The 53,896-nt window shown below is 53.5% G+C and overlaps 4 protein-coding genes across 5 annotated transcripts; 2 read left to right on the plus strand and 2 right to left on the minus strand.

Annotated features, from left to right (window-relative positions):
* Positions 1-2,329: 2,329 nt before the first annotated feature.
* PRPF19 (pre-mRNA processing factor 19) lies at positions 2,330-12,806 on the minus strand. Of its 2 annotated transcripts, XM_081152917.1 has the most exons (16): positions 12,563-12,806; positions 10,509-10,658; positions 10,272-10,348; positions 9,393-9,534; positions 9,236-9,309; positions 9,046-9,108; positions 8,167-8,208; positions 7,968-8,042; positions 7,579-7,654; positions 7,319-7,428; positions 5,736-5,891; positions 5,459-5,528; positions 5,162-5,247; positions 4,711-4,881; positions 4,458-4,563; positions 2,330-2,843 (listed from the first exon to the last, which is right to left on the minus strand). In XM_081152917.1, exons 1-16 carry the CDS (start codon positions 12,579-12,581, stop codon positions 2,746-2,748), a joined length of 1,515 nt encoding a protein of 504 aa, XP_081009043.1. In that variant the 5' UTR covers positions 12,582-12,806; the 3' UTR covers positions 2,330-2,745. The 2 variants fall into 2 exon arrangements, with proteins under 2 accessions (XP_081009043.1, XP_081009044.1); XM_081152918.1 differs by lacking the exons at positions 10,272-10,348; positions 10,509-10,658; positions 12,563-12,806 and adding an exon at positions 10,079-10,169.
* A 2,524-nt stretch (positions 12,807-15,330) lies between these two features.
* TMEM109 (transmembrane protein 109) lies at positions 15,331-23,613 on the plus strand. The gene is made up of 4 exons (XM_081153062.1): positions 15,331-15,533; positions 20,083-20,324; positions 21,445-21,547; positions 22,060-23,613. Exons 1-4 carry the CDS (start codon positions 15,365-15,367, stop codon positions 22,449-22,451), a joined length of 906 nt encoding a protein of 301 aa, XP_081009188.1. The 5' UTR covers positions 15,331-15,364; the 3' UTR covers positions 22,452-23,613.
* A 1,318-nt stretch (positions 23,614-24,931) lies between these two features.
* TMEM132A (transmembrane protein 132A) lies at positions 24,932-36,543 on the plus strand. The gene is made up of 11 exons (XM_081155592.1): positions 24,932-25,172; positions 27,462-27,676; positions 27,911-28,129; positions 28,785-29,116; positions 30,418-30,567; positions 31,606-31,804; positions 31,888-32,031; positions 33,063-33,265; positions 33,971-34,256; positions 34,656-34,847; positions 35,262-36,543. The coding sequence occupies exons 1-11, from the start codon at positions 25,073-25,075 to the stop codon at positions 36,309-36,311; spliced, it is 3,090 nt and encodes a 1,029-aa protein (XP_081011718.1). The 5' UTR covers positions 24,932-25,072; the 3' UTR covers positions 36,312-36,543.
* Positions 36,544-36,545: 2 nt separating this feature from the next.
* SLC15A3 (solute carrier family 15 member 3) lies at positions 36,546-48,476 on the minus strand (the record flags this gene model as incomplete). Its single annotated transcript, XM_081155593.1, has 8 exons — positions 36,546-36,749; positions 37,201-37,356; positions 38,666-38,824; positions 40,187-40,355; positions 41,020-41,130; positions 42,764-42,911; positions 44,674-44,963; positions 47,937-48,476. The coding sequence occupies 8 exons, from the start codon at positions 48,474-48,476 to the stop codon at positions 36,595-36,597; spliced, it is 1,728 nt and encodes a 575-aa protein (XP_081011719.1). The 3' UTR covers positions 36,546-36,594.
* Between the last annotated feature and the right edge of the window lie 5,420 nt (positions 48,477-53,896).

Consider the following 53,896-nt stretch of genomic DNA (forward strand, 5'->3'; position numbering starts at 1 on the left):
ATAGTAGTAGACATAGTAGCAGCAATTAAAATATATGTAGCATTCATTACCTGCAGTCACCCTTGTAAGCACTTCTCATAAACTCACTCAGTCCTGACACTATCCCTACTAAGTACAATATCCCCATCTTATGAAGAAACTGGAACAGAGAGACGTTAAATAGTCTGCCCAAGGTCCCACACTCAGTGCCACAACCGGATTCCAAGCCAGAGTCTGGGTCCGGAGTCCATGCTCCTACCCACTACCCTGGACTGCAAAGGAAGGGGCATGAGGCCCCACGGGAGTGCAGAGAAACTGCTCAGAGCTGCTGGACAGCTAAAAGCAAGGTTGTTTCAAGAATAAAGTGAGAAAATGTGTCTGTCTAGCACACAGCGCTGCAGTTGATATGAGGGTGGACCGATGGCGGGACAGAGACGAAAGCATCTCAGAACCTTATGACCCAAACATTGGGCTCCCAGAGGCCAGGACAGCCGGGCCACACCCACTCTTCTAGGGCTGTGGCTTGGAACTGACTGGGGGTGGGGCTACAGTCCCTTTGGGATGTATTCCATGCCCCTCCCATCCCCCCCAAATGCACATATGCATGGAAAACCCACATGCCCACACTGTTTGAGGGTGGCCACGGTGCCCCTACCAACCCACGGATCCCTCCAGAACCTGTTCTCATCTCCTTAACTAGTTTCTGGAAAGGAAGTCACACCTCATGAATGCATATTCAAATCTAGCTAGAAACCATTAGATTGGGGAGTGCTATGCTGGCCGTGGGGGTCCATCAGCACCAGGAGTCACTCCCCCCGCCTGACTGACGCTGCTCTACGCCTGCAACCACAGCTCTCAGTCCACCAGTCCACCCTCCGCTCAGCCGACGCCTTCCTCCTCCTTAAGTTTGTCCCAACTCAGAACTGCATGAGGGCACTTCCCCTTAAAAAGGATAATCATACTTTTCAAATCCAAGAAATAAATACCCCAAACTGGCTGAGGCTATATGGCTGATAGTCATACAGTGAGCCACTGGAAATGGACAGATGTTGGGGAACCTCTACGTGCTCCAAACACTGTCTCGTCACCACCTCTTGCAAAGTTACCCCTAAGAACCTAAACTAACATGTTCACCACAGTGCTATTTACAAACGGATAAAACTTCGGCATGTTTCCCAAAAGGAAAGTTCAATGGACAATTAATTGGGGTTACATTACAAATAAAGGCTTTCCAGGTCAAATATTTGAAGAAATTGGCTTTAAAAGTTAGGTGGTTTCTTTCCTGTAGGAGTTTTTAAAGGTTTTACTAGCTACTAAGCATGCTGGCCCTGCAAGGGAGATACGGCATGCCCCGACTTCCTTGACCAGGACACTGACCCGGCAACACACAAGGCCTTCTGTTGCAGCGACATGAACTCTGCTTTGACCACAGCCCCCTCCAGGTAGCACCCTGTGTCTTAGCTCCCCTTCCCTGTGCAACTCCTTATCTATGGCCACAAACTCCCACTCTCAGCTCACGTGCTCTTAACCCATCCCCATCAGGCTTCCCTGTCAAGGGTACTAATGACCTCCCTGGCCAGACCCAGTGGTCACACTGGCCTCCTTCCTATCCCTCCACACACCTTGACTACTCCAGGCTTTGAATGTCCCTTCTGCCTTATCATTCAGGCTTCAGTGTGACCAGCAGAACCCCAGCAAGGCCTCTCCTGACCACCTCTTTTAAAGCAGCCACACACCCTATATGAACTCCCTACATGGTGCACTTGTTTTCTGGTCTTTATTTACTATTTACTGGCTGTCTTCCCTGGAACAGGCTCTACTTCGGATTTTCAACTGCCAGTTATAATAATCTTTCTGATGAAAGCCAGTTGGGGACAGGTTTCCTATCACAAAGGAAGGATCCTTGCTCATTACTCAGTTCCTCACCAGCAAGGAAAGGCCATCTTGCTTGTATTTCTCCCTCCCTGCCACGGTGGTGGCAAGTAGGAGACAAGTGACATGAGACCCTATTAACATTGTATGCGGGAAACGTATTTATACGTTTTACGTTGACTGGTAGTAGAGCGCGCGATAAAAACTACCTGCAAACAATGTGTTAAACACAAGGTCAAGGTCTGCAGGGACATTAAAGATACATTCTGGCAAATGGCTGTAGATTTGTTTTTGTTTTCTTTGATTTCTGTTGTGCAATTTTAAAAAGGGGAGGGGGATAACAGTGATGAAAGAAAAGGACTGGCTCCTGTCCCTCCCACTGACCGCCCAGCTCTGGAGTTCCAGCTACGCGAACGCGCGCGCGCACGCGCACACACACACACACACACACACACACACACAAACACAAACACATGGCTCGGTTTATTGTTTCCTTTTTTTAATGAAACTAGATCACTGCTTACAAAATCGTCAGCCCTTGTGCCCATCCCTTCACAGTTCCCTTGGCTCAGCCTGTCCCCTCCCAGGAACTGAAACCAGGTGGGTGTGGAATGGCCACCACCGACTCAGTGACCCATAGGAGAGAGGCCTGGGCTCCGACCCCGAGCCTTCAGAGGGCGACAATGCTACCTCCCACATCTGTTCCCGGCGGGCCTGGAGGCTGCATGGATGAGGGTGGTCCAGGCTGCCACCCAGACCAGAGTGAAATGATGTGAATGTCCCACCCCATGGACCCCCCTCCCCCCAGTAGTCTCTCCCTTTCCTCCCCCCACCCCAATCCTAACTCTACCCCACCACTGAGATGAGGCCCAGCTCCTGTCAGAAGGACGGGGCCTACAGGCTGTAGAACTTGAGACTCCTGTCCATGCCCGTGGAAGCGATGAACTTGGCGTGGTGACCGAAGGCCACTCCTGTGGTCAGGCCGCTATGCTCTGAGGAGAGATAAGAGGCATCGGTGAGAGGCTTTTCCCCCTTCGGGTCTGAGCACTGACTCTCACGATGTATGTCCAATCTGACCAGTCCCGCCCCTCAGTTACCACACTGCATGCGGCTGCCTGTTTTCCCCTTGACTTTAAACTGCAAGGGTAGGGCTGTGGGCTGTAGCCAGACCTGCGCATTTCCCCGCAGGGCCTCACGTGGCGCCTGGCACGTGGCAGGCACTCCAGTCTTTGCTGGTGGGCTGAGCAAACCGAGGACTGTCAGTCCCCTCGCCTAAGCTACCAAGGCAGCTGCAATTCTGCTCAAGTACTGGAGCTGACCGTGAGCTGGGAAGAGAGCACTGAGCCACAAAGCTCGCGGTCTCCCTTGCCACATCTCATAACTTGCTGTTTTTAAAACTTAGCTGAGTCTAGTTTGGTTTAAACTTCAGTAATCAGCTTGTTGGGATCTATCTAGTTTTGACTCTGTGCTTGTAACTGGAACAGCCCCTCAGCTTGTTCTAGCTCACAGGGTTCCGACTCTAGGGTACCTGGGCCCCTAACGCAGGGCAGGGCAGGGCTGAGGAAGGGGCAGAAGAGGCTGGGCATCACTCCCCATGGGACTCGGAGCTCATGAACATCAGTGCAATTCCTTCAGGTTAAGTTCAGGATCACACCTGCAGCCAACCAACTCTCCACTACAGTCCCCTGGCCTTCCAGCCTGCCACTACTCATCAAACCGGGGTCCGGGGAAGGGCTGAAACCCACAGCCACACAGTGAGGCCTGGGCACCTCCAAAACATGGCACTATGAGCAGGCTCAGGAGAGTAGGCGGGTGGGAGAAGTTCTGTGTCCTGCCCACAGCCTGCTACTCGGGACAAGAACTGTATCAACAAAGACAGCAGCAGCTGCCATTCATTCAGCTCCCAAGTGTGCAACAGGCACCCTGTCACCAGGCATGCCACCTTGTCACTAGCTGGCACCATCTGCAAAGCAGTGCCTACCTGCCCCTTTAAAGGTGGGGAAGCTACAACACTAAAGGGAAAATCACACACCTAGGGCCACACAGCTACTGGGGTTATTCACTGTCTCAGCCCCTGTTATCCACTGTCTCAGCATCTCAGCATTTTGTATCTTTCTTCTCTAGCACTGAAGTGCAATTAAGTATTTATTTGCGAAGTCATTTACATCTGCCTTCCTTACCTCACTAGAAAGTCCATTAGTGTAAAGACCTGGCCTCTCTCATTCATTGCTCTAATCGCACAGAGGGCCAGGACACAACACTAAATAATAACGGCAAATCTTTATGCACCTGACCCTGTTCTAATACATTCACTCACACTCATGGAGACCTCACATCAACCCCACTGCAGATGTACTATCATCATACCCCAGAGAGGTTAAGCAACTTGCCCTATGTCACACAGCTACAAGTGGTTGAGCCAGCATTTTAAGCCAAGGACTCTGACTCTTGAGTTCAGTTTCTTAGTCACTAAGCTCTATTGCCTGAGGTTGTGATTCAAAGCTATTGAGGCTTATTGATGCCTAGAAATCCTAACCCAGTGAGACTTCCCCACTTCCCTCTGGGCTAGGACACCGAGACCTCAGGATCCCAGGGGCAGCCTCTACCTGTGAAGTGAAGAATCTCTGTCCACTGTTTGCAGATGTAGATCTGGACATCTGTGCCCCCAAGGGCCAGGTATGTGCCGCTTTGGTCAAAGATCAGTGACTTCACCTGCCAGAGCCAGAAAAAAGGTCACAGGAGGGGAAGGGAAACTAGGGAGCACCGGGGAACAAAGAGAAGCTGTTTAGACTAACTCAGGGAATAATCGACAAATGAAGAGGCGGGAGAGCTGGGGATGGGTGGTGAGGGGAGAAGCACCTCAAAGTTGTTATCCAGCTGCAGTGTCTTAAAGTTCTTCAGCTTGCGCAGGTCCCAGAGCTTCACAGAGGAGTCATCAGCTGCAGTAGCCAGGTAGTAACCATTCTCAGAGAAGGCGATGCTGGTGATGGGGCCCGAGTGGCCAGGGAAGTTGGCCACGTTGGTACGCTCCTACAGTTGCGGGGGTGGGTAGTAAAATGTCACCCACCGGTTACAAGAGGAAGAAAATGGAGCTCACCAAACCCCACCCCTGAGATGTCCTCCTTGGTCTTTCAGGAAAGGGCAGCTAACAGGAATAGCAGGGCTGGGCGGCCAGCCCAGGGCCCCCAGACTACTCTGGTCACGTCACACACACAGAGTCACTGACTCTTCACCCTCGGGACAAGTCATCACACTAAGTGGTCACAAGAGCTCTGATCCTGGGGCTCAGATGGAGGCTACCATGTCCTACCTTCAAGTCCCAGATCTTGATCTGAGAATCCATGGTTCCCGTCCCAAAAATGAGTCCATCAGGATGGAACTGCGCACAGGTGAGAGCTGTGGGAAGGGAGAGGGATCGTGGTCAGAGCCCCCCTGGGGGAAACTAAATATGGCAGAAGGTCGCTTCCTTCTCTTCACGTGCCCCATTGTGCCTGGCACAATGTCTGGTACTCAGCAGGTATTGGTGGTAAGTTCATTTTTACAAGAACAAGTAGCAAATAAAACATAAAAATAAATAATAGCAAATGAAGAGAAAGAGACTACTTACCGCAACCGGAGGTCTCATCCGTCACCTTGGTGAGCACGCGCCCTGTCTGGATGTCAGAGAAGGCCCAGTACTGAAAACAGAGACAATGAAGCCAGTGAGAAAGTGGGTGCCCTTCAGGAAGCAGAGACCCTAGCTTGGCAAAGCCCGGTAAAGCCAGCTCCTCTCAGCAGAGAGGAAATGCTCTCCTTGGGGTGCTGCGGAGATGGCTGGGGTTGGTAAGCTGTTCCCTCCTCCCACGATGTTCAAGGCCTCTTCAGGGCCCTGGTTGGGACCACACCTGGTCATCAGAGGAGCTCAGGAGATAGTCACCAGTGGCGTGGAGGCTGAGGCCTGTCACAGAGCTCTCATGGGCCCGAACAACCTGTACACAAGAGGTGTTCGGGACCGACCAAATCCTAATAGTGGCATCTGGGGATGCAGAAAACACCAGCTCCTAAGAGGAAAGTAGAGGCAGACTGTCAGAGAGGAGAGGTGGACTGTAAGAATCTCACAAAAGGCCTGGGGATGCTTACAACCCCACCACAGCTTCTCCTTTCAGCCCTGCCCTGGCTGGAAACATCCACCCACCCAACCATGCCTAAGAGGGCCACCAGTAAATATTAAAATGATAAATCAAACAGCATTTGGTCTTGGGAGAGGCCTCACCACCTAGTGGTAAAAAGGATAACTGCACCAGAGTGCAATATCCCACACCCCAATTCCAGGACCAGAGAGGAATGTGGCTAGTGCAACTGGGGAACTGAATTGCTTAGTTTATTTAAATAACCACATGGAGCTAATGCCTACTGTCTGGGATGGTGCAGGTCTGAACAGTACTGGGTCTGGAAAGGGCTGCAAAGGTATGTTCAGTGTATCCCACACTTAAGGATTCTTAGAAAAATTTGAGACAGGGAGAGAACTTACCTAGTGTCACCAACCAATTATTTTGGTTAGGACATAAAAACTAAGGTAAAACCAACCACCATGTTTTGTCAACGTGATTTCATAAGAGAAACATTAACATTAAGCAAGAAAAGAGTGGTTTCATTTGAATAAATTTACTTATATGAAAAATCCACCATATTTTTCTGTTTCTACTTTCCTTAAGGGACAGGGCAAAGGCTAATGAGAAGCAGTGACCCAGCCACTGTCTCACAGACCCAGATCCAAATTGTCCTAGATCTAAACAGGCAAATGCCACAATGTCATTACTCTGGTCTCATGAGCTGCCTCTACCCCAGGAGTGGGGAACGTCCAGCCTGAGAAATCATTTGGTCTGGCCCTGCCAAGGCAACCGCAGGCAGGACTCGAAATTCAACAAATCTAGGAACTTTTTTCATAGCAAGAATGATTTTATATGGCCTTCGAATGATGTTATAAATATCCAAATGGCCACTGGCAGAAAAAAGGTTCCCCAGCCCTGCTCTATCCCCTAAACCAGCAGTCCCCATCTATTTTAACCCACCCTGCTTTCCACAATCAACAAGTGTTTACCGCCCACCGTGGGGGACCATGGGAATACTTCCTCAGGCGTGAGTCACAATTTGTTGAGCTTTATTTTCTGCAGTTTGTATTATAAACACAGTAGAGCTTTGTCCTTTCCCTAACAAATTACTTCTATGAAGATGCCTTTGTAAGCCACACATTTCCTCTCTCAGCCTGGTTTGAAGACCCATTATAGTGGATCCCACAAAGTAAAAGGGAACCCCATGACTCCAAAAAGAGGCCACTAAATGTCTATTCTGGAGCATCAGAGCTCTTTCTCGAGCCTACTTCAGTTTACCAAGGAGACAGCAGGGGGTGGGTATTGGTTCTGGAACCCTCCACCACTGAAACAGGGCTCAGGAATGAGGAACAAGGGTGGTGAGGAGAACCCCTTACCTGGGAAGGGTGAAACACCACACTGGTGACTTTCTTGGTATGGCCTTTGAGGGTGGCCAAGATTTGCTCAGAACTCTTGTCAAAGACGACAACATTTTTATCCGCCCCACCTGGAAAGGACCCACATGAGATTCAAAAACCAGTCAAGCCCTTCCAGGTCCCTTTGCTGAAGAAGGTACTTTTGTCCCCAGGCCCATGCACAGGACAGGAGCCTGTTCGTTCCCTGCCACCCTCCCCGCCTTGGCGACACCAGCTCTCACCAGTGAGGATCTTGTTGGTATCGGAAGGGCAGAGGTCCAGGGCGAGGATCCCAGGAATGCTGGCACTGTGCAACCCCTGTGCACACCAAACCCAGTGTCACGGCCGAATCAAGGCAGGCCACAGAGCCATACAGCTCCCCCAGTGCCACCCCAAGCCCAGGGAACAAGAGTGGCTTGTGTTCCTTATCCGCTGCACTTGGCCCTCTGCCTGGACGCAGTACCTCCCTCACCGCATTACTGGGAAAGCAGAGCTGGGCAGGAAGACAAGGCTGGAAAAGGGGCCAGAGCACTGCACAGCACTCTGCTCACTGTGCTCCAGGCTGGCCGGCCCCACCCTAGGAGCAGCACGGAGGGCCCTATCTCCGAGGTCCAGGGACCTGGTCACTCACCACATGGGATGCCACCTGCCGGTATTTGCTGAGCTCTTCTGGCTTCACCAGTTCCTCAGGCACAGTCTTCCCTCTCTGAGAAAATTAAAAAGCCCCCCCAAGAAAAATGGCAATGAGTGCAGGACTCAGTCAGCCCCCTTTCCTAAGGGGCCAACTGCCTCCACCTGGCTGACTCTCTTGGCCCTGGGAGAAGACTTACCTTCTTACGCTCCGTGGTTAGCACAGTGGCCTTGTCTTGAAGCTGGGGAAGAGAGAAGGGGACAGATTCAATGTGAGACAATTTATTTTGCCAAGACAACGGTCTGCTGGATTCTGGTAATACCCTTATTTTCACGTGTCAGCAGAAACTCGTTATCCACCAACGTCTGTGCTCAAGGCAGACAAGCATGATCTCTTACTGTCACTCCACGCTTGTGAGGAGGTGCTGAGAACCTTGTTTCGGAGGAGGAAACTGAGCCTCAGAAACGTGAAGTCACTTGCCCAAGACCACAAAGATGACAAATGGCAGGTCTGCAGAGCTCCCAGACTAGGTCCTAGGCCACTAGGATGAGAGCTGAATGCAAGCTGACAATCTGAACTGTTTGGTAAGACAATCGATCAAGTCTGGCACAGGAAGATCCTGTGAGTCTAACAGAGCACTGGGCCTAAAATCGGCCCAGCTCTGCGTCTTCTATAAAATAAAAAGGCTAATTCCTGTCCTGTCTCCCTCAGAGAACAAAACAAGAAAACATGTAACGAAGTGTTTTAATATCTGCAAAGAACCCCAATAACAAGAGCTACAAGATGCACTTAGCAGTAATAATTAGTCTGTTAAATTCCCACAAGTCTATGGAGTAGGTACTATTATTCTCACTTCAGAAGCAAGGGAAATGGACACAGAAGGGTTGGTTAAGTCAGCCTAAGGTATTAAAGCTTATAAATGGTGACATTAAAATACAAACCTGGGCAGTCTGGTCTGAGTCTGTGCTCTGCAGGATTCTACTTTATCCCAAAATGGATGAGATTTTTATTCATATGGGACTCAGGGGTGAAAAGTGAGGGCCCATCTGCATTCCCACCAAGGGAGAGCACAACATACCTTCTGGATAATCTCAGGGGTCATTCCCACCAGCTCGCCCAAATCCATTGGCTCGCCTGCACCCTAAAGAGAAGGAAGGCGAAGGTAAGGGAGGCATAGAATGCCAAAGACACTTGCAGGAGAGCCACGCCACCCACCACACACAAAAGGGCAGCTGGCAAAGGGGGGGACAGGGGACGACGACACTCACCACAACACTTGGCTGTGAGCTTGGCACAGCCTGGGGCACGATGAGACCAGCCTGCGGTTTCAGGGTAGCCAGAGCTGAGAGAGAGAAGACAACATTAGAAATGGGATATGGTGAAGCAGGACCAGCCTGGAGTGGAGGATGGGGGGAGAGGCTGCACCTTCTCGGGCAGCGGTGACTTCCTTGGTGAGACGGGCAATGACACGGCAGGCGGCATCGTGCTGGTACAGTGCGTGGGACAGCTCTTGGCGGGTTGTCTGCAGCTGCTGGCGCAGAGTGAAGCTGTGCAGCATGACCGCGTCCTGAGAGGGGGAAACACCACCGTGAGGGGAGGGGAGGAGCCGGAGCGCCCGGCAGAAGGGCCAGCCCTTGATAAGAGGACACTGCCTCCATCCCCTGGCCTAGACCAGTATCAGTGACTGAAGCAGTATCTGAGTGGCCCTGAATGTGCTGGCAGCTACTCTCGAGCTCCTAGACCCTGCCTAACACTGGGCACACAGAAGTGGGAGCCAGCTCTTTCCCACCCCATCTTCACTAATTTACTGGCAAACCTCGGATGTCATGCCATCACCTCACCAAGACCAAGAGGGAATAATAACGCTATTTACTGACTGCCCCCATTGTGTCAAGCATTGTGCCAGGCAGTCCCTCAGGATATATTCACTCATTCATATTTTAGAGCACCTACTACATGCCAGGGTCTGCTCTCAGTGCTGAGGATATACTGATAAATGAAACAAGCCCCTGACATCATGAAATTTATACTTTAATTCTCCCAAAACCCTGAAAGGCACTAATCTATGTTGTACAGTCAGGAAAACTAGAACTTGAATACAAGCAACTTGCCTAAGGTCACATGGCATGTGAGCAGTGGAGCTAAGCATGGAACCCAGATCTGTGAGACTTCAACAACCAGGCTCCTCCTCCACGATCATCCTGCCCCTCAAAAGAGAAAATATTGCTCCATCCTTCCCACCCCCAAGTCCTAGTCCAGTGATGTCTTCAGGTGAGGAAAACGGATTCTCTTCCAGGGACTCACCCACTCATCCTGTAAGGCTTTCAGAATAGCTGGGATGCTGGTGGCTGAGGGAGGCTTGGGCCGGATTGGGTGAGCAACTGCCAAGAGAGGGAAAGTAGGCATCAGAACCATAACCCAGGGGACTCTTCCTTTCCCCCACGCTTCTCCCTTTAGCCTGCACTAACAGGCCACCATCTCTTCCTCCCATGCGCTGGCACCACCTCCCACCCTCTCAGGCTCAGGCCAGCCTCTAGGCACCTTTGATGTCGATGAGCTGCTCCTCAGACAGAGGCTGGTTGTTGACAGGGTCTGTGCCATTCTCTGCAATATACTTCTCAATGAGCCGCCGCTCGTAGACGTGATTTGAGACAGGGGACACACACGGGTGCTCTGGCACTTCATTGGAAACTGCGGAGAAGAGGCAGGTGGTGAACCTGGGGCAGGGAAAGGGACCTTGGGCCAAGGGGCTGCCTCATCTGCTGCTGGCCCCAACAAGACCATGCGTCCCCACACTCAACTAACAAGACATGACACCAAGCCAGTTTGGTACTGAATGCTTCCCAGCTACCTAACTATCTTCTCCATTAGTCTCCTGACAGTCAGAGAGCCAACAAATAATACTGCACAACTACTATGTGCCAGGCACCTAGAAAGCAGTCAATCATCCCTGCCCACCTCATTTTGAACAAAGATGCTTAGGCTCCATTATACTCTGGGACATGGAGGGACACACAAAGCCACTCAAATCTCAGTCTAGGACAGTGATTTGCAACCATTTCACCTCATGGCACACATAAACTAATTACTAAAATTCTGCGGCACACCAAAAAAATATACTATATTTTTTTTGCGGATCTGACAAGAAAAAAGAAGGTATAATTTTGATTCATTCACAGAGGCTTTTTGACAATCTAAGGGAAAAGAAGTCAGAGCCCAGTGCCCCTTACTAAATAGTCAGGTATTGCATGTTTTTAAAATTCTTGCTGCACAACAGTTGAAAGTCGCTGGCCTATAGCCTAGATGGAGTATCAGACAAAGAAATTACAAAACAATGTGACAGGTGCTATAATAACAAAACATTTACATGTTGTTTACTAGATGCCAAGTATGACTGCAAACACTTTCCAGAGGTTAGTTCATCCTCACAATCACCCCCAACAGAGGTATCATTTACACATCTGCCTGGGTAGTCTGCACCTCTTGAGGTCTCTGACAGCACAGATGCCCAGCAGGTACTTGATAAACATCTACCAGATGAGTAAATGAGAGGAAGGATGGTGCTGGGGATATGGAAAAGCGCTTCCCCAAGACTGAAACAATAAATGTGAAAATACTCTGCAAACTGTGACTTCTTCAATGCGAAGGCCTTCCTTTTCCTAGTCATCTTGCTCTTCCTTCCTCTCCCCCCCCCTTTCCCCTCCCCCTCCCCACTTTTCCCGATTTATGGAGAGATTCTAAGAGTAAGGGCTTTAGAGTTAGGAAGCAAATAGAGAAGAGAGACTAGTAATCTGATGAAACAATGAGAATGGAAAACATCTTCAGGTCATGATAAAATACCAATATAAGACGGTACATGCATGAAAAAAGTGTGGAGTCGCGATCAGAGAACCTAGCTCCATCACCCAGCTCTGCCACTCACTAACTGCAGCATTAGACAAGCCCTACTCTCCTTGAAGCTTACACCCTCATCCGAAAAAACAGACCTTTGTTTCCGCTTTGGAGAATCCTTGAGAGGACAAAAGCAGATCACTGACTTGGAAGCGCGCAGTAAACCAATAAAAGCTTTACAAACACGCCATTTTTATCAGCCGTACAGGATGAGGCAGGGAACTAGAGGCCTGGATTCCAGCCCTGTCACTGCCTCTAACTCACTGTGTGGCCTTCGAAAATTTCAGAAGCTCTGCCTACCCGAGCGAGATCTCAAACCACCACCCAGTGCAATGCTCATTCTGCAGGGGAAACTGAGGCCCACAGCCTCGCACCAGAACACAAAGCCTGGCGGAGCCGGATCTGCACAACCCCTAGGGTATCCTGATTCCTACACCGGGGCCGGTTCCTCTGCATCAGCTCCCTCTGTTCGGGCCTCAGTGATGCCTCTGACAATAAACTTGCGGCGTTACGTAAACTGTGAAGCGCTGCGCAAATGCACTACACGCAGAGGAGGAGGACCCCCGAGTTGACAGGCCGCAGCCCTGCCTCCCGGGAGCCCCGTTTTCACCTCCGCTCCTGCCCGGGAGCCGCAGCGGCCCGCAGATCCTCCCGCTCGGCTCTCCCGCCTCCTGCGACCGCGATCGGCCGCAGCCGATACTCACTAGAACAGATCAGGGACATGGCGCCGTCGCTGTGCTCCGAGGCGCCACACACCCGGCTCCGGGATCAGCTTCGGAGCTGCCGCGGGCCAGGTCCTATTCCCCGCTGCTTCCGGGACGCTCCGCGGCGAGCGGGGAGCGGGGAGCTGTCCCCCCGAGCGACGATCGCGCAGCCCTTCACGTGGGACTGCGGCGGGCCGCGCGCCTCAGCCTCCTGCAGCTAACGGAAACTGCCCTTTCCCAGAATGCAACCCGGCAGGAAAGGGCCCGCCAGACACTCGGCTATTTCCGAATCAACTCGGCTCCTTCCGTAATGCAACCCCCCTCCCCCCCAGTGCGGGATAAGAGATCTAGAACTACATTTCCCATGATGCAGTGGGAATTTTAAAACCAATGCAATTTAGCAACATTTTTGAGACCCTTGAGCGCTGAGCCATGGGATCACAATCTTGTAAACTGTAATGTACTCGGGAATTTCCTAGCGAACTTGGTAAAATGGGCATATTCCTGAGGTCTGCCTTAGAGAGTCTGCATTTTCAGTGTGTGCCCCAGGTGATCCTGAGGTGTTTCTCCTACTTCCCTTTGATAGACGCTGAGAGGTGACCAGGTGAAGAAAGCAGAAGCAGATGGATGGAGAAATTAACACTGGCCAAGAAACTGTTCTGGTCCTGCCTCCACTACCAATTTGCTCTGCACCCTGGGGGGAGTCATCAGCTTCTCTGCCCCTTTCCTACATGATTTCTGCTTCCCTTCCAATGCAAATCGTGTAGGATTCTTTGTGGATATCTATAAAATAAGATTCTTCCAGAAATCGTGTATACAACATGTGGTGCAGGCTGTGAGGGATCCAGACCAAGCAGCAGGACAGACAGATATGGTCAATGAAGTTTTCTTCGCTGAAGAGGTGTGAATGATCCTGACTTTGACAGGTGGGCAAAAGTCAGATAGAAGAGGAGAACAGAGGGAGTCCCAAGGGGAGGAACAGCACAAGCAGAGGCTTGGAGAGAAGTACAAAAGTTTTAGGAATGAAGGGTAATACAGCACAGTGGCCAAGCACATGAACTCTGAAGTCATATTTTGTGTTCCATTAAGCTAGTAAACTGTGTGAACTCTGCCTTCATTTCCTCATCTGTAAAACAAAGCAGTGCTAGCAAGGGTTGAACTAACTCATAGGGTTGTTGTGAGGACTTAATATTTTCAAAGTGCCTTACTAAACTTGATGCAACTGTTAGAAAAGCTGGAAGAGGAGGCCCAGGATACTACTGTTAAAGCATAGTAAGAAGCTAGGAAAATTCCAGGACAAGCAGAATAGGGAAACTCAGATAGTTTAACGGCAGTTTGCAGCCGCGTAGTAAATCATATCTTCCCTAAACCAAGGACACTTGAGAGTAAATGGTTTGCATCTCTTCCCAGCCAGAGGGTAGATAGCTTAAATCACCCTATTCAGGGAGACAGATAACAGAAATCCAGTTAGTGTCATTTGCCAACCACACCCAAGGACAGACAAATTAAGAATAAACCTCATTTTGGTATGTTAGCATAAAGCTGATGAATATTCTATTAAAATCTTCCCCTAATACCTCTCCTAAACACCCAGCCTTTAAAACTCTAAAAATAAACATCCCAATGCTCGCTCTCCTGGGTCCAAGGTCCCTGAGCTTGTCCCCTTCTCTCTCTCTGACTTCTCAGTGCGCCAAAGCACCCCAGCCTAGGGTCTCCTGTTACTTCTATGCACCTTCCTTGTTTCATGTCCTAAGTATATTTTTGCTGCAGCCAATAAATTCTCGCTTGCTTTTCTACACTTTGTCTCTTGATTGAAATCTTTCCCGCAAGAAAACAACCAAGGTCTCCCTGTCTCTGAGTAACACTGCCAGAGCCTGTTGGGGAAGAAAGAGACCCTTAGCTGAGGCCAGAAGTGATGAGGGTCCAGAGCAAGATAGATGGGCTGACAAGCATCTGAAGGAAAGAATCACCTGGAAGAGGTGACAGGCTGGTTGTTACTCTGTGGGTAGTCTTGGAAGAACATAGAAGGCTGACTCAGGTAGGGTGGGAAAGGGTTCCCTTTTAGAGTACAGACCCAGGAGCTGCTTTAATATCAAAGGGGAGCTTTCCCAGGGCAATCAATGTGATCTAAACATTAGGAGAGCAACTGGGATGTTTTTTAAATGTACACTTTGAATTCCCACACCTACTATGAAGTATTTTTATAGTAAAGTGGAACCAACTGAGACTCAGAGAGAGGAAGCGACATGCCTAGAACTACAAAGCAGGCAAAGGATCGCCTCCTTCCAAATCCCTGCTCCCCACCCCCTCCACCCCACCCTCCGCTTCACCCCCTGAATGCTTCTAGTTTTTTGCAGAGACCGGAGTATGGGTTGGTTCATTTCCTTCTCTACAATTGAACGTTTGAGACCCCCCAGCAGAGTTCGGGTGTGGACTTGCTCCGGGAGGGAGCGGATGCATCTCCCCAGCGTTGTGTGGCGGGAACACAGCACCTCTTCCCTTTGTGCCTTTTAGCGAAAAAAGTTTCTGGAAAGACCAAGGGCTCTTAGCGTCCCTCCGTTAGAGCACCGCCCGGGAGGCGCTCCGGAGCTCAAGGACTACACTGCCCGGAACGCCGAGGAGCTGGAGGGGGGCCAGGCTTCGACCGCGAACCCAAAGATCCAGTTTCCACACTCTCCAGGCCAGATATGGTCACGCCTTTCCCCACGCCCGCCGGAGACTTCCGCTCCCGGCTAGAGCTTCCGACCCGCCGACTCCCGGGTGGGAAAGCTCGGGAAAAACAAAATCGGGAGCGCAGAGCGCATGCGCAGAGCACACCGCGCTCGGCGCGGGCGGGAGCGGCGGGCGCCGGGGCGCAGTCCGCCTTGCGCGTGCGCAGACGATAAACCAACGCCCGGGGATTGGGGCGCGGGTTTTGCGGCGCGTTTTCGCGAAGGCGCACGTGTAGGGCAGCAGCGGCGGCCGGAGGCGGGTGAGTGCGAGCCGAAGCCTGGGCTCGGGGTCGGCGGGGCGGGGGAGGCGGCGGCCGCGGCGGGCGGGGCCAGGGCGGAGCCCCGAGGCCGGCGAGCGGGACTGGGGAGGGGTCCGGAGTCGCGCGGCGGGAAAACGGCCGAAGGACCTGGGTCCTTGTTGCTATGCAACAGGGGGCGTCGTTACTAGGTAACAGGAGGCACGCGTTTCCCAGGAGCACGGGGTTCCCAGCGCTGCTGGGGAATCCCGCCGAAGCGCGGCTGCGGTCAGGCTCTGGGACGAGGCCAGCGCTGAGCACCTCGCCCCGGCCCCCGGCCCCCGCCCCCGGCCCCCGGCCCCCGGCGCAGCCTCCTGCGGCCTCTCTCCGAGTCCCCGCTCCGGTACCCGAACCCATGGGCCGCGCCAGGTCCCTTGCCAGAGACGCCACCCAGCAAGGGCTTGGCAGGGAACACACGGTTCGAAATAGCGCATGCCACTGACACCCTGTCTCGGGTAGGCTGGGCCCTGGGGAGGGCTCAGTGCGGCTGGGAAGCTGCCCCTTTGCCTGTCACCCTGCCCCCAAACAGTTGCTGGGAAGCAGCTGTGAGAGGGTTAGCGGGGGCTGCCCCCATCTGCCAGGGCACTGACTTTATTCCCCTCAGTGGCAGCTTCGCCCCGTGTAGGAGGTTCCTTTCAACACAGCTGTCCTTGGGTGGCCGCTGCATATTTGGATCAACTTTAAAATAAACCCCTCTTCCCACCTCTCCATGGCTCTCCATTGCTACCCTCACGGCTTCCTCACAGGCTTCTAATAGTCATTTAACAAGCACGTATTAGTCATTGTATGCTAGCCTCTAGGGGTTCCAAGAAAAGTTAGTTGTCAAGTCTGACCCCAAAGTGCTCAAAGTCTAAAGGGGGAGGCAGGCATATAAACTGCTAAATTCTGCTACAATGTAATGAGTGGTATATTGGCAATTTGTGTACTGAACATTTCTTTGTGTGTTTTTTCTATTTTTTTATTATTATTTTTTGTTTTTGTGTTGTACTGCAACATCTCAATAGATGTGTACAGTGTACAGAGTTCTTGCAAAAACATGTTAACTCATTGCAATAACTCTTAACCCCGCTTAACCCCATTGTACATTTGAGGAGACTGAAACTCAGATAAACTAATATGCACAAGGTAGTGGCTTCTAGTTTGTGGCAGAACTGAGCCTGGCGCCAAAATTAAGGGTCCTTTGTACACTGGTACACTTTTAGGGCTTTGTACTGCTGATTATGCATCAGAAATCCCTGGGAGCTCTGAAAACAAGAGTTTGAGCCCTCTCTGAGAGAGTCTGAGATAGTTGGCTCGGGTGGGGCAGACATCCTTGCTTCGACAGGCTCCACAGACTATTCTGATGGGCAACCCAAGTTGAGAACCACTGCTCTCCACAGGGGCAGCCGTGAGCAACAATGAGAAAATCAGGGCCAGAAGAGGGCACTAAGTCAGCTGCCCTTCCTGCCATGTAGTGATTCATAGTGTGAGAGGAAACTAAACAGGGGAAGGAGCCCTGGCGAGGGGGGTATGTGGACCGCCCCACCCTGCCCTCTTAGCAAACCACACCTACATATAGTGCCTTCTCACTACCACAGTTAAAGGAAGCAGTTTTCCCCGCTCAGCCGGGTTTTCCTGGCCCTGCCTGAGCCATATTGCAGCTTCCTGAACAGCAGTGGCTGGCCTAGTCCCAATTTTTTGCTGTTCTCATACCTCTTGCTTGGTACAAAACCGTGACCTGTAAGCCCAGCAGGTGGTGCATCTCCTGGTGTGGAGCCTCGTCCTGGGAGTCTGGATGTCCTCTCACTTTGAGCTTGTTGATACTGGGGAGAATTTTAGGTGCCTTGAGGGCAGGGACCATGTCTTACAGAGGCAGCATAGGGGTGTGGAATGAGCAAAAGGGCAAGATTTAGATTTTGGGTTCTGGAGTCAAGTCCCTGTTCTGCAATGTAAACTTGAACAAGTCACTTGACCTCTCTAAGCCGTAGTTTTCTGAATAAAATGTGGAGAGTAGCAATACCTTATAAGATTGTTTTAAGAGTTAAATGAAGTGGTGAAATAACAAGCACTTTGTAAATTATAAAGCAACACACACAATTTGTTATCTTTGAGTGCCTACTACTTGAGGCTAGCCATTGCAGGAGGTGAAGATGCTTAAGACATACTTTCAGAGCCCGAGACTGCTTCTGCTTTTGACCATGGCTTGCTTTAATAAAAGTGTTTGATTGGGCTGAAGTGAGGAGTCCTAATGGTGATGGGTCAGATTTTCAGTGCCTGGGATTAACCCGGGAGAAAAGAGAAAGACTCCTGTTAAAGAAAACAATTCAAAGAAATGGACCAGCCAGTAATCTGCACTCTTATCTGCAAAGGGCACACACTCCAAAATCCTGTTAGATTAGGTTTCTAATGCACTTCAGAAGGTCAGCTGGCAGAGCAATGCCTGCCTCATGTGGAGGGTTTATTTCAAGGTCCCCCAGCTCTCCTCAACTGGGGCAGGTGGCCGCTTGAAAGTGGAGGCTGGCGCAGAACTCAGCAGGCTGCCGTGGGGGAAGCAGCTCATGTCACCCTGACCTTCTAGAATGGAGGAGGTGACATCTGATTCCTGCTGGTGGAGGTCCTTGGATATAGAATCCAACCCAAGATAGCAACACTGCTCTTTAAGTCCCTGGTGCGGTTATGACCCAGATAGCTCAGGAACTGGCTGGTGCTTTCCTCATCTCCGACCACTGGCAGGCAGGAACCATCTGGTTCTTGATTTGGGCCAAAAAGAGTAGAAGGCTTCCCAGCCTGGGGTCCTTCCACATGAACTGCATATTTTGCAGCCCTGTTTGATTTTACAGGTCTCAAGAGAGACTTAGAGCAGCTGTTTCAGGACCAGAAAGTGCCCGAATGCGATATTTTTATAAATAACTCTTTCTTGAACTCCCCCTCCCCTCCTTCTCACTAAGCAAGAAAGGGAGCATCCTCTCTTTCCTCTTCTCCATCCTGATGGCTCTGATTTCTGGCCAACTCTCTGGGTGCCCTGGTAACTGCAGAAACTTCAAGCACCTGGCTGCTCCTACCTCAGGGGCATGGCTTAGCCTCTGATCTTCAGGTCTGAATCATGGAAACTCCCTGGAGCAACAGGCTCATTTCTGAGCCTCGAAGCTGAGGCTCTCTGACATTTCTCAAGCATAGCGGCAAAGAGAAGTTGGTATTGGAACACGTCTTGGCTGATTCTCACCTGCTTCAATGAGTCAGTACTTGTTGTGTCTTAACTTGCATATAGCATCACATAACACAATATCGGAGCACAGAACCCAAAGTGGTTAAGTAAATTGTCACCAGTGGTCCATGGAGATGATTGGTAGATGCCAAAGTTCTTTTAGCTCATGAATAAGCTACTGTGTGACTTTTGAATCACCTCTGAGAGTTACATTGGAGACCATATGCCAGGGTGGTGTGTGCAAGGGGTCTGATGTCAGCTGCACCTGCATTCACATCCTGATTTTGCCACATATTTCTTATCCTACCTCGGTTTCTTCATCAGTCAAATGAGGGATAATAACAATACCTCCGTAATGGGTTGTTATGAGGATTAAATGAGATAGGTGGTGCATAGTTAGCTTTTTATTAATAATAATACCTTTCCCTAAAGATTGTGCTTTAACCTTTTGCCTACATTGCGGGCTGGGGAGTTGAGGTCCTTCTGAGTCTGTGGGTCTCAATTTCACACTCCATTCTGTGCTCCACAGAGTGGGAGCTCTTTCAGATCTAAGCCTAGGGACATCCAGACAGTGACATCAGAGCCTCAGTGTGGGACAGCAGCATCAGTCCTTTGTGAAGCTCCCACGTGATTCCAGTGAGCAGCCACAGTTGAGATCCGCTGTATTACCTGCACTCCAGCAGAGTGTGTGATTTGAGAGCAGAGGCTTGGATTCAACTCCTGGCCTTTCTACTTAGTCCAGTGACCTTGGGCAAATACTTAACTCCTGTCTCAGTTTCTTTCATCTGCACCAATAAGGGTGAGGAGGATAATACCCACCTCACATGATGGTCCTGCAGAGCAGATGGCATATATGCACTTAAATTCTTGTTTGAGGATGTAACTGGGCACTTTTCCTTATATTGTTATATGGTGGTAATCCTGTTTGTGTGCTATTTTTTAAGTTGTTTTTATATTAGCTTTATCTTAAGTAGATTATAAACTCCTTGGGGACAAAGCCTTATAGTCTTAGAATTATTTTTTTATGCCCAAAGCACCTAAGACACAGAGACAGGCCTTCAGATTTCTAGAACTGGAGTAAGCATTAGAGAGATCTTCTCATCCACCCTAAGACATTGGGGAATACTCACTGGTTAATCAATATGCAATGGGAAAGGATGGGAAAGAGGAATCCGTGAATCAGACGGTTGTGCCCAGCTTAAGTTGGAAGTCCCAGTTCTGCTTTTCTCAACTAACAGGGTGGGGTGGAGGAGGGTGCTGGGGCAGGTCGTAGCTGAGACAGTGGGTTTCTGTGTCAGTCTGGTTCACCCTGTGCTTCTCTCCCTACAGACTCAGTCATGGCAGGTTCAGGCAGCACTTGGCCATCAGGCAAGCCTCTGTTCAAAGTGGTCCTGATGGTCCTAGTGGCACTCATCCTCCACTCAGCATCGTCCGAGCATCCTCGAGACTTTGTGCCACCACACCAGCAGAAGAGGGAGGTCCCAGTTGATCTCTTGACCCAGATAGGTCGGTCTGTGCGGGGAACACTGGATGCCTGGATTGGACCAGAGACCGTACACCTGGTTTCAGAGGTAAGGAAGGTGGTCCCTGCCGTGACTACACACATTGAGAAAGATAAACGAGGAGATGTTGTTTGTGGCCACTGTTCTTGGCTTTACATCCTCTGTTTGTCATAATCACTGGTGCAGAGAGCCACAAATTCCACAAAATTAAACAGACTGTACCTGCCTCTTGCATTCCCATTGTTTGAGTTCTGCCCTAAGGCCCTTAACTCCACCCCCCGCCTTTCCCTTGTTCTTGCCCCCTTCCTTCTTGCCAGAAAGGCTGGGAAATGAGCTATCTTTACAAACCCATGTCACTGGGTGACTATAGAGTCTGACTTTGATCTGCATTTGACCAAAAGTTGTAAGTTGGCAAAATATCAAGACCTGAATGATTTCTTCATCTGTAGGGGTGGGGGTGGGGGTGGGGGGGCTGCCTCAGGGGTTTAAGGCAGGGCTCTCTCTTCTACCTAATGGCATCCCAAAAAAGGTGCCGCTTTTTTTTTTTTTTTTTTTTGAGAGAGAGAAACATCAGTTTGTAGTTCCACTTACTTATGTATTCATTGGCTGATTCTTGTATGTGCCCTGACTGGGGATTGAACCCGAAACCTTGGCATATGGGTACAACGCTCTGACCTACTGAGCTACCTGGCCATGGAGGTGCCGCATACTTTTGATAGGTAGAACTAAATGGCTGAGACGATCTTTTATAAAATCTATAACATAGTAGAGCTGATTGACTACTTTTTCACTGAAGCATCCTAGCCCTTCACAGCCATTACTTCACACACCTTCATGATTCCCTGGGAGGTTAGGAGCACCCCAATTTTACAGGGTGACAACAACAGGGATTTGATGATTCCCCATCCATATACACCTACTACCACCAGCAAAGTGTTCAGCAAATCAGTTGAATTAGGACCCAAATGTCCTGGGTTCTAGTTCAGGGAGAAATGGCCTACTGTCCATCCCTGTGCACTGGAAGGTGGCTGTGGAAGGGACCCCTCCGCGAGGCCCTGGCGGGCAAACCTCTGGCTGAGAAGCAGGTGGGAGATGTTCCTGCCAGGCCTTGCCTGTGTGGTGGTGGTGAGGCTTGGAGGAGAAGAGCCTCATTAATTCTGGATTCATCTCAGCACTGCTCTTTCCACAGACCATGTCTCACTTGATGTGGGGCATCTCCTCATGGATCTCTGTGGCCTTCTTTGCTCTGTCTGGGATCACCGCACAGCTGCTGAATGCCTTGGGGCTAGATGGTAAGTGGCAGAGAACTGGTGAGGTCAGCTGGAGCGTAGCCTATCACTTCCTGTTTGTGGGAGTTTATTCAGGGTCTAAACTTTCCCCAGCCTCTTGACACCTCCCAGGTTTCCCCAGAGGCCAACATAAGAGTAGGCCAATAACTACTACCACCTACCAGGTGTTAGCTTCATGTCAGGAGAAGCATCATGCTGAGCCATAGTATCTCATTTAACTTACCCACAGCCCAGAGAATTACTCCTATTTTGTAGATGAGACTGGCTCAACCAAGGGAAATAATCTACCCACAGCGGCAGGAACCAGAGCTAAGATTCAGGCTCACATCTCTACATCTCTGTGGCCCTGTGGGAAAGGATTTTTTTTTTCCTTTGCAGGGCTGTTTAAGCCCTTCCCCTATCTGAGTTCTAACCCCACCCCTCCATCCCCCCACCCTCCACCGCCCAACCCCCCACTCCCTGCTGGCCCTTCAACACTCTAGGTTGGCTGATTCTGTGACTCTTCCCTCTTTCAGGAGATCACCTCACCCAGGTCCTGCAGCTCAGCCCCAGCCAGGTCCAGACCTTCCTGCTGTGGGGAGCAGGGGCCCTGGTAATCTACTGGCTTCTGTCCCTGGTCCTTGGCTTGGTCTTGGCCTTGCTGGGGCGGATCCTGTGGGGCCTGAAGTTTGTCATCTTCTTGGTTGGCTTTGTGGCCCTGGTGAGGTCGGTGCCCGACCCTTCCACCCGGGCCTTGTTCCTCCTGGTCTTGCTGACCGTCTATGCTTTGGTGAGCCGGATCACTGGCAGCCGGGCCTCAGGGGCACAACTGGAGGCCAAGGTTCGGTCTCTGGAACGCCAGGTAGAGGAGATGCGCTGGCGGCAGAGGCGAGTGGCCAAGGGAACCCGGGGCATGGAGGAGGAGTGAGAAGGATACCTGACAACGCCACCGCCACCTTTGTCATACCAAAGAGCTGAGCTGCTCCTGGGTCACTGGCCCTCCTTCCAGCCCCCACCTGTGTCTCGCCCTGTCTCTGAACCCTCAGAACTTTTATCTCTGTATCCCCCAGCTGAGAGGGAGGAAGACCATTCCCCCTGCTGGGCCTCTGTCTGAGATTGGTTCTCTTGCCCCTTTCTCTGCTCCCAGCCTGTGTCAGCTAGGGCAGCTTGGAAGGCACCCCTATCCCCCCAGCTCATGCATCGGTTCTCAGTGAACATCACTGCCACTGGCCTCCTGTGACTCTGCCACCACCTTGCCTCCCTGCTGATGCTCTTGCTCTCTTGTCCTTTTGCTTCTCCTTTGCCAAGTTCCAGCTCTCTCCCCGTTTGTCTCCTTCCAGCCCTCTGCTCCTACCAAACCACTGTCCCTCAAGGCCTGCTCCTGTCCCCTTCATTGCCCAGGGGGGAAAGAGGCAGGCCATATGGGACCTGTGGGGAAGGGAAGTGGGGACATTCCCCCACGGGGCTGGGGGCAAGATGTACATTGAGTCTGTAACAAGTGCCTTAAAATCCGAGCCAGCAGGCCCTGTGCTTGCCTGCTGCTGTACTGTGTGAAGGAAGGCATGCTGTGGCTGCTTTGTGTCAAGGAGTGGTTCCTCTCAGGATCTTGATTTCCCTTCAGCCAAAGCAAGAGACAGCTGCTTCGTAGGCTGTGCCTGCAAGTAGGACCATGCAGTGGCCATCAGTTCCCCTGTGGGGACTTCAGGGACCTGAGGAAGAAGGAGCTCCTTGTCAGCAGAGCTCCAGGCGGGTCTCCATCTCTCCCTCCACTCACTGCCACCAAGGAGCTGCTGATCAAAGCCCAATCCAGTGGCCTGGGAGGATCATGGAGCAGACACACCAGAGATGGCACCACAGCCCCTTCCCTTCACATGCTCTGCGGGAGCAGGGACCAGGGCTCCCATTCTTCCTTTGAGGCTCTGGTGGAGGTGGACATCCTCCTCTGCCAGGCTGGGCACATGACGCACATGACATGAAGAATGAATAAATGCCCAGTTCTTACTGTTACGGTTTGATGTGGAATCACAGCTGCAGTGATATATATTTTTATCAGCGCTTGGTTGGTTTTAAATAAAGTGCACGCTATTTTATTATCTTGTTCCGTTTAAAATGTATTACTTAAAGTTTGGATTGCTTTGATTTCACCTTCAACAGCTAAACCGGTTTTGTAGAGTCCCACAACTTTCTTGACTTCTCCCAGCAGGGGCAGTGTGAAGCTGGTTGGAAGGGAAGGAGGGGAGGGAACCGGAAGGAAGACTGGTACCAGGTACCCTTATCTCCAGGAGCCTGAGGAACAAGGGAGGTCTGCCCCCATTTTATTTATTTTTATTTTTTAAATATACCTTTATTGATTTTAGGGAGAGGGAGAGAGATAGAAACATCAATGATGAGAGCATCGTCATTGATCTGCTGCCTCCTGCACGCCCCCGACTGGGGATGGAGCCCACAACCTGGGCATGTGCCTTGACCGGGAATCGAACAGGGATCTCCTGGATCATAGGTCGATGCTCAACCGCTGGGCCTGGCCTGGCCGGGCGCCTTTCCCCATTTTAAAACTTCCAGGAACTGAGGGGCACCTGCACCCCCTTCCCGCCCTTTGTGCAGGAGTGTCAAAGACTGGCCTAAATCCAGGAGACTTGCCTGCCCTCCCTTCTTCCCCCAACAGACCCGCGTTTCCTGCATTGTGGTTCTTAACCCAGCCCATAGATTGGATCAATTGTTTTGTGGAGGGGCCTGGGCGTGGTTTTTTCTTTTTTAAGCTTCCCTGGAGATGCTAATGTTCAGCCAGGTGCCCTGCTCTGGAACCTCTCCCAGCACTGCCTAGCAGGCAAGCCTCGCCCAGGAGGCCAGGATCCGAGAGGCAGGCCGTCGGTGGGGAGCAGAGGCCAGCCCTCACACTTCCCACGCCCACAGGCCTCTCTCTGGGATGGGGCTGGGCGAGAAACTCCAGCTGCCTGCACCTGGGGCCCCTCCTTCCCGGGAGCGGCCCAGGCGCCTGTCAGGGCAGGCCCAGGTGGTTGTCACCCGGCCCTATCAATCCCCTTTCACCCTTTTCCACCCCGAGCAGCACGGTCCCGCGGTCCTTGAATTCGGGTTTTGATTCAGGTGTCAGATGCCTTTACAGGTGAGCTGCGGGGGGGGCGGGGGGTGGAGGCAGAGGAAGTGGCTTTTTCCTCCTTAGTCGGGAGCTTCAGAGAGGGAGCGAACGGAACGCGCCCCGTCCCTCTGGGCAGAGGCGGGTCAGTCCCCCGCTGTTCAGTGTCCGGGGAAGTGGCCGCCTTCCCGACTCGGGAGATTGGGGGCGCGCGGGTGCAGCGGCTCCGGCGGGCACTAGGACCCGGCGGGGCGGAGGGACAGCCCCGCGCTGCGTGCGCTGCCTCCCGCCGCCAGCCCGGCTCGCGCTCCATTGTCTGGCAGCTGCAGCCGCGGGCGGGCGGCGGGCGGGCGGCGGGCGGGCGGCGGCCGGGACTCCGCCGGCCGGGCGCGGGAGATGCCGGGCGGCCCGCGGCCACCCGAACCACCCGCCTAGTGGCCGCCTTCCGCGGGAGGATGTGCACCCGGATGGGGGGGCGCGCGGCAGCGGCTCCCCGGGGGCCCTGCGGCCCCTGGCTCTGCCTCCTGGTGGCCCTCGCCCTGGACGTCGTGAGAGGTCAGCGGCCGCGGGGGGGGGGGGGGGGGCGGGGACGAGGGGCGGCTGGGCCCCGGCCCAGGCGGGGCGCACGCAATGTCCGAGAGCCGGGAAGCTGCGGCTGCTCGGACTAAACCCCCCGCGCTCGCCCGCAGCGTGCCCGGAGGGCTGCGGAGACCTTACCCCGGGATCCTGCCGTTGCTTCCTTCGCCTTGCACTGCCCGGCAACTCCTTCCTGACCCAGGGCCAGCCGGGTCCCGGGACTCTCTCCGACATCCCCGCGTCGCTGCGCGGTCGCACGCCTTCCCCGAGCCTCCCCTCCGGCCAGGGCTTCTCACCCGGCCGCCCCCGACCCGGGCGCACCGGCTCCCGCGCCCTGCCCTGCGCAGAGCTGCACCCTGGTGGCTCCCAGCCTCCTCCCCCGGGCGTGGGAAGCAGACCCTTTGCTGGGACCTTCCAGATACACAGCAGCTCTCCCCCTGCCCCAGGGGTTCTTTGACCTTGGAGTCTCAAGAGATTGACCCATCCGTGCCTTCCTGAGCCCTATGGAAACCCCCATCACTGGAGAAGGGGCAGCGACCCCCTGTGGGACTGCCCTTGGAATGGGCCTTGGCAGAGTAGGAGATAGTGAGGCATTCTCTACCCCACTCACCCCACCAGAGCTGAGCCCTGGATGCGGGAAGTCCGTGGGAGTCAGGCTCCCAGCATCTTGTAATTATCCAGGCAATGGAGTAGGAGGAAGGCAGGCCAGTGGCTGCCCCCTGGGAGCCATAGTCACTCACCTGTTACACTTGGGGGCAAGGGGTGAGTGACTCAGACACATGCTCATTGATGGGGGAGGGTCTTGAAGGAGGCTGAAACCATCAAGTTCCCCAGCCCAGCAGGGGGGCTGAGAGGGAGCTGGCTCTGGGGCTGCTTTCAGCCACCTGCTCCCCTCCCCAGGGGACCCTGCAGGAGTCCCAGTAACCCCTTACACAGAGAGATGAGGAAAGCCTTGTCACATCCATTATGCAGCAGCAATGACACCCCCTCTCCGTTCTACCCTCTCCCGTCTACAGTGTCACTAAATGCCAGTTCTACAGGTGAGGAAAGGGAGGCTCCGGGACGTTCAATGACTGACCCAACCTTGATTGAGGCAGAATTAGGATGTAAATGCAGGTCTCCAGGCTCCTCGGACATTCTCTCCAGGAAGAGCTGCCCAGTTTGTGATCCAGGATAAGTAAGACGTAAGACAAGGCCCAGGCTGATAAACAGGAAGATAACAAATTCAGAGAAGGCAGTGAGGGGTGCAGGTAACAGAGGGGACAGGTGAGAGGCCAAGCAATCAAGGAGGGCTTTCTTAAGGAGGTAATGTTCACTTTTGGACCTCAAGGAGGAGGGAGAGACCTACAGTCTAGGGAGTGAACACTGTTGTAAGCATGGTCCAGGGGTTGATGCCTGGACTCTGACTTCCAGCCCCACCATGCACCAGCTGTGGGACCCCAGGCAAGTACCTTAACCTCTCAGCTTCATTTTCTGCATCCATAAAATGGGATTCATAGTCATAGAACCTAGTTCTCAGAGTTATTACAAAAACTGAAAGAGTTAATACATGTATGTAAAGTGTTTTAAATGGTAGCCTGCGTATAGTTAGTGTTCTAAAAATGTGAATTATTATTATTAGGGCGAACTAATAGTCAGGTGGGCACAAACCAAGTGTGGTCTTAGTGGTCCTTTGTCCTGGTTATAGAATACCAGACTCTTCCAGGCTCATGGTTCCCACTCGCCACGCCTTCCCACTCATGCGGTCCAGTACCCAGTTGGGACAGGAGTAGAAGGGAACAAGTTTGGGAAACTGGTGCATGGTGATGATGGAGGAGGCAGGGTGGATGCCCAACCAAGTCTGGCCAAGGGCCTAGGGGCAGAGAAAGGATCTCTACTTCTACAAAGCTCACCTGGTCACCATCTTTTACCTCCTAGGCCCTGTCTGGAGAGAGCTGCACCCCACAAATGCCTTGGCATCAGAGGCAATTACAGAGGGGGTAGGAATAGGGGAGGAGGAGGAGGCATGGAGGGAGGAAGGCAGAAGAAGGAATGGCTCGGGATTGGCATCCAGTCCTGGACTCTGATTTAAATCCTGGCCCTGTCACATGCTACCCGTGTGATCCTCTTTGGGTCTCAGTTTCCTTATCTGTGTGGTGGGGAGATTCCCTCTGCGTCCCAGGGGTGGGACGTTTAGAACCCTCTTTCTTCCTCCATTGCCCATCGTCGCTGTGCCCCTGCCTGCTCTGGAGCTCTCACCATCTCTCTCTACCCCTTCTCCCTCTCCAGTGGACTGTGACCAGGAACCCCTGGACCCCGTGTACCTGCCGGCAGCCCTGGAGCTCCTGGATGCCCCTGAGCACTTCCGTGTGCAGCAGATGGGCCGATACCCACCTGCCAACTCCTCTCTGGGCTCCAGGTCTGAGACCTTCCTGCTCCTGCAGCCCTGGCCCAGGGCTCAGCCACTTCTTCGGGCCTCCTACCCACCCTTTGCCACTCAGCAGGTAAGGAGGGGGCACCAGGGACTCCCAGGCTAATAGGACTCAGAGCCAGGGTCTGCCGTGTGTGGCTCAGTGGCCCGCCCCAGCTCCAGCTATGCTCACCATTTTCCAGAGGGGAAACTGAGGCCCATAAAGGCTTCCTCCTGCCAGGCTGGAATTGGAAGGCTGGCATTCCATCTTCCCACATCTTACTTCCCCCCACCCCCTACCTGTTAAGCATCCCCATTCTCTCTGCAGGTTGTCCCTCCTCGGGTCACTGAGCCCCACCGAAGGCCGGTCCCATGGGACGTGCGGGCTGTGTCAGTGGAAGTGGCGGTGACTCCAGCAGAGCCCCACGCCCGAGTTCTCTTCCACCTCAAAGGGCAGGACTGGCCTCCGGGCCCCGGCAGCCTGCCTTGTGCCCGGCTCCATGCCACACACCCCGCAGGCACAGCTCACCGAGCATGCCGCTTCCAGGTGAGTGTACAGGCCCCACCCACGCTGGCCCTGGAGTAGGAAAGAGGGCTCACCACTCCTGGGAAGTTTGGGGGTCACCTACCACCTGACTCCAGTCTTCTCTGTTGTTTAGGGCCCCTTATGGAGTTTAGTCCATTGTGTATGATTTTGGGCAAGTAACTTAATCTCTCTGAGACTTAGTTTCCTCATTTTTAAAATGGGGCAATAACAATTCTCACCTCATACGGAGTTGGACTGAAGAACAAATGAGATGAATGCAGTGCCTGGCACAGAGCAACCTTTCAGCAAAGGTTTGCATTATTGCCAGTATTACTTTTATAATTGCAATTTCCACTGTTTTGGGGGCTAGCACAGGAATCCACTAGAGAGAGGTATTTTGTGGACTTTGGGAATCTGAGAAACCTGAGCTGTAGTCAGGGTGGTTGTGGGGCATTGGTTAGGGGGAGGCCTTGGGGGCCAGCTCCCTTTGGAATGAGACCGTTCCCAAAGGTAGAAAAGTGGCCCATAGACGCATTCTGAGACCTAGCCCCAGCCCTGTCCCCAGTTGGCTGTGTCATCTGGGATTTGTCGCTGGCCCATGCTGGTCCTGCCTGTCAGAGTCCCTTCCAGCTCTGGGTTTCCTGACATAGCAACCGTGGCCATTGTGTATCTGCAGCCATCCCTGGGCGCCTGCGTGGTCGAACTGGAGTTTCCCTCCCACTGGTTCTCCCCGGGCTCCACCACGCGGGCTGAGCTCGCCTACACGCTGGAGCCCACCGCCGAGGGCCCTGGGGGCTGTGGCCCTGGTGGGGACGAGGACCCTGGAGAACAGGCCCTGCCAGTGGGCAGTGTGGAGCTGCGCCCGGCAGACCCCCCACAATACCAGGAGGTGCCATTGGATGAGGTAGTGACTCTGCGGGTGCCTGATGTGCCTGTGCGGCCTGGCCAGCTCTTCAGTGCCACCCTCCTGCTTCGCCACAACTTCACAGCCAGTGTCCTGACCCTGCGGTGAGCACCAGGCCCCTAGGGGTGGGTTGGAGGCAGGAACCTTTGCAGGAAGACTGGGCAGGAGCCTACTCCTCCTGTGGTTCTTATTAGAATCCTTGACCTCTGTAAAACGTGGGTCCATCTAACCTCCTCCAGGCCAAGCACTGCGATTGCCCTGTCAGCAGGCAAGACCAGCAGTGGACACAGTCCTGAACTTGAAGTCAGAAGTAGGAAGCTCCCCTCTCCTGGCCCCTCCCCAAGACTCCTTTGTCTCGTGGGGCTAACTTACCTGCTTCACAGGGCAGCTGAGAGGCTCAAGGAGGGAAAACAGGAAAGGGCTTGGAACCTGGCAAGTGCAGTGCCTAGGGGTAGTTAATGCTCTAATGCCTCAGGAGGGGTATTTGCCCCTGTCTCATTCACTTGCCTGTTCTCCCACTTGCCTCCCTCACCATGGGTCCCTCACCTTTGGACAGAGTCAGCGCCTCTCCACAGAAAGGACCTCCTCTTTGTATCCCTTTCTGCAGGAAGTTCCCCCAAAGCAGCCCCAACCCAATCCCAGTGACAAGGACTTGCAGAGTGTGACTTGCCTCTTCCATATTTGCGTTTGTGTGTGTCCCTTCCCTCTGTGTCTCTCAGGTGCCTGTCCCGTCTCTCTGTCTCTCATGTCTTGTGCTCGCTCATAGACTCATTAGATCTTTCCTGGAGAGAGGAGCAAGGCCCAGTCCCCTCCTGGCACTAAGGGCCCCCAGGGGTAGGGAAGGGAGCTGGACGGGCATGAACTGGAGTATATGAGCCGATGAAGGTACAAAGTGCTGCAGGGGCTCGGGTTAGGTAGTGCAGGAAGCAGAAATTCATCCTGCCCTGGGAACAGCTTTCTAAAGGACATGGTATTTGGAGGCTTGAAGAAAAAGCAGATGAAGGAGGGAAGGGCAGGCGGGGCAGAAGGCACAGCCTGAGCAAAGGCTTAGAGGCACGAATGGAGTTGTGTGTTGGGGGAAGAACTTTTGGTGCAGCTAAAACAAAGAGTGATGGAGAGATGTCACAGCTGAAGATAAAACTGGACCAGACCCTGGAAGGCCTTGAATGCCAGGCTTAGACTTGACCCTGTGTCCAGTGGGGAGTCATGAGTGGCCTTTGAGAGGAGGAGAGCCATATGGCAGGACCTGCACTGAGACAGGGTCCTCCTGGGTCTGAGGATGCAGAGGAGGATATTGAGCCCTGAACCGGGGAGAGCCAGGCAGGAGCTGGCATCTTTAGCCCCTTGTCTTCCTCCTCGAGTCATATTCACAGTTTAGACAAACTCGACCTGTGTCCTTCCCCAGGATCAAGGTGAAGAAGGGGCTGCATGTGACTGCTGCCCGCCCAGCCCAGCCCACCCTCTGGACTTCCAAGCTTGACCGCTTCAAGGGCTCCAAGCACCACACCACCCTCATCACTTGCCACCGAGCGGGGCCCACAGGGCCAGACTCCAGGTGAGTAGTTCCCTCCCCTGGGGGTGGGGGCAGAGGAGGGAGGGCTGGTGGGCTGATTTATGGGGCTCCAGGGAAGAGGCTGCCACACTGCATCCATATTCCTGTGTGAGCAGGCACGAGAACAGACTCCTAGGAAGCGGTATAAAGCAGTGTAGCGTTCATTCATTCATTCAGCTACTATTTATCCCTCCCCAGTCATGTGCCAGGTACAGTGAGTGTTAGAATTATTCCAGGTGATGCCAACCTATCCTGGCCACCCAGTTACAGCTCTCACAGCCACTACCTCACCTCCCACCATCACCAGATGGGTCCCTTTGTGGGGGCTGTTAATATTTCCAAAAGCCCAGCTGCAGTTCTTAACATGTACAAACTCTTCTTCTTCGTGCCCTGGGTCAAGGCCATGGGCTTTGAAGCTGCTGTTCAAATCCTGGTTTTGACACTTTTTGGATGAATAACTTTGGGCAAACCAGTCCTCTCCCTGTCCCTCCCCCCAGCCTCAGTTTCCTCACCTGTAAAATGGAGATAATAATGCATCCCTTAGGGTTTGTGAAAATGAAATAGGGTATTGTGTAGCCAATATCCAGGCCAGTTCCTGGCACGTCGCAGGTGCTTGGTCAAAGGAAGCCGTGAGGGTTATTATCCAGGGGGTCGCTTGCCAGTCCTGGTGTTTGGAAGTGAATCTTCCTTCCTGACAGAAATTGAATCAGATGTTTATGCCACCCTGATGGCTGTAAGGCAGAGGTTAGAGTGGAGGAAGCCCAGGAAGGCAGGAGAGCCAGCAAGCAAGGGGGGGCGGGGTTAAGTAGCTACATGAATCCTTTAGGTGCCAAGAGTGGATAAGAGCTTGGGCTCTGGAGCCACGAAGCTTAGGTTTAATCCCAGCCCTGCCACTTTTCATTGTGTGACCTTGAGCAAGTTATATAACCACTGAACCTCAGTTTCCTCATCTATAAAATGGAGATAATTGTAGAACTACCTCATGAATACAGGAGTGCCTGGCTACTAGCAAACACTCAGTTTCCCTTATTTTCTGGCCAGCAACCTCCTCGAACTGTCCGAGTTCCTATGGGTGGACTTTTTGGTGGACAATGGCACTAGTGGAGGTGTGGCAGTCACTCGCCCTGTCACATGGCAGCTGGAGTATCCAGGCCAGGCCCCCGAAGCAGAGAAAGACAAAGTGGTGTGGGAGATCCTGGTATCAGAGCGGGACATAAGAGCCCTTGTCCCACTGGCCAAGGTAAGGGGTGCCCTTTCTGCCCAGCCAGGCAGGGGGCCGAGTGAGGTGAAGAGCCTGGGGCTGAGTTCCTTCCTCACCCTCAGGCCGAGGAGGTGGTGAACACAGCACCACTGACTGGAGTGCCGCGACGTGTCCCTGTGCGCCTTGTCACCGTGGACAGTGGGGGGGCTCTGGTGGAGGTGACAGAACACATTGGCTGTGAGTCTGCCAATGCCCAGGTCCTGCAGGTGAGTGGCACACGCCAATCCCATGTGAGTATGCATTTGTGCACATAGTGATGCACACACAGCTTTCCTCCTTCCCCACTCAGAGGACAGATTCTTTTTGTCACCAGAAACCTCTTGGGGGGGGACACAGCTTCACCTTCCTTTGTTCCCGTCACCTCTCTTCAGAGTCAAGTGGGAGCTATGTAACCTCAGCTGCCCCCAGCTTAGGCATTTCATGTTTATTATGGCATTGGCAAGGGAACTGCCGTGGGAGAGTTAGGAGCATGTACTTTGGGATCGGAAAGTTTCTGTTTGAAACCCTTTGTTATCAACTAGCAGTGTGATTGTGGATAAGTCTCTTAACCCCTCTGAGCCTCAGTTTCCAAAGCTTTAAAATGGGAATGTACTTTAGGGATGTTGCAAGAATTCAAAATACCCTAAGACAGTATCCAGCAGAGAGCAGGAGCTGAAACAATGGCAGCTACTGTTGCTATAATAAATATATAATGATAAAAATAATGATTATTATGATTGTTAGAGCCTCATCATGACCTGTGAGGTAAAAAAAGGGCTGGGCAACTTTATCCATTTTGAAGTCCTAAGAGGGGAAGTTCGGAGCCTGCATTTCCTAAATCCTGACCGCCTGAATGAAGAAAAGTGTCTTTGGCCACTTTTGGTGGCACTTTGCCCCTGTGTATGTGGTTCCTACCTACCTGTAGCTAGCTCCTTGCCAGGTGGCTCCAGCACCAAAGTCAGATGCCAGCACTAAGGAGGCAAATTTGGGGGTTCAAACCCTCCTCTGTCAGAAGGAAGTTTCTGTTTTATGCAAATAGCCAGTTTCCTCAACAGCCCCATGTGAACTTGGAATGGCTGGTTCCTCCAGGGAGAATGGATCTTGGATGCATGGTGAAATCTTGATCTAAGGACATGTATTACAGTAAAATGCAGAACCGAATTTCAGCTGTATCCCTTTTTATGGCACGGGGTCAGCTCTGCTCTCTCTGATTCATACCTGTATTCCTTGGCTTAGCCCACCTCCTGCCCTCCCACAGGTGTCGGAGGCCTGTGACGCTGTGTTTGTGGCCGGCAAGGAGAGCCGGGGTGCTCTAGGCGTGCGGGTGGACTTCTGGTGGCGCCGGCTGCGGGCCTCACTGCGGCTGACTGTGTGGGCCCCATTGCTGCCCCTGCGCATTGAGCTGACTGACACCACCCTGGAACAGGTCCGAGGCTGGAGGGTACCTGGCCCAGCTGAAGGGTGAGTGGAGGCCTGGAGAAGCTGGCTTACCTTGGCGAAGTTGCTCTGAGACTGAGAGAGAGCCTGGGGGACACAGCCATGGGCTCCAGCGGGGATCTGAAAAAATGCCCAGTTGCTTGTGGTTCCCCCCACCCATCCCAGCCCCTCTGACCATGTCGTTGCCGACCTCCGCACTCTCCCTCCTCCTTCCCCACCGCCCTTTTCTGATACATCATGATTCATCTTGTTTGTGCACTGTCTGCCCCCTCTGTAGAATGTAAACCCTTGAAGACAGGGGTTTTGTCTATTCTGCTCACTGCTAAATCCCCGAAGCCTAAGATGGCACCTAGCTCAGTAAATACTGAGGGGGTCCCACCAGAGCCCAAGGGTGCAGTGGCCTCAGGCACCTAAGCTCCCAGGCTCTCTAGAGAGTAACTGTCTCCCTGCTGAGGGAGCTTTCTTGCCACCAAGTTCCAATTAGGAGCAGGAGGAGGGGGGAGCGGCTTGATGGGTAGGCAGGGGCACCAATCTGGAATGGGGCCGGGATGCAGCGCCTGCAGGTGCAGGGACCTGCCCCGGCAGGTGTGACTGTGGGCGGAGTTTGAAGTGTGGCCCCCCTTGCGGGCGGTGAGGCCTCCGGGGGCGGAGCCTGGCGCCTGTGGGCGGGGCCTGGCGCCTGTGGGCGGGGCCTGCGCTGACGCCGCCCCGGCCGCCCCTTCCCGGCAGGGCGCAGGAGCCCGAGGCGGCGGGGGCCGCGGCGGGGGAGGAGGCGGAGCGGCGCGCCCGGGGCTGCCGCCTGCAGTACCAGCGAGCCGGGGTGCGCTTCCTGGTCCCCTTTGCGGCCCACCCGCTGGACGGCGGCCGCCGCCTCACCCACCTGCTAGGCCCCGACTGGCTGCTGGACGTGTCCCACCTGGTGGCGCCCCACGCGCGCGTGCAGGACCCCCGCGTAGCGTCGCTGGAGGGAGGCCGAGTCCTGGTGGGCCGGGAGCCCGGTGTCACCTCTATCGAGGTGAGCAGCCCCTCTGGAAGGGTGTAGGTGGTCCCCAGAGTGTTCACGGGCAGGTGTGAAGGGTGTCGGAGGGGGCTCAGGGAGTATGTATCTGGGGAGGTATGAGCCCAGTGGGATTGGGTGAGAATGGGTGGCCCATGGAATGTGGGAAAGCCCTCTAGAGAAGGGCTGGGGTTGGGTATGTGGGGGCCAGATGAGAGGAGGGAACTGTCCCCCACATGTAGGATTGGGGTCCAGGTATGTATAGGGTGTAGTGTTAGAGTTCAAAGGGTTGGGGAGGGCAGCCTGTGCAGATGCTGAGAGCAGAAACCCGATCCCTTTGTGGGGCTACTGGGGTCTCAGAGGGGAAAGGCTATCTGTGTGTGAGGACCCCCACCTCCAGCTCCTTCTCACCCTCAGGTGCGGTCCCCATTGTCTGACTCCATCCTGGGGGAGCAGGCGCTGGCTGTGACGGATGACAAGGTCTCCGTCCTGGAGCTTCGGGTGCAGCCAGTGATGGGCATATCACTGGCCCTGAGCCGGGGCACTGCCCACCCTGGGGAGGTCACAGCCACATGCTGGGCACAATCAGCCCTTCCCGCCCCAAAGCAGGTGACAGCTGGGGATCAGGGGGATAAGGTCAACATCTCCAGATGGGGGTTGATGACAGGGGGGTGGGAGGTACTTCGACCCCTCATCTTAGGATTTTCAGAATAAGGACTGACTGTCCTGGAAAGTAGTGAGCTCTCTGCAGCTAGAGGTGATCAAGCAGTGGCTGGAGTGTGTTAGTGGGAGGTTGATTAGATGGCTCTAACTGAGGACCCTCCTGATGACTCAGACCTTGGGGCTGAGTGGCCAACAGGTGATTGACACACGTCCCCTCTCTCCCTGTGTTTTGTCTATCTGCCTGTGTCTGTTTTCTCTCTGGTCTCTCCCCCTCCATGTGGCCTGTCTCTGTGGGAGTGGTGTCTCTGTGCATGCGTGCGTGCCCTCGCGTGTCTCTGCCTGTGTCCGTGTGCCCCACAGGAGGTGGCCCTCTCCCTATGGCTGTCCTTCTCTGACCACACCCTGGCCCCCACCGAGCTCTACAACCGCCATGACCTGGGACTCTCCGTCTCTGCCGAGGAGCCTAGTGCTGTCCTGCCATCGGAGGAGCGGGGTGCCCAGCTTGGGGTGGTGGTGAGTGGGGTGGGCACCGAGGGGCTGCCTCTGCACGTGTCTCTGCACCCGCCTGAGCCCTGCCGCCGGGGCCGCCACCGTGTGCCCCTGGCCTCTGGCACCACCTGGCTCGGGCCGCCTCCTGCTCCCACTCCAGCCCCTGCCCTCCCATCTAGCCCTGCCTGGGGCTCACCAGCCACAGAGGCCAGTATGGGTGGCGAAGGGCAGGCAGCAGGCAGTGTCGGGAGCAGTGGGGACGTGAGGGGCAAGTTTGAGCGGGCAGGAGAGGAACCTGGGAAGCAGGAGGCAGAGGCTGGGGAGGAGGAGGGGGAGGAGGAGGAGGAGATGGTTCCCGCGCCTCAGCGGGTCACCGACCTGGAGCTAGGCATGTACGCCCTGCTGGGCATCTTCTGTCTCGCCATCCTCATCTTCCTGGTCAATGGCGTGGTCTTCGTGCTGCGCTACCAGCGCAAGGAGCCTCCCGACAGCGCCACTGACCCTGCCTCCCCCCAGCCCCACAACTGGGTCTGGCTGGGCACTGACCAGGAGGAACTGAGCCGCCAGCTAGACCGCCAGTCCCCTGGCCCACCCAAGGGGGAGAGGGGCTGCCCCTGTGAGAGTGGGGGAGGGGAGCCCCTAACCCTGGCCCCGGCTCCTACTGGGGGCACCACCAGCTCCTCCAGCACCCTGGCCAGGAAAGAAGCTGGGGGGCGGCGGAAGCGTGTAGAGTTTGTGACGTTTGCGCCAGCCCCCCCAGTCCCCCCAGCCCAGCTGCCAGAGGAGCTCGCGGGGGCCCCTGCCGTGCAGTCCATCCTGGTGGCTGGTGAGGAGGACATCCGCTGGGTGTGTGAGGACATGGGGCTGAAGGACCCTGAGGAGCTTCGCAGCTACATGGAAAGGATCCGGGGCAGCTCCTGACCCCTCCCCAGCCTGCCTGGCCCAGGCTTGCCAGCCGGGCAGCCTCCTACTTATCCTCTGGTGCTTACTGATCCATGTCCCCGGCCTGGTCCCTCAAATGGACTCCCACCCAGGCCCCTCTGCTCTGCTCCTTGTCATGGACCATGGTCATGAGGAAAGGCTCATGCCTCTTATTTATGGGAATCATTTCATCCTAATGTTGGGTACAGAATAAATGGAGAAGGAAACCCCAGCTGCGACTGTTGCTGTCTGTTTTCCAGTGGAAAGCGGGGGTGGGCATGTGTCAGCCCCTATCCCTGCTGGGAGAGTTTTGGGAGGCTGGGCCCTGAGCCACCCTCTCATAGCGACCAGCGATCCACATGAACAGGAGGGCCGTGGCAGCCTGAATGCCGGCCAGCAGGAAGAAGTACAGGTCCATTTGGCAGTTGTTGATGTTCCCTGGAGAAAGGAGAGGATGGTATTTGGGTCAGGCAGGGCTCCCCTGGCGCTGGCAGCTGAAGCAGCATGGCCAGTAGGTGGAATCAAAAGACACTAGGCAGACAGCCCTCTAGCACCTGGGTGCCCCAAGTCTACAATTCCCCGTGAGCTAGCTATTCTTTCTGAGCCTTAAAACACAATACCACAGGGAAAGGTGACCCCTCAGCCACAATGGCAGAGTTCCAGAAGCAGGAAGGAGCCTCGGAGGTCCATTGAGTTCCATGCTTCCTTTTTGACAGTTGGGGAAACTGAGGCCCAAGTAGGGGAGGCTATGCTGTGGGCGACTGGCCAACTGCAGCTAGAACCCCGTTCTCTGAGTCCAGCCCGCTACTTCATTCTGCTACAGGCAAAGCACTCAACAGTTGCCACCACCCTCTACCCATGTCCCACTCCCCGGGAGGCCTCCACTCACCATGGTCCTTGGGGCAGTGTAACCAGCCCCTTGGCAGTGACAGCAGTGCCACCAAGCTGGAGCCCAACAGTGAGCCCATCCCCGACAGGAAGAAGAAGATGCCCATGATGGCGCCCTGCATAGAGCGCGGGGCCTCTGAGTATGCGAACTCCAGGCCTGCAGAGAGGAAAGAGGGATGACCGAAGGGGCCCAGGCCCCTGCCCACTGGGCCACACTCCCCCCACCCCCAGCCAGCCCCACGCTGGCTTTCCCTAGATGACTGACTGCTCCGTGGCTATGACAATGCCAGTGCACCACTGACCTGTCACCTCTGTCCCGCTCATCCACCCCATGGACCTCCACCTGGACATCTCTCCCACATTGTCCCACGGTTGTGGCTCCCCTCCTCCCCCACCTCCCTGCCATCTTCACCCTCTGTGTCCCCTATCCTCTCTGCCCACCTTTAATATCACCAAATCATTTTGATTCAACCTCAGAGCCCTCTTCTCTGTGTCTCCCTCCCCTGTGCTCCCTCTGCCCTGGGCCAAACCCCAGCCCTGGGCATTTCCTGCCCAGCCTCTGCAAATGCCTCTTAAACTCCCGTCTCCCATCCTCCTCACATACCAGATGTCTACAGTATTTCTAGTGGGGTCCTTTCCCTGCCCAAATCCCCTTGGGTGGGGCTGTTGCCCTCAGGAGAAACCTCAACATCCAGGCTCAACCCACAAGGACCTGCACCTCCAGCCTTCCCTGCACTCCCTGCAAGGCTCAGCTCTTTGCTTGTGCTGTTCCCTCGGCCTCAGATCTTTGCTGCCACCTGCTGAATTCTGTCCCCTCCCCACCTGCACACCCCCCCCCCCCCAGCTTCCCCAACACACTATAGTCACTTCCACAGTTCAGGAGGCTGCTACCCCGCCCTCCCCAGTGAGTCCCACCCAGCCTCCCCCAGCGCCTGCAGCGGAGTAGGCCCCTGCTCCTGGGTGCATTGACGAGCCCAGCCCAGCCCTCCTGCTCTCAGTTCACAGCCCATCCGGAGATGCAGACACATAAGTGAATTACTACAACACAGTGACCAGTGTGCTGTGACAGAGATGACAAGGGAGGAGAGGAGGACCCCTCTGCCCGGGGTGGAAGGGCTTAGAGAAGACTCATGAAAGAGATGGCATTTAGGCTCAGAACTGAAGGGGAAACAGGTGTTCACTTTCAATCTGAGGCAGCTGGAACAGAAGCTGCAAAGACAGAATGCGGGAACTTAGAAGCGGGGGACATGTGGAAAGTTGGTGTGGAAAGTGTCTTACCTCCAAATCCCCAGTGCCTATCCCAGTGCCTGGCACAAACCAGGTGCTAATGAATCCCCACTGGGTATATTCAGCCCCACTCAGAAAATCCTGCCGCCTCCATGCAGATGAGCTCTAGAGGCTGTGCCCATGAGACCTCTGACTTCAAGGCATCACTGGTGCAAGAGTAGGCGAGGGGTCTAGGGTACCTGGGATGCTGGCAAAAATCTCACTGATCCCGATGAGCAGGTACTGCGGGATCTGCCACCAGATAGACAGTGGTGCTGCATAGTACACATTCTCCCCGATCTGCTGGGATATCGTCTGGTTGTGATGGATGTATTCTAAACGCTTCATCTCCAGGAATCCTGGTGGGGGAGAAGTGATTACAGTCAGGCCCACTCCAGGCAGTTCACCCCATGGCAGAGCTTGGCATGTGAAGGGCATTCACTAAGTAGCCAATGACTGGGCAGCAGATAGGCAAGAGAATACTGGACTAGGGTGTGTGTGTGTCAAGATTCGGGTTCCAGCTCTTCCCTTTTTGCATTGGCTGCTAGGAGGCTCAGAGCTAGGTCTTGCACTCAATAACAGGAACAACTCTCATTAATCAAGGGCCTGTTGTGTGGTAGGCATTTAATATACATTCTAGCAAATGAAGAAAGAGAAATTCAGGTTAAGCCCAGCCCAGAGTCACACAGCTGATAAGTAATTGGGGCTGGATTTGAGCCCCAGTGTGTGGTTTCAAAGCTGGCCCACTTTCTGTGCTATCACATGACTCCTCTACTATATAGCATCAAGTATTACAGCAGGGTTTCTAACCTGGCTTTCAAGTTTATTTTACCTCCTTCCCCTTCACTGCGTAGGAGAGAGCACTGGAGTTGGGTTCCAGTCCTGGCCCTGCCACTGACTATCTGTGTAAGCTTGGGCAAATCACTTAACCTCGCTGAGACTCAGTTCCCTTATGCAGGAAGTAGGAATAAAAATCCCAGTATTATTGTGAGGATGAAACAGGACAAAATGCATTAAAGCACGTAGCTTCCAAGAACCTCGTTTGGTTTCCATCCTTGCAACACACTACTGTTTAGTCACTCCCCTGGCTCCTACTTGTGACCCAGGCACGGCGCTGGGTGCTTTGCAGACTTCATCATGTTTAACCTGCACAACGCTCCTGCTAGACTGCATTCCACGTGGGCAAAGCCTGGGCCTTGCACCAGGTCGAAATGAATTACTCTGTGTTTTAAAGGAGGCTCAGAGACTCTAATCATCAAGTGACCCAGTGAAAAGGGCTGAGGTTTGTGCCACAGCATGAAAAGCTGCTTTACCCCAGCACCTTTTTTTTTTATAAGTGGCTTCAAATTCTTTTGAAATGGAAGAAAGGAGAGAATAAATAAATACTTTCTGAAAAGTTCCTATGTGCTACCAAGAGGCTGCGTGTCTTTGGTAAATTCAACACATTTGCTCAGCACACACATGCATTATGCATAGCAGTGAATAAGAAAGGAAAAAACCCTGCCTCCGGGGAGCTTACATCTCACTGGGGAAAATCTGTTTTCCTCTCTTGGTCCGAGTTTCCTCATCAGCTCCCACCCTCTGGGAGGCCAAGACTGGCACCCAGGGGTGGAGGGTACCAGGGCCCCTGGCTTCAGCATCGGTCATAGTGGAGCTAGCCTCTCCCGACCCCCAGACAAGGCCAGCCTTCCTCCCCACATCCCATCACTCAGGCCACACACCTGCCACGATGACGGAGGCAAAGCCAAAGAACATCCCCACGGCCATCTGCTGCAGGGCCGAGGGAAGCAGCTTGCACCTCAGCAGCAAGGGGTCGAGCAGGTGGTCCTTCACCGGCACCAGGATCAGCACCACCACAACATTGGCCAGGAGGAGCCAGGCTTCAGGGATCTGGGCAAGAGGGAGCCAAGAGAGGCAGGCTAGCAGGGCAGAAGGAGCTCTGGGCTCGCGCCTGGAGACCTGGACTCCATACCGTCCCTGGGTCAGCCCTTTCCCCTCTCCGGAAGGCACACTCCTCAGCTGTGTGACTAGGGGGTAGGATTGGATCATGGTAGCAAACAGGTTCCTCTAACTTCTATCCATTGGTCATGGCTCCCTGGAACATTCATGGGCTCAGCATAAAGAATGCCATGATTGATTAGTGATGTCTGTCATGGGCAACAAAGGGAAGTAGAGTGGCCGATATGCCATTCATCTGCCAGCTCTGAAGATCTTTGATTTTATGAGTCCCTGGAATGCTAAGGAGCTGGTTTGGAAAGTCCTGGTGAAAAGCAGGGTCCCAGAGAGGGAGAAGCAGAGCTGAGGAGGGACAAACTGGCAGTGAGGCCCGCTCAGAGCAGCAATGGCTGGGAGTGAAGCTGCCCTGAATTCTTTTGAGCAGTTGAGCACCTTGGGAGGGTGGCTGGGCTGTGGCACAAGTTTGCCCACCCTCCAAGTGCCTTTCCTGTGCCCTGAGGACACCCTGCCACTGGGCGAGGGGAGCAGAGGCAGCTTCATTTCTTTCTCTTCTAAGTCTGGTCTGAACTGGGGGCTGGACACACCAGTCATCTCTCACCTTGTAGCCGCTCTCCTGGGCTCCCAGAGCCACCGAGCTGTTGCCAGGGTAGCTTGGGAAAATATTCGGGATGTGAAGGTGAAGACCTTGCAGGACATATGTGGATTGCATCTGCCAAGAGAGGTGGAGGTGAAGCTGGAACAGAGCTGGCCGCCTGGCCTCCAGCCCCAGGACATTCCAGCCCGAGGCAGGCATTCCGCAGCAGCAGCACAGAGCAGCTGGGCAGCTGTCCCTCCCCAGCCTCGGGGGAAAGTGACCTCCCCACCCTCCTTGTTCCTCGGAAGCAGGCTTGGCCAGGGAACTTCCTTCACTCTGCTCCCAGGCCCGCGAGCTGTGTGGGCGGCTCTATTTCAGAGCTGGGCACAGCTGGTGGGACTCATACTGTGTCTCCAGGGCCTGGCACAGAGCAGGCGTGGGTAAATGTTTGTTGACATGAGGAAAATAATGACATGGCTGTCCCCACGGGGAGTGCTCATCTGACACTGAGGCCAAGCTGAGTCCCACAGGTTGACCCATCGGAATGGCTCTGGACCCGGTGACAGGTGCAGGCATTACCCTTTTCAGTTGCTATCTAATGGAAGGGCATCCAGGGAGTCCCACAGGAGGCTCTGGGGCAGGGGAAGGCACTTGGGTTGCTCGGGGCAGCAGCTATTTATCAACTGGTGTGGAAGGATGTCAATATTCTGACAAGAGGTATGACTGAGAATCAGCCATGGACACACGCCATGTCCCTGTCCCATCCTGGACACCTACCCCTGTACTACCCCCAAGCACCAGGCTGCCTGGCCCTGCATGACTCCCATCTCCTGCAGCTCAAAATACTGTTCCTCTGGGGGGGGTATGGGAGGCAGTGAGCTTGTGGTCTGGGGATTAGGGGCTGGGGTTAGCCTGCTGCCCACTCACACACACACACACACGCACACGCATACGCACATGCACGGGCTCACACACATACTCCTGCTCATGTTCCCCGGGGGGAGGGGTGGGAAGCAGTGGTTCTCAAACCCAGCTGCGTATCAGTATCATCTGAGAAGCCGATTACAGGAGATACTTCCCCAGCAATTCCCTTCCAGTGGTCTGGGGTGGGACCTGGAGCCCTTTATTTTTTAAAAGCTCTGCAGGGGATTCGGAGGCATGGCCAGGTGGGGAACCACTGTTACAAAGTACTCAGTGCACTGAGCTGACCCCTAACTGCTGTGGAGTCTCGGTTAACCAGCAGACCTCCTCTGGGCCTCAGTTGCCAAATTTGAAAAATCTGAAGGCTGCAGAGCTGTGTGTGTGTGTGTGTGTGTGTGTGTGTGTGTCCATGGCTGATTCTCAGGCGTACTTTTATCAGAATATTGACATCCTTCCACACCAGTTGACAAATAGCTGCTGCCCGGAGCAACCCAAGTGCCTGAGCCTCTCATTTTGCACACGAGGGAACAGGCCCAGAGACATGGCCTCAAGCTCCTGAGCCTCAGCCCCGTCTCCAGAGCTCCTCATGTTATACCGCCCAAGGGAGCTTAACTACTGGGGTGGCTCTGTGCCCGACCCATGCCCGCTGTCTGCTTTGTGAACCCTTCCCCTTTCCACCGCCCAAGGGAGCTTAACTACCGGGGTGGCTCTGTGCCCGACCCATGCCCGCTGTCTGCTTTGTGAACCCTTCCCCTTTCCACCTGCCCTGAGCTTCCACAGTGAAGGATTAAAACGGTGAGGGGCCTGGGGAGCCAGTCCCTCCTGAGCGAAAGGGCACGGGTGTCACCTGGAAGTACACCATCCAGTAGGGCACCAGGGTCACCATGACGGGCAAGATCTTGGCCAGCACCCGAAAGTTGGCGATGTCCTCTTGGGGGGAAGGGCCAGGCCGGGGAGACCTCTGGTCAGGCAGCAGTTGGGCGTCTTGAGGGTCTCTGTGGGGCAACAGATAAAAGGGCAGCTATCATCACCCCCGCCATGGCCTCCTAATCGGATCCTCCCCCATAGTCGGTCATCACGGCCATCACCTCCGACACCACCCCGTCTTCACTCCACCGTTAGCACCGTGATGCTAATCACCAAGGCGTGCTCACTGTCCAAAGCTACCCTCTCCGTGGCGTTTCGTTACTATCGTCATTTTTTTCAGTGCTGCCACTGCCACCGTCAGTGTCATCACTATCACCTCCTTCGTAGCAAGGCGGCTGATCAAGACCCATTCCACCCCACGGCTGCCGCCCCTGGGTCCTGAAGGAAGCTAAGGCCAGACACTGTGGCGAGGAGTCTTGGGGGACTTTTTGGCTCGTGGCATCAATTTGCCATGGGAGCCAAGGAAGTCCCAGCCCATGCCTGACTCAGAGAGAGAGGCTGTCACAGCTCTGACATGCCAAAATTCCCCACTTGCTGTCTCCAAGCCCATCTTCCTCAATGTGACAGCCCTCTCCCTACACGACAAGGAAGTAGGGGGTGGACAGGCAGGGAGTGCAGGGAACATTACTAAGAGACAGGGCAGACCAACCACTGGGCAGCCTTTACCATTTGCCCTTTGTAGTGAGAGGTTTCTGATCCCCTCTTGCCCAAGAGCCTTGCCTTGCTGAGATTCTAAAAAAAGGGGCAATACCAGTGTGGCCATTTCCAAAGACAGCCATCAGCTTCTCCCCTCCCAGAGCGAGTGTCACTGGGTCAATGGGTGGAGCTTATTTCCCCTGCCCTGGAATCCGGGCCAGCCTTGTGACTGTGCTGACCCTTTCGAACACCCACTCCTGGAATGTTCACTCCCTCCTCGGGCAGCCCAGACACCTTGCTGTGAGCAGCTCCAGCCACACAGCGAGGCCACATGAGAAGGAACGAAGGTGCCTTGCTGCCAGCCATGTTAGTGAGCCGCCTTGGATGTTGTAGCCCTTTCAAGTCCCCAAATGACTGCAGCCTCCGGTGACATCACAAGAAGTGGCTGAGCCCTGTCACCCACAGAACGGTGAGAGGTAGTGGAAGGTGGTTGCTCAGGCTGCTAAGTTCTGAGTGGTTTGTTAGGCAGCGATGGATCATTCAAACCTGAGAGCAATGCAGGAGGTTGGGGGAAGCATGCTGTGCACCTTTCCCATCTAGACCCGACTGACAGAAGGTGTAACTGCCTCCAAGGCCTGGAGACAGGTTTGCTTAGCATAAGTAGTTGGTTAACTTAGGGAGGAGAGAGGCAGAAGGGAGCCATAATGCCAGTGCAAGCGCAAGGCCATTCAGAACTCTCCTCCCTTGTTTGCCAGCTAAGGGGGGAGGAGTCAGTTTGGCTGATTTCTTAGGCTTACTATCAGGGAAGTGTAGAATTATTTACATTATCCCCAACCACCTTCACTGGCACCATCATCTCCATCATTTCACTTCTATTGCCATTGTTATCACCATTGACAGGGTTTATCGTCACCGTAACTACTAACACCATCATCTGTATCTTCATCGCCACCATCACTCTCAAGACCATTAATATCCTCAGTTTCTACAATTAACCCATCGTCAATCCCACCACCGCGGCCTGGACCTCCATTGCCATCCTCAGTCCCAGCGGGCAGCTCTGGCCCACTGTAGATCAGGCCACCCTAAATAAAGGGCTTCCAGAAACTCTTGTAACTAGTCCATGACATCCCAGGAGAAGCAGAGTGCTTCTCCAGGCTCGGCGGCCCCCTGCACCCGGAGCCCCCTCCTTACCTGGCAGAGTGTCGGCACCACAGCCGGGGACAGCAGTTTTGGAGAGCAAGTTTAAGCATAGAGGACACTTGGCTGCCCATGGGGGGCTTGGTGATGAAGATGGGGGTGGCAAAGAGGAAGACAAAGAAGGCCAGGCCCACGCAGCCCACGGGGATGCTGTAGCCCAGCAGGAAGCTGATGTTCTGTTGGATAAAGGCCACTACCAGCAGCGACAGCACAGCACCCACGTTGATGCTCCAATAAAACCAGTTGAAGAAGCGGCGGTTGGCATGGCGGCCAAGATCCATCACCTGCCAGGCAGGGGTGAGAGTGAAGGCCAGAGAGGGCCAGGGGCACCCTGCCATGGCGTAGTCTCTGTACCTGCACTCCCTCTCCCACAGAGACACTTCTTGAGTCAGTGGGTGGGCATTCTAGCACTTTCCTAATCCCTGAGCAATAAATAGATGCTCAAAAAAAATTTTGTTGAATGAATGAATAAATCCTTGTCTTAGGAGTCACTTGTTAACAATCAGGACATTTTGGCACAGCTGTTTTTTCATGCCCAAGACATACATTGCTTTTTTATTGTCACAGAACAGATGTCTCTGATGGCACTTTGTTCATCTCTGGTTGATTTATCCCTTTGTCTCTGACTGAGCAACCTACAATATGCATCAACTTTATAATCGGAAAAAAGGCCAATAAAGATTTCAGTTCTGCACGATTAAATGTGATGTATGCATGTTACGGAAAGAACAGCTAGAAGCCTAATCGTGAATTTCCTCCACAGTTTGGAGATGCAAAAAGTTTGCTACTGTGGCCCGTCCCTTCACCCTGCCTTGCCTCCCTCTGATCTATGCCCAGCTGAACAAGGTTGGCATCATCAGGGAAAGCAGGTGGTCCTGGACACAGCCCCAAAGTTTGGGCCCCCCAGCAAGGGCAGAAGGGCTGCAAATCTTTACCCAGGATTTGAATCAATCTGCAACAGTCAGGCCCCAGGCCCCCTTCTGGTCTGCTGGCTCGGGTCAGCTGCACTGGCTGCCCGCCCTCCCAGACCTGTCCCAGATTCTCACTCAACGGGTCTGGGGCAGGGCCTGGGCCTCTGCATTCTAAAAAGCAGTGAGGACTGGAGGTCACGTCTCTAGATAAACGATTCTGCACACTGTTAAACCCCTCACCTTTTTGGTGACCCCCAAATCTTTGACTCCATTGCTCTCCTATCCAGAGACACATATTTCCTATACCTAAGATTCTGTCGAGCTTTACTTTCTGTAGTTGCATTGGGGGAAAAGGTAAGTATTTTCTTCCTTTTCCAAATGTACAATGATAGTCCACAGAGATGCATTTAAAACTATACTCCCTTGGAGAGTCTGAGGGTCCTCTTGGCGATGGAGAGGGGCGGCCATGCCGCTCACTGAGCATCTGTGCTGTAGACTTTCAAGCAGAAAATTGAACAGGCCCCATTATGAGCAGCCGTTTCCATTTCTTAATTGGATATAAATGGATATGACAACTGCAACTCTAAGGGGAAGACCCAGCAGAGGATTCAGGACATAAACGAACACTTTGTCAGGAATGATGGATGGCCCTTTCTGAAAGCGGCGGTGTGTTGAACACGTGGGTCCTGGGTATAGCTGTCTGCCAGATGGTGCCAAGCCCTCCCACCCTCACATCCCGCATCTGACTGCTCCCCTGAATTCTCAATAGCCCTTCACTGCTCTGCTGTGCCCACCCTAGTCACTCCCATCACTGTAGCCAGAGCCATTTTGAAGAACACCGATCCAGTGATGATCATCCTGCCTCAAGTTGCTTCAGTTTTTCTGAACTGTCCTGGGGGTCAGGCTCAGATACCTAAAGCAGCCTCCCAGGGTGGCCTTGTGCCGCCCAAAGTCCGTGCCCAGTAAATGGGAGAGTGTGCAGGAGTTGTTGTTACTCTTGATGCCAGTGAAGACTCTGCCCAGTAGCCTGGCCTCGGGGAGACCAGTTCTGTCTCCAGGATGGAGGAGGGAGAGACAGGAGGCATTGGATACCTGAGGCCCTCTGGAGGTCAATGAGGTCAAGAGCACAGGTTAGGGACACCTGGGGCTGTAGTGGGATGTCAATGAATGAGTAGAATTAAGGGAAGATAAGGGTTTCTATCGGCAGATAGTGGGGTCTCCTGTTCTGAAGGAAGGTCAACGGTGGCTCAGAAATGGATGGGGCTGCTTGGGGCACCAAGTCCCCCACCATCAAAGGAATCCGTACAGGCTAATGAGGAATTCCTTGGCAAGGACACTGGGAACGGTGTTGGGTGCTGGACTGTGGATGCCAGCTGGATGCAATGATTCCTTAAAAATGTCCCTTTTAGGATTGTAGAACATGAGATTAAAGAACGTTTGAAAAACAGGGACAATTAGAAAAGCAGGACAATTGGTTCAGTGTCGTGATTATACCTCTGTTATAATTTTTTTGCCAGGCTGTCCCCTTTAGTTGACGCCCAGTTTTTTCGCCTTGCTATAATTACATTCTGTACGCAGCCTCACATCTGCTTTTGCTCATCAACACCGCACGTGGTTGTTTCAATCATATTACATATTATTTAAAATTACTGTCTAATATCCCACTGAGTAGAGCTATCAAAAGATAGCGATGGTGTAAGGCACTTTCTCATTCATTTAGCAAATATTTATTGAGTGTCTCCCATGTGCCCTGCTCTGTCCAAAGGGTCCAGAGAAAGGCTCAGAGGTTAAGACATTTGCCCAAGTGGCCCTGGCTAGTGAGTGGCAGAGCTGGGATCTGAACAAGCCGGCCTGGCTCGACCTCTGGCACAGCTGGTAGGAAGAGGCTTGCTCCTGCCCTAGCCCCCAGACCCGTCTAACACATGAAGGTGGGGCTCAGGGTGAGGCCTGAAGTCCAGCTACCCTAACCCAGCTCCTTGACCTGCTCTCTGTGTGACCTTGGCCAGGGCAATTAATGTCCTGAAACCTTATTGTCCTCATCTGTAAAATGGACACAGTAATGCCACCCGCCTCCTGGGTAGTTAGGTGAGTTAAACCACTGAAGGCGGCTCAGCTAGTAGTGAAAGGTGGGCAACTGTGGTTGGATTACTATTGCTAAGGGTATTGTTGGTAGAGTGAGCGCCGGCTGTCCTTTCAAATAAGGGAACTGGGCCCGGGAGGGGAAGTGGCTTGCTCGAGGTCACCCTGGGAGCCAGAGTCTCCGTGCTCCTGGGTCTCTGCCCTCGTCCCTCGCTTCCCCTCAGCACTCCCTGGGGCCTGCCGACGGGCGGCCCTCCCGCCACTCACCTGGTCGGCCCCGAAAGAGGTGAGGTTGCTCCTGACGGAGCTGGCGGCCAGGGCCAGCAGCAGCAGGGCGGCGTAGAGCGTGGGCGCGCAGTAAGGGCTGGGCGCGGGGCGCGGGCAGCCGGGCGCGGGGCACGCGGGCGTGACCAGCGACTCGGGGACCTCGCCGCAGAAGGAGAGGCGGCCGTCGCGGTCGGCGGTGGCCAGCAGCAGGCTGGAGGCCGCCAGGTAGAGCAGCAGGCTGAGGGCGATGGCGCGGAAGCGGCCCAGGTACACGTCCGCCAGCCAGCCGCCGACGGGCGCCAGCAGGTAGGAGGCGCCCAGGAAGACGAGCGCGGCGCGGGACGCCTGCCCGCCGGCCCACTGGAAGCGCGCGCTGTTGAGGTAGAGCACGAGGTTGCCCGCCACGCCGAAGAAGGCGGCGCGCTCCAGCGCCTGCACCAGCAGCACCGCGCCCGCCGCCGCCCGCCGCCACCGACGGCGCCCCCGCGGCCCGCGCGCCAGCAGCGGCCGGCGCGCCCCGCGCGCCCCGCGCCCCGGCATCCTGCGCTCCCTGCCGCCGCCCCGCCCTCTCGACCCCGCTCTTTTCCTCCCGCCCCCCAACTGCCCGCCCCCTTTCGCACCCCTTATTGCTCTCTCCCCCCTCCTTTGCCCCCTCCGCTCCCCTGTGCCCTCGACTTGTCTTTCTCTGGGCGCAGGGTCCCTCTGCTGCTCCCCAGATGCCCCCTCCCCTCGGGGACGCTCCACTCTCCCCTCTCCCCTCCTCTCGCTCCCAACTGTCCCCCGTCTTTCTTTCTCCCCTTCTTCACCCCCCCCTTCCCTCCCTCGACTTCTCTGCCCCTCCCCTTCTTTTCTAGCTGATCTTCTGAACTGCTGTCCCCTCGCCTGGTAACACCGGGCCGGTCCCTGCGCTGTCTCGGCTGCCGCCTCCCTGCCCCCCGACCTCCCCGTCCAGGGCCCCTCCTGCGCCCCCTCGGGCTCAGCCTGTGTCCAGCCCTCTGCTTCTTGAGAAACGCCGGGAGGTCCTGGCTTCCCCTTTCACTGCTTCTGGGACCCAGCTGCGTCACATGATGCTGCGGGGTGTTTAGGAGAAATGAAAGCCTGGGTCACAGGGTCCCTGCCCGCCCAGCTTTCTAAAATCCTCCCCTCTTCCAGGCCCGCTGCCCCCTGCCTGCCCAGCCGCCCCCCGCCTGCCCCCCTTTCTGGAGGCTGGAGGAACACGTCCATCTTTCACTTTCATTTCTCCCCTCGTCCCCCTTTGGCGGCATCCTGTTCCAGTCACCATCCCCAGCTAGAACGCCAGAACTGGAAAGGCCGGCTGTCATTCGGTCTCACCCGACACTTTGCAGCTACAGAGAATGAGGCCCAGTGGAGCGGGGACCAAGGCACACAGGGCCACCTGGTCACCGTAACCGAGCTAGGGGCAAACCACAGGGGAAGCCCTCAAAATGCAATTCGGATTGTGCAAATGCCACTGTGAGGAAGGAAGTAGGCATCCTCAAGAAGCATGTGGCGCCATAGGGATGAGTCAAGATTGAGAGGGACGCGGACCTCAGACTAAATCAAAACCAGGCCTCAGCACTCCCCTCCTCGGAGCCCTGCGGAGCACTTGGGTGAAGAGTCGGCCCTCATCCAGCCCTAAAAGCCCAGCCAGATCTGACTCCTGCCCTCCTCCAACCTCAGGATAGCCCCAACTCCACTCAAGTCCAGCCACGCTGACCTTCTTTCTGTGCCCCTCACGTGCTGAGCTCCTTCCTGCCTCAGGGCCTTTGCATCTGCTGTTTGCTTTGCCGGAACTGCCCTTCCTCCAAGTCTTTGCATGGCTGGCTTCTTCTCTTTATTTAGGTTTCAGCTGAAATGTCTCCTTTTCACAGACCTTCCCTGATCATCCCATCTAAGAGGTTGCCTGATGGAGTCTCCACCCCTTTCTCTGTCACACTGTCTTGTTTTAATGTCTTCAGTGCACATAATCCTCCTTCAGTGACTAGTTTATTGTCCCCCCAGTAGAATAGACGTTCCATTGGATCTTGTCTAACTTTTTTAAAAGATTTTATTTTTTTTTAGAGCAGTTTTAGATTTACAACAAAATTGAGGGAAAATACAGGGATTTCCCATACACCCCTGCCTCCACACACACACAGCCTCCCCCACTAGCAACATCACTCACCAGAATGGTACATTTTCTTTTACTGAGGATGCACCTACATTGACATCCTAATCATTTTGTGGGTTTGGACAAATGCATAGTGACTATATCCATTATTATAATATCATGCAGAGTATTTTCACTGCCCTAATAATCCTCTGTACTCTACCTATTGTCTCTCCCCCTGCCTCCCCCTACCGCAGCCCTGATCTTTTTAATGTCTCCATAGCTTTGCCTTTTCCAGGATGTCATACGGTTGGAATCATACTCTACACAGCCTTTTCAGATTGGCTTCTTTCACTTAGCAATATGCATTAAGTTTCCCCTGTGTCTTTTCATGGCTTGATGGCTCATTTCTTTTTAGTGTTGAATAATATTCAGTTGTCTGCATGGACCATAATTTATGCATTCACCTACTGAAAAACATCTCGGATACCTCCAAATTTTGTCAATTATGAATAAAGCTGCAATAAACATTTGCCTGCATATTTTTGTGTGGACATAGTTTTCAGTAAATACCAAGGGCCATGATGGCTTGATTGTATAGTGAGAGTTCGTTCCGTTTTGTGAGAGTATCCCACTGAACTGTCCTCCAAAGCAGCCGCACCCGTTGGCACTCCCAGCAGCAATGAACGAGAGCTCCGGCTGCTCGGCATCCTTGTCGGTACTGGGTGTGCCAGTGCTCTGGATTTCGGCCGCTCTACTAGGTGTGTAGTGGCATCTTGTTGCTTTAATTTGCATGTCCCCGATGACACATGACGTGCAGCATCTTTTCATATGCTTCTTTGCCATCTGCAGGTCTTCTTTGGTGAGGTATCTGCTCAGGTCTTTGGCCTATTTTTTAATTGGGTTGTTTTCTATTGAGCTTTAAGAGTTCTTTGTATATTTTGGATAACAGTGGGGCTAAGCTTGTCTCCCAGTCCTTCCCAAGACTTGCCACTCACATCGAGTTTTCTCTTATACCTGGTCAACCCCCTCCCCACACCTGTAGGGGGTCCTGGGCTTGTGAATAGGTGGAAACCAAAAAATGGCCCTTCCCTCGAAACCACCAGGTCTCACAGTGAGGTCCACGGACCTCTATGAGTCCCTGACACCCTTTCAGGGATCTCTGAGGTCAAACCCTTCTCATAGTAATACAGCGTGAAGATGCAAGTTGCCTGGTGTGAAAGCAATGATGGGTAAAGCCGCTAGTGCCTTAGCATGAATAGAAGCGCTGGCCTCAGACTGTACCAGAAGCCATAGAATTCATCACCCCCACTCACCCAGAGTAAAACGGGGAAAATTGCTAGTTACTTAAAAATGTCCTCAATGAAGCAGTTAGTTATTAATATTATGAAATCACAATCCTCACATACATGTCTCTGGAATATTCTACTTGACAAGAGGAGAAGCCCACACAGGGCACTTCTGCTGAATCCACGCAGGACGGGCCCTTCCGGGAAGAGTGCTGGTGCCATTTGGTTTGCAAGCTGAACTAGCTGCTGTTTCGTTTTCTTCTTGTTTGCTTATTTGTTTCCTTCATGGGACACCATCTTTTCTGGGAACTGTGGTGATTCAGATGTGAGGATCTGGCAGATAATTTTTCTAAAGTGAACTCAGTGAGCCTGCTAGGTCAAAGAAAACAACGGACAGTGTTTGTCGTCCATGATGAAATGGGAGCTTCGTGGTGAAAATTCGAATTTTAGAAAACTCACATCTGCCACTAAGATCTTTATAGCTTCCCAATACTTAAGTAGTCTTTTGCTACCACAGGTGTTTGCTGCTGATTTCTTTTTGTTTATCATGCTAATTATCTTTTTGTTTGGAGGAGCTTCCAGGATCTGAGGATTGTGCCTTTCGTCAATTCTGGAAATTTTCCAGATCGACCTATTCAAATCCTTGTTCCATCCTCTGTGTCTCTTAACTAATCTGTTTCATTGTTTCCATCTCTTTCTCTCTGTGCTGCATTCTGGGTAAGTTCTTCAGGTCTGTCATCCAGCTCACTAGCTCTCTCTTCAGCTATGTTAATCTGCTGTTTAATCTGTCTTTAGATTGCTAGTTTTGAAGATTATATTTTTCATTGATAAAAGTACTACTTTAAAAAAAAAATCTTCCTGGTCATTTAAAATTGTCTCAGTCCCTATCTATACCTTTGATTTCCAGCTTTTATTTCTTTAAGCCTATGAAACATTCTTATTTTATACTACATATATCATAATTCAATCTAGTTTCTGAAGGACTGAGTCTATTATTTACTGCTTTGTGCAATTCTCACTTAAAATGACTTATTGTGATGGTTAATTTTATGTGTCAACTTGACCAGGTCACGAGGTGCTCAGATATTTGGTTAAGTGTTATTTCTGGGTGTATCTGTGAAGGTGTTTCTGGATGAGATGAGCATTTGAGTCCATAAACTCAGTAAAGCAGATGTCCCTTCCCAAAGTGAGTAGGCCAGTTCCATTCAAGGTCTAGGTTTTATTTTGTTTTTCACTTTGCTCAGTACTCTAGGTTTTGTCCCATTAAACTGAATCTCTTGTTACCTGGGACCAGCAGGTACCTCAGTACACCCTCAGCTTCTGCTCTCAATGATCTCTTTGGATTTGTGCTTTTGTGTCATTTTTGGTCTCTGATAATTATCCTTCATTTCTTGCCACCTCAGCTATGCATTTCTAAATATGTTTTTAAATATTTTTATCCAGCTTTTTTTGGGTGTGTGTTTTGTTTCAGGAGAACTTTTCAGGATATGCTGTCTACCATGCTGCCAAAAACAAAAGTCGAGCCATCTTTCCTGGCCCGTTCAAACATCTGTCTCTTAAGACCCTGCTCATGAGCAGACCTCCCAATATATTCATCTTACCCTGGCCTGCAGTTTGGTCACCTGCGCTTGTGAACTACCTGCTCCTCGAGGGCAGGGAAGTGGTTCTATCACCTTCCACAGAGCTCATTCCAGAGTTTCTCACACGGCTGTTTCTCAAAGTGTCAGTTGAATGAAATTAAGAAGGCTGGAGGCACCCATCCACCACCTGTGCTGCCACTGACCTCCCACAAGAGGGCAGCCTCAGCTGGTGCGAGAGCCCTTTCTACCCCCCAGGGAAGGGAAGGGTTTAGGTGGGAGGAGCCTGGTTCCCTGTGGCTCCAAAATCTGCAACATCAAATGCCCTGATGATAGGACCCAAGGGAGAAATCCTCTCCATTCCACTGGTGGGGAAATGAAGACAAGTGAAGATCAAGGGGGTGTCAAGCCAGGACGGGTGAATCTGAGATGGGGGTCATATAGGAAGGGGCCAGGTCCGAACCAGTTTCCTCAAATTCTTTAAGGGTTCTGCTTGGACAACCCAATTAAGTCATGTTCCTTCATTCCCTCAACTGTAGGCCCCAGAGGAAGTGCAGTGGTGAATTAAATACACTGGGCCCTTGCCTCATTCCCAGTGTCCAGTGCAGCCCAACTGGACGACTCGGTGTTTTCCAACCAGTCCTGGCTTTTCTGCCTCCCCTCTTGCTCTCTCTGCTCCTTCTGGCCCAGAGGCCACCACCCGTCCCTACCTGTTGAAATCCTGCTCTTCTTTCCTGGGCCAGCTCCCATGCCTGACTCCCTCAGAGGAATGAACGCCCAGCCTGGGACCCGAGGGGAGGGGTCACAGGCCTCTCCAGGGCCATCTCAAGGGATGGTTTCAGCCTGCAAAGGAGGTGGGGACAAACCACGTCTCAGGCCCTTCCTGATTTACGATTCTGTGAGGGACATCAGAGGCTCTCCCTCTCAAAAGTGCCAGACCACACCTTCCCTCTTCCCAGCCATCACTGCACCCAAGGACAGGGTAACTCTTGGGATGTAATCCCA

Source organism: Miniopterus schreibersii (assembly GCF_964146895.1).
Source record: "Miniopterus schreibersii genome assembly, chromosome: 12".
NCBI classification, from domain to species: domain Eukaryota; kingdom Metazoa; phylum Chordata; class Mammalia; order Chiroptera; family Miniopteridae; genus Miniopterus; species Miniopterus schreibersii.

Excerpts from the sequence above, each read along its gene's own strand:
- PRPF19 (XM_081152917.1), bottom strand. Across the intron at positions 4,882-5,161 it reads TCAAGATCTGGGACTTGAAG|GAGCGTACCAACGTGGCCAA; the intron begins GTAGGACATGGT and ends CCGCAACTGTAG. Across the intron at positions 2,844-4,457 it reads AGAGATTCTTCACTTCACAG|AGCATAGCGGCCTGACCACA; the intron begins GTAGAGGCTGCC and ends ATCTCTCCTCAG.
- TMEM109 (XM_081153062.1), top strand. The coding sequence starts at position 15,365 with ATGCGCAGAGCACACCGCGCTCGGCGCGGGCGGGAGCGGCGGGCGCCG. Across the intron at positions 20,325-21,444 it reads CCGTACACCTGGTTTCAGAG|ACCATGTCTCACTTGATGTG; the intron begins GTAAGGAAGGTG and ends CTCTTTCCACAG. Across the intron at positions 21,548-22,059 it reads GAATGCCTTGGGGCTAGATG|GAGATCACCTCACCCAGGTC; the intron begins GTAAGTGGCAGA and ends TCCCTCTTTCAG.
- TMEM132A (XM_081155592.1), top strand. The coding sequence starts at position 25,073 with ATGTGCACCCGGATGGGGGGGCGCGCGGCAGCGGCTCCCCGGGGGCCC. Across the intron at positions 29,117-30,417 it reads GCCAGTGTCCTGACCCTGCG|GATCAAGGTGAAGAAGGGGC; the intron begins GTGAGCACCAGG and ends GTCCTTCCCCAG. Across the intron at positions 31,805-31,887 it reads CCCTTGTCCCACTGGCCAAG|GCCGAGGAGGTGGTGAACAC; the intron begins GTAAGGGGTGCC and ends CCTCACCCTCAG.